The 71,356-nt window shown below is 45.7% G+C and overlaps 1 protein-coding gene across 2 annotated transcripts; it reads left to right on the forward strand.

Moving 5' to 3' along the window:
* Nucleotides 1-205: 205 nt before the first annotated feature.
* On the forward strand, nt 206-28,326 carry LDLRAP1 (low density lipoprotein receptor adaptor protein 1). Of its 2 annotated transcripts, none has more exons than XM_007522569.3 (9): nt 206-410; nt 11,452-11,594; nt 12,321-12,433; nt 13,597-13,711; nt 20,949-21,021; nt 21,480-21,566; nt 22,088-22,215; nt 23,775-23,809; nt 26,209-28,326. In XM_007522569.3, exons 1-9 carry the CDS (start codon nt 323-325, stop codon nt 26,351-26,353), a joined length of 927 nt encoding a protein of 308 aa, XP_007522631.1. In that variant the 5' UTR covers nt 206-322; the 3' UTR covers nt 26,354-28,326. The 2 variants fall into 2 exon arrangements, with proteins under 2 accessions (XP_007522631.1, XP_060061552.1); XM_060205569.1 differs by lacking the exon at nt 206-410 and adding an exon at nt 499-626.
* Nucleotides 28,327-71,356: the final 43,030 nt, after the last annotated feature.

A 71,356-nucleotide genomic window follows, 5' to 3' on the forward strand; every position in this document is an offset into this window, starting at 1 on the left:
CGCAGTGGGTGACTCCGAGCCTCGGGCTCCTCCTGGGCGGGAAGGAAAGGCTCGCGGGAGAGGGAGGGTATGGGGACGCCGGGACTCACTCCTTAGGGGCGCCCTTTGTGTGGACAGCCCGGGGAGCGTGACCGCCCAGCCCTGGGAGTCCCGGCGGCTGGGGCTCAGGGGCGGGCCCGCAGGCGGAGCCTGGCCGCCCTCGCCCCGCCCGGACCGGCGCACGTCGCGCGAAGCTGGCGCGGGGGAGGAGGAGCGCGGAGCCCGCGCCGCGCGGCCCCGGCGGAAAGTTTTCGCCGACGGAGTTTTGTAGACGGCTGCAGTCATGGACGCGCTCAAGTCGGCCGGGCGGGCGCTGATCCGGAGCCCCAGCCTCGCCAAGCCGAGTTGGGGGGGCGGCGGCCGGCACCGGAGTGAGTGTGTGCGCGCCCGCCGGGGCGGGACCGGGCGGGGGTCGGGCTGCGGAAGGGCCTCCCGCGGGGCCCGGGTAGAGGCGGGGCCTGACCCATGTCCGGTCGCCCGGCCCACCCTGGGCTCCTGGGGGGTGGGGGGTACCCCGGGTCAAGCTGGCTGTCACTCGTGGCCGCCGGCCTGTGCAGCCGGGGGAGACCTGGACTCGAGGTGCTCAGGTGAGGCGGCAGTCGTGCTCCCCCTCGCCCCGCCGCCCGGGGCATTTGGGACCCACCAGCGTGGGTTCCTGGGGTGGCGGGTGGGCTCGGGGCGGGGGCGTGTTCGCACCCCTGCGCCTTTGATCCGCTCGCCCCACTGCCTGCAGCCCACGAGGTCATCTTTTCACTCGTGCGCGTTCAGAGATCCACCCGGGTGTGAACTCGGGCTCGCAGGTGCCTGTTGGAAGTGGGGGGTCGAGGCTTAGCCTGGGGGCGTCTAGGGCACCGAGCCAGGCGGTCTGCTCCTGCGCCTCCGCCTCTGGTGGGGTTCAGGTGACCAGGCTGGCGTCCTGGCTATTTTTGAAGCTTGTTTTCTTTCGCACCTTGCCCCTCGGGCTTCCAAAGTCCCTGAGGGCTCAGGCAAATGGCAGACTCTCCCAGGGGCATCTGGGCAGTGGGGAGGGGCCGCGCACCCCCTTCTCTCCTCACCTCGGGTTACTCTCCAGAGCCGGTCAGCTGGCACGGTCCCCTGAGACCAGGGTAAGCCAGCACAGAGTGCTTCTTTGCCGCTAGGGAAGACGCAGTGGCGTGAAGTCACACGGACCTTCGGGGAGAAGTGGCATCTGAGGCTGGGACTTCTGCACGTTCCCACCAACCACCTTGGAGCCTGGCCTCTGTCGCCCAACCTGGAAACCAGGGGACAGAAGCCACCACCACCGTCCCTCTGCTCTCCCGGGTGGAGCCCGTGGGCCCTTGCTCAGCAAATGCCAGCGTGTCAGGAGCTCGTTCGCCCCTCCTCTTGCTCCCACTCTGTGGACCCAGTTGTGGTCTCTTCCTAAACCAAGGCTGGCACTGGGGACATGGCCCAATGCCTGCTGGTGGGGCCCTCAGAGACTCCAAGGCTGGGCTCATCGCTTCCACACTTACCCCGACTTCCAAAATACTGACTTTAAACATGTGTGCATTGGACTAGGGCTTTATAAACGATGGGTTGGTCCTGAAGGGGAAGCCTGCGGCATTCTTTGGGGAAGGGTGGGGAAAGGAAGGGAGCTGGCAAAAGGAATGTGGGATCCCCTCTCCTCGGTCTGGAGAAGGGGTGATAGGTGACAGTCTTTCCTGTTGCTCTGATCTTGACTAAGGCACATGTCCTGTCTGATTCTTAGTTTCCTCATCTGCACATGGGGATAAGAACTCAGATCTGGCAGGGATGCTAAGAAGGTTATTGGTAATTGGTTTGCTCCTGTCATTTCATACTGTTATTTTTCCCCACTCTCCTCTCCTGCTTGTCCTGTGCACCTTTGGTGTGACTGTTACTGTGGTGGAACAAGTTTTAGAGTGCTCAGAGCCTGTAGAAGGGAGAAGAGCTGCTGCCCCCAACCACCACCTGCAAGCACAGGCACATACATCTCCCACCCTCTTAAGCTCAGAGCCCTTGCCCTAGAATTTTCTGGATCCAGAAAGAAAAGATCCGTGTCAGATTCCTCCCCCTTCCATCATTAAATCTGTTTTCTCATCTGTAAATTGTAAATAGAACTAGCACCCACTTGAGATTTTGGTCAAGGGCTGTTAAATGAGACTGCATTTCTGCCACAGGGCATGCTCAGTAAATGTCTTAAAAATATTTATCTATGATTACAAGATAGAAAGAACCCAGTTATTAACCCAATGCATTGGTGGAAGTTTTAGTGCTGTGGTCTTTTTCTCTCTTTCTACTTCTTTGTGTCTCTCTCTATCTGAAAAAGGCACCTCAGAGTAGTGAAGTTCATGGCATGATTGGAAAAAAAAAAAATCATAGGAAGAACCAGAGTGTCACTCTGCTGCTTGCGATGCTGGTTATAAAACTTGAAGAAATCTCATGTGTTTAAGTTCAAAGCTTTATCCATTGCACCATTCCCAAGCCACATATTTAATGTTTACTCTTGCTTTTGTCACTTCTGTGCTTCACATAGTGTTTTTGCTTCCTGTATCTCATCTAGTCCTGTGAGGTGGTGGGAGTTTTTATCATCAGGCCAATTTTTAGAAATAAAAGGATAGAGGTTCAGGGAAATGGAGTCATTGGCCCCAACACAAAATTGTCCAGAGGAGCACTCCAGATCAGCAGGTCAGGGCCTTATGGACTCTGGCCATGGGGAGAAGTGGGGTTAGGTGGCACCCCTGAGGACACTGGTGACCAGAGAGGACAGTTCTGAGAGGTGTGTCTGGGATGGAGGTAGTGGGACAGCCTGGCCTGGGGTGGTATCCCAGCACACAGGTTTTCAGTGGCCAAACTGAAGCTAATAGCAGTAAGGTTACATATGACACCTGTAGTGCCCCAGCAGTTCCCCACTCACCCTTTAAGGCCCTTGTCTGGGATTTGCATGCTAGTTGTTTTAGTTGTGAGAAACTGAAACCCAAGAAGAGGCAAAAAAAACTTGCCAGAGGTCACCCAATAAAGCCAGAATCCCAGATATCTTTGTCTTGAATTGCCTTTCTCTGTCTCTCAGACCTCTTAGAAGGCTTTTCTCTTCCTCTCCTACACATCTCTTTGAGAACCATAAATATTTTATCTCTGTCCTCAGCCAGGAATTTGCCTTTATTCCAACTGCCTGGAAAGGTGACTCACCTGGCTCACCAGTGTCCTCCTTTACAAAGGACTTCTGGGCTCTTGTGGGTAATACCAGTCTGTCAGGGAACTCATTGAGGAGGGGTGAGGAGCGGTGAATGGCAGGTTCTTGTAAGGCTAGTTCATAATGATTGGCAGGAACACTTATAACAATTGTAGTAAAATATATTAGGGCTGGCAAAATAGCTCACTTGGGTAGTGTGCTGCTTTGCTGCATATGTGACCCAGGTTTGAGCCCAGCCCCCACCTCATTGAAGAAAGCTTTGGTGCTATGCTCTTTCACTTTCTCTCTCTCTCTATCTAAAAAAGAAAGAAAGAGAAAATCAAGAACGAGAAAAAAGAAGAGAAATATATTGTAAGGCCTCAAACTGTAAAATTTGTTGAGCACTACTCAGTGTTATTTTCACTGCACAGTTAGAGGCATTTGAGAGTGTAGTGAGTAACTCAGTCCTCCTTCTGGTAGTGCTGACTGTTTACTGGGGAGCCAGCTAGACCATGGTGCAAAAGAGGAGTATGGTTATAGGGAGTGTTGACACTGTGAAGAAAGATAAAACAGTGAGGAAATGATGAGGACAATTTCCTTAGATAGGGTGGTTCTTCATTTGGGTCCTTTTAGTAGATGCTGAGACAAGGATCTGAGTGAAAAGAATTTATTTGGGAAGAGATCCCAGGAAATCATTAAGTGAGAAAGGATGAGAAGGCTGGAAGATAGTTCAGCAGAAGGGCGTGTGCCTTGTCAAGCATAGCCCAGGTCTGGTACTATGGTCTGTCTCCCTCTCTCTTTATCTCTCTATCTGAATGAAGAGGTTGGCCTGGGAGAACTGAAATTATGTATGAGAGAGGAGCCCAACTCCACCAAAAAACAAAAAGTAATAAAAATAAATAAAAAGGAATGAGAATTCCCAATGTAGACAACATAAAGCCAGTTACCACAGTGGTCAATGTGATCTTCAGTTACCCCTTAGGGGATCAGTTTCCATTGCTGGTTGGTGCAGGGACTGGTGTTTGTTTGTTTGTTTTTTACCAGATCACTCTTCAGCTTTGGCTTTGGTTTATGATGGTGCTGGGGACTGAATATGGGACCCTGTAGCCACAGGCGTAAGAGCCTGTTTGTATACATAATCATTATGGTAGCTTCCTCACCTATGGGGGAGCTTTAATGGGGATTGGTGCTTCAAGGAGCTGCAGGCAGAGTGTGGCATGCCAGGTGGCATGTAAGTTAAGGATATCCCCGAGGGGAGACGGCGGGATGCTGAATTGTCAGGGAGTCAGGGGAAACCTCTTTGAGAAGGTGATTTGGAGGAAGGATATGGGAACAGCATTCCAGCCCAAGAGAACATCAAGTGAAGAAGACATTGGGGCTGGGTGGTGGCCTGGTTAGTTGAGTGCACATGTTACCATATGCAAAGACACAGGTTCAAGCCCCTGGTCCCTACCTGCAGGAGGTGAGCTTTGTAGTGCTCCAGCAGGTGTCTCCCTCTCTTTCTCCGTCTTCCCATTCAAAAAAAGAAAAGAAGAAGGAAGAAAGAATAGTGATTTGGCTCTTCTGGAACTTCATTGCTCAGAGGTCTGGAGGCTGGGATTGGGGTATGTGGCTTTGGTCCACTCACTGTCCACTGTCACAACCAACTATGTGGGTACCTTCTGGCTGATCCTGAGCCTTGGAGCGTAAAGGTGTTGGGGTTCAGGCACCAAGCATTGCCCATTATGAGCTGTGACCAGACTCCTCTGTCAAGTGGGGATACTAATATATCTTTGATTTAAAAGATTCTTTTTTTTAAATAATTTATTTCTTTATTGGGGAATTAATGTTTTACATTCAACAGTAAATACAATAGTTTGTACATGCATAACATTCCCCAGATTCCCATTTAACAATACAACCCCCACTATGTCATTCATCATCTTTCATGGACCTGTATTCTCCCCACCCACCCACCCACCCACCCCAGAGTCTTTTACTTTGGTGTAATACTCCAATGATTTAAAAGATTCTTATAGGGAGTCAGGTGGTAGCGCAGTGGGTTAAGCTCACATGGCGCAAAGCGCAAGGACCAACATAAGGATCCCGGTATGAGCCCTGACTCCCCACCTACAGGGGAGTCGCTTCACAATCGGTGAAGCAGGTTTGCAGGTGTCTTTCTCTCCCCCTCTCTGTCTTCCCCTGCTCTCTCCATTTCTCTCTGTCCTATCCAACAATTACAACATCAATAACAATAATAACTGCAACAGTAAAACAATAAGAGCAACAAAAGGGAATAAATATTAAAAAAAAGATTCTTATAAAAATGCTGCAAATACATATGGCTATGTACAAGTGAAAAACTACCCGTGGTAATGACAGTAGCTTTAGTGGCACTTGGTCAGTACCAGGCATGGTCCTGAACCTGTCTCACATGTGAGTTCTTTCATTCTCACAGCAACCCTTGGTGGGTGCACTGGGCTGAACTGCAGTGCTGATGTTGCAGACACCAGCCAGACTGGGCCTCTCAGGGCAACAAAAGTAGTCTAGGGGCAGCAGCCTGCTCAGCTCTGCCACCTGGGCAGGAGGCTTTCACAAGAAAAGAGACCATGATCAGAGCTGAGAGTTAAGACTGGGCATATGGTCTGTCCCCAGCTAACTGTGACAGCAGGTCATCTATAAAATTGCAAAGTTTAAATAGCACAGTCATTACCCACCACAGGGCCAAAAATAGCCAGGGCTGGAACTGGGATTCAAGCCTGTATTTGCCTGGGGGCCTCTGGGAGCTATTCCTGAGGCCCCCAAGCTCCTCTCGGAGTGGCATGTGGCTTCAGCCTAAATGAGGTGGTTGGGTGTTGAGCTGGACTGGTGCCCGGTAGTCAGCCCTGTAGTCTGTCTTTATGAAGTGGTGTTGGTTTCTGAAGGGAGGGTGTGGCCCTGGAGAAACCTTATACCTGAGGGAAGGGATGAGTCACACTCAAGCTCAGAAGCTGAGGTCAGCTTCCCCAGAGGGGGATGAATCTTGTCTGGGCATGGGAGGACAGGATGGCAGGGGCTTGCAGGGTTGGGAAGAGGGCTGAGGGGGAAGGGGGAAGGACAGCAGTGTTGGGCAGCTCCTGGGATGGAAGGCCTGGATATGAATGAAAGTGTGAGAGGAAGATGGTGATAGCTGCTTCACTCTAGGTGATATACTGCCTGAGGAAGGGACTGCATCCACATTTAGAGACACAGCAGCTCCCTGAGAGGAAGATGAGGCCCTATTAGGAGGCACAGTGTTTACTTAACATCCACTGAGGACAGGGACCTGTGCTTTGTGTGTTATAATTTTTTTTTCCTGCCAGGGTGATTATGGGAACTTGGTGCCTGCAAGATGACTCCACCATTCTTGATGGTGATTTTTTCCCTTTTTCTAATGAGAGAGAGAGAGAGAGAGAAACTTGTAGCACTGCTCCACTATTTATGAAACTTTTCCCCTGCTGGTGGGGACAGGGGGCTTGAACTCAGGTCCTCTTGTGTGGTAAAGTGTATGCTCTGTGGGTAAGCCACTACCTGGCCCCCACGTTTTATTATACATTGTTCTAAATGGCTCTGTGAGGGCTGGTGAAGTAGTTAGTTCACTTGGATAGTGAGCTGCTTTCCCATGTGCATGATCCAGGCTTGAGCTTAGCCCCCACCACACAGAAGGAAGCTTAAGTACTGTGGTATCTGTTTTCCTGCCTCTCTGTCCTAAAAAAAAAATTAAAATAAACAGCCCTGTAAGCAAGGGACTGTTGTTTTCTCCATTTTATAGGTGAGAAAATAGCCTCAGGATAGTTCATCATTCAGAATCACTCAGTGTCAGAACTGGGATTCTAGGGTTAACCACGAGCCTGTATAACCTCAAGAAAGATTTCCTGATGGATACTAAATCTAAGAGGTTTCGTTTTCCTGCCTTTTCTGTTTTCTTTTCTCCCTTCTCCTCCCCTTCTTTTAATCAGAGCATTACTCAGCTCTGTCGTATAGGGGATTGAAGCTGGGACCTTTGGTGCCTCAGACATGGAAATCTTTTTGCATAACCACTATGCTGTCTTCCCATGCCAGTCGGAGGGGTTTGGTCATGTGAAGGGAAGGATATTTTGAGTAGAGGGAACTACTTGAGCAGAGGCACAGGCGTGGGAAGTGAAAAATCATGAGAAGATTATCAGCATGGCTGTAGCTTGTCTTGTATGTACACATGTATGTGTGTGTGGGACATGTGGAGAACACTGGGGAATCCATAACTCCCTAGCAGTCATCATGGGGCTTCCATGTGGCAGATTGGGAGCTGAGTGGGGTGTGGAACTTTTGTGGAATGAGATCACGCAAGTCTGTCTGGGCCTTGGTTTTCTTTTCTTTTAAATTAACACTGGCTCACAATATTAGAAGATTTTAGGAATATACTTTCATACCTAGAAATATATATATGTGTACAACTCACTGTACCCAGAGTGTACCAAAGTGTCTTTGCCATCACACCAATTGGAGCCTTCACTAATCCCCTCTCTCCCCTACTTTGCCCTTTGACAACCTCCACAGATGTCATAGTCTAAGTCTGTTTGGCCAACATTATTATTTTCTTTCAAGCTTGCAAGTTTTAGTTATTTCCCACCCAGCAGTTTTCTTTCACTTCTTTGCTTACATACTTTAGCATGATCACCTCCAGTTCTATCTGCCTTGCCCAGCGTCATTTATTTACCCGAGCGCTGCTTAGCTCCGGTTTATGGTGGCTCTGGGGACTGAACCTGAGGTTTAGGAGTCCCAGGCATCAAAGTCTTTTGCATCACCATTACACTGTCTCCCAAGATTGGTGTCATTTTTTGTTTGTTCGTTTTTGTTTTTTACACTAGAGCACTGCTCAGCTCTGGCTTATAGTAGTGCAGGGGATTGAACCTGGGACTTTAGAGCCTAAGGCATGAGTCTCTTTGCATAACTGTTATGCTATCTACCCCCTGCCCAGTATCGTCTTTTTTAATTGAGCCTCAGTTTCATCAGCTGTCATATGAGGGTTTCCAACAGAGTTTCTAGGCTGACAAGTGGCAAACAGTCTACTAGGACCTTCTGCTAGGAGGCTGTGGCACAGGGGAAGGGACAGGCCAGCAAAGAGGAATGCAGAAAAATGCCAAGCATTTCACAGGTCAAGGGGGACTGGAGGATGTTTTGACAATAAAGAGGTTGTCTGTGACCATGGCAAGCTCTTGGCCTTTTGGAATGGAGGGAGCGGAAGTGAATTTGGAGATGGGCCAGGAAAGGGCTGACAGGCCAGAGGAAATGGGAGAATGGGGACATGCACATGAAGGGAGGGAGGATAAACAGGGCGGGGACAGATAAGGAGATGAACTAGGCCACCCCTGATCAATTGGCATTGCCTGTCTGGAGCCTTGTAGTGGAAGCAGTCCAAAGCCCGTCTGTAAACCAGAGGGGAATAGGCATTGCATTTGATTAATGCTGTCTGCCACAGAGGCAGGCCACTGTCATGGCAGTGTGTGTCTTACGCTCTTGTTTAGGTGAATCTTGGATTGAAAGTAGCAGTGTCAGGAATCCTTAGGGATTAGGAATTGTGGGTGGAAGTGCATGTGACTCTAGAAACTTCTTGCCTTTAATCAATTTGCCTTATGGGGAGGTGGTATGGCCTAATGATCAGGGGCTTGGGTTTTTGCTGTTTTCAGTGTGGTACAGGGGAATGAACTCAGTGTCTTGTGCATGCATGATACACTTGAGTGACCTCTCAGCCCCAATATATATGAGAGAGAGAGATATGCAGAGAGAGAGCAAAGCACTACTCGGCTCTGGTTTGTGGGAGGATTGAACCTAGGACTTTGGAGCCTCAGGCATGAAAGTCTTTTGCATAACCATTTGGCTTATCTCCTCTTCTCCGTGTCCCAAGTTTTAATTTATTATTTTATTTATTTATTTATCTATCTATTTATTTATTTATTTATTTTGCCTACAGGGTTATCGCTGAGGCTTGTGCCTGCACTACAGATCCGCTGCTCCTGGAGGGCATTTTCCCCATTTTTGTTGCCCTTGTTACTGTTATTGCTGTTATTGTTGGATAGGACAGAGTGAAATCAAGAGGATGGGAAGACAGAGAAAAAGACAGACACCTGCAGACCTGCTTCACCATTTGTGAAGCTATTCCCCTGCAGGTGGGAAGCCAGGGGCTCGAACTGGGATCCTTATGCTGGTACTTGTGCTTTGTACCATATATGCGTAGCCTGCTGCGCTACCACCCGCCCCCCCATTTTATTTTCATCTTATTTATTTTGAGAGAGAGAGAGAGGAGGCACCCCAGCACTGCTTCATCACTGGTAGATCTTCCCTGGTGCCATCCGTGGTGCTTCCATGTTATGTCAGGGCTCAAGCACAGGGCCTTATGCACAGCAAGGCTTGTGCTCCACTGGGTAAGTTTTTCTGGCCTAGGAGGTTGGGTTTTTGATTCAGATAAACAACTAGTTTGACAGATTACTTGTCCTTTGAGCCTCAGTTTCCTCACCTCTGAACTGGGAGTGAAAGAATGACTGTTTGCAAGATGGCTGTGAGCATTAAAGGCAGCGGTGAGCACTACTGTATTATTATTGCAGTTTTTGTCACTTGGTGGTCCTGGTGATATTGGCAGTATCTTTGGTTTCTCCCAGAAGGCCCCTGTTTGAGCAAGACACCTGCCCCATTACCCAGCTTAGGACTGGGACACCGTAGGGACTTTCTAACTCATTTTGTGAAGGATCACTTGAGAGGTTGATGAAACAGAGGGTGGTATCCATGTATCCTTTTGGAGTCATCTCAGTGTGGTGTGGGCCTCATGTTGGGTGGAGTTTTTTTTTTTTTTATATATATAAAAAGGAAACATTGACAAAACCATAGAATAAGAGGGGTACAACTTCACACAGTTCCCACCACCAGACCTCCATATCCCATCCTCTCCCCTGATTCTTTCCTATTCTTTAACCCTCTGGGAGTATGGACTCAAGATCATTGTGGGATGCAGAAGGTGGAAGGTCTGGCTTCTGTAATTGCTTCCTCGCTGAACGTGGGTGTTGACTGGTTGATCATATTCCCAGCCTGCCTCTGTTTTTCCCTAGTGGGGAAGGGCTCTGGGGAAGCGGAGTTCCAAGGCACATTGGTGGGGTTGTCTGTCCAGGGGTTGGGTGGAGTTTTAATAGCAAGGGCTGGAAGGCAGTGGATGAGGACCAAACCTGGGATGGGGGTGGAGGCATTGCCTGCCTGAGAGAAGTCTTTGCCCAGGTCAGTGCTCTGTCAGCACGTACTGAGTGCCAACTGCTTGTCAGACTCCAGGTGTCCAAGCTTACCTGCTTACCCTGGATCTCAGTGGAACTGATGGGGCTTGGGGGAGGGAAATAGTGAGTATACCTTCAAGTACTTGTGTATTCCAGCACCCCCACCCCCACATTCACTGTTTGTTCACATGAGGAAAGAGTCTTAGAGTGGACAGATAGTTGCTTCCTCAACTCCAGTCCAGAGAGATGTGAGTGTACAAGCTTCCTCCTAGCTGATCGAGGGGAGCCGAGCTGCTGGAGGCCTGATGTTCCAAGAGTGGAGGCAGGAGGCGGCAGTCCAGCCCAACTCTCACTTCCTGAGTCAGGTCATGACTAGAAGAGAAGCCTGCAGCCTTGCAAGGCCTCAGCTACCTTGGAACCAGCAAAGCCCAGTCCTAGACATTCTTCATGTGGCTTTTCCACCAGAGCTGGTGAGGTAGACTCCAGCAGACAAGGAGACCCTCAGAAAATGGTCTTGGAAAGTGGGCCCTAGATACCTGTCTGCTGGCCCTTGGAGGCTGACTGTTGCTTGAGGCTGACAGGCAGTTTCCTCATCTGTAAAATTAGGGCAATCATCAACCTCCTATAATTATAGCATCAGAGAAGGAACCGTAAGTGACAGGCAAAGGGCCCCAACAGGCAGGAGCCTGGGTCTTCACTGGCCTTGGTGATGGGGTTTAGAAGGATCCCTGGAGACCTCCCTCATGGTCTGGCCTCCTTGCTTCTCAGCTGAATGATCTGGCAGCCCTGGTCTTTAGCTTCTGAGGAGGCTCACTGGGGGATTGGTAAAGTCAATTTCTCTCTGTCTCTATCCTAAATAAATGAATAAATAAAATATTATAAAAAAATAAAAATGAGTAGAGGAGGGTGGTGGTTGTGGGGGAGGCCCTGGTGGCCCTTGCTGGGCCTTCCTGGAGAATGGCGCTGGCAAGAGCTGCTGTGGTGGCAGGCCTACCCAACAGGTTTGAGAGCCTGTCTTCCTCTGCTCAGAGCTGCCTGAGAACTGGACAGATACCCGAGAGACTCTGCTCGAGGGGATGCTCTTCAACCTCAAGTACCTGGGCATGACACTGGTGGAGCAGCCCAAGGGTGAGGAGCTGTCGGCTGCTGCGGTCAAGAGGATTGTGGCTACAGTAAGTCGGCCAGCTTCTTCCTGGGTGCTGCTGGGCCCCTGCCTGTTACCCTGCTTGAACCAGTCTGAGCTGTCTCTGCCCTCAGGTCACCTTTGCATCTGGCTGAGGAACTCTGCTTATAGGGAGCCATTAGGCTTGCAGGGTCAGGGTCAGTGTCCTGCTTTGCAGCTGTTGCAGCCAGAGCCGCTTCCAGCTTGCTCTCCCTCTACTCAGGCCCCCTGTTCAGGCTCTGGTGACTTGTCCATTTCAGGGGTGTGTGTGTGCAGAACCACTTATCAAGGGACTGGATGGCCACCAGAAAGCAGATTCCTCCCTCCCTAGCTTTAAGTTAACATAGCACCTTGCAGCTCAAATTTTGCCCTGAGGTTCAGTGGATAGGACACAGGCCTCTAGCTGGGTGGTGAAACTCAGAGTCTAAAGTCAGTACTCAGAGTCTAAAGTCCCTCCTAGCTGTGTGTCCTCAGGCAAGTCTCTGAGTCCTGAGGCATACCCCTCCTGTCTGTGAACTTCATTGCTTCACAGAAGGCCAGCTGCTTCTGTTTTTTTTTTTTTTTTTAGTAGGAGAGTGTGTGGGCTGAGTTGGTTTCCCTGTCTGTCAGTCACCCAGGTTGAGGTTTACTATGGGCCTCACAGCTGGGCCCTAGAGCTGTGAGGCCCTAGAGCAGATGACCTGCAGGAGAGTGGGCCCTCGGCATGCAGGCTTCTCTGACCCTTGTCTTCTCTAAGGCCAAGGCCAGTGGGAAGAAGCTGCAGAAGGTGACTCTCAAGGTGTCGCCTCGGGGGATTATCCTGACTGACCACATCACCAACCAGCTTATCGAGAATGTGTCCATTTACAGGTATGTTCTGCATTGCCCACATCCTCCCTGCCCTCTGGGGCAGTAGTTGGGGTCCAGTCTGATTCCAGGACAATGTTTTCTGTCTGGGTGAGCTCAGCACCTCAGTTTCCTCATCTGTAAATCTGGTAGAGACAGAGCACACCTGAAGTGCTTCGTGCACAGCAACTGGCTGTGCTTCAGGCACTTGGTTTAGTGGCAGCTGTTGTTTTCACCGTCACTGCTTGCAGGTGGCAGCTGAGGCCTGATTAGGCCTCAAAACCCACCTTCTTTTCTCATTCCCAGCTGATTGCTGAGTTGGGCATGGGGCACAGAGCAGCAGAAGTCACTGCCTCTTCCTTCCTCTGTAGAGCTGTGTAACTGCTTCAGTGTCCAGGGAGGCCTTGGGCTATCTGAGGCTAGACTGTAATTGGTCTCTGTATTAAGGGCAGGTGCCTCTGGCCATAGGGAGGTAGGACCCAGCCTTTGACTCCTCAGGATAGGCTTGGTTAGTGAGTTGTAAGATTTCTTTCCTTCTTTTTTTTTTTTTTTTTAATTATCTGTATTTATTGGATAGAGACAGCCAAACATTGAGAGGGAGGGGACTGGGCGGTAGCACAGTGGGTTAAGCACTCATGGCGCAAAGCACAAGGACTGGCAATGATGCAAAGCGCAAGGACTGGCATAAGGATCCGTTTGAGCCCCGGCTCCCTAGATACAGGGGGGGTTGCTTCACAAGCAGGTGTCTTATCTTTCTCTCCCCCTCTCTGTCTTCCCCTCTCTCTTAATTTTTCTCTGTCCTACCCAACAACAGCAGCAATGGCAACAATAACAACAACAACAAGGGCAATAACAAGGGCAACCAAATGGGAAAAATGGCCTCTAGGAGCAGTGGATTCGTAGTGCAGGCACAGCCCCAGTGATAACCCTGGAGGCAAAAATATAATAATAACAATAATAATAGAAGGGGTTGATAGAAAGGGAGAGAGACACCTGCAACACTGCTTCACCTCTTGCAAAGCTTCCCACCTACAAGTGGGGACTGGGGACTTAAACCCAGGTCCTTGCGCACTGTTAACACATGCACTCAACTACGTGTGTCACCACCCGGCCTGTGAGTTGTAAGATTTCAGAGCTGAAAATTCCAAGTATTCTGAGGTTTGATCACACTTCCCTCTGCCTTGCAGGATCTCCTACTGCACAGCGGACAAGATGCATGACAAAGTGTTTGCGTACATTGCCCAGAGCCAGCACAACGAGAACCTTGAGTGCCATGCCTTCCTCTGCACCAAGCGGAAGATGGTCAGTGGGGAAAGACTGGGATCCTTGCCTTGGCAGCCCTGCCCCTGGGGCCCCCATGAGGTAGGGGAAGTGGGGCCCAAAGCTGCTAATCTCTCAGAAGCCTGAAATCTAGGGAGGTAGGTATGGCTTAGTCTGTAGAGCACATACATTGCCTGGGTTCGAGTCTCCTGCTACTGCATGAGAGCACCACACAAGGGGGAAGTGCTGTGAGTGGTGAAGCAGTGCTGTATGTTTCTCTGGTCTTTCTGTCTTTCACTCTGTCTGGAAAAAAGAAGGTATGAAATCCTGGGACCCTCCTAGGTGGGTGCAGAGTTGAGGGTTCGGAGTGAAACTACAGTTGTGCAGGTGGCCTGTGGGAGAGGACTGCCTGTGGATAAGGCCAGCCCCAGTGAGTACTCTGGGCCCCTTCCTCTCTGTAGCTCATGTTGGATTTGAGATTTCTGCTATCTCTTGTCATTGGTATGGTCTTGGGCTTTATTGGGATTAGATCTTGGAGACTGGCAGTCACAGTGAGCAGAGTGAAAGGCAAAGAGCTTGCTGTGGCCAGAGCAGGGAGGGAATTTTTTTTTTTTTTAATGTACTATGTGCCTGTTTTAGTGATTGACCCTTTGTAATATTCTGTGTGGTAGAGGCTATTACTGTCTTCATTGTTCACATTCAGAAGTTATTTTGGTGGGGAAACAGACTCACAGAAATCAGCTGTTTTGCTGAAGATGACAGAGCCAGCCAGCCAGAGTGAAGGCTTAGCCCATTGTGGCTCCCCTCCTACATGACTGTGAGGAGACCAAATCTCCTTGCCTCATGTCCAGGCCATTCCCGGCCACACTGAACAGGGGTGGGGCGCGGGAAACTTTGGTGGCCTCTGGACATTTGTCTGGAACTTTCGGGTGAGCAGCTGGAGTGGATTATTAGCCCTTGGTATTGAAACTTTCACTTCCGAGGCTTCTAGTATCTAAATACCCTCTCTGTGAGGAGACTCCTGACAGATAGTGATTTTATATTTGTCTGTTAACCTCTATATACAGAACCCAGAGCCTCAGCCCCTATGCTCAATCCTTTTTCCTTTCCCTTAAGGATACACCAAAGTCTACAAGTAGCCTCCGACACTTGCTGCTACCTGTCAGGACATGCTTTTGCTCTGCTGTACACTTCCTATTTCTGCTGCCATCACCACAAATTGGTACATTAAAGCAACATAGATTCATTTTCTGTGGTTCTGGCGGTCAAAAGTCTCAAGTGGTATGGTTGGGTTGTGATCTTTCTGGAGACTCAGAGTGGGGATACACTTCTTTCCCTCTTATCATTTCTAGAGACTAGCTGCCTGACCCTCTTCCCCAGCTCAGGGCCATCAGTGTAGCATCTTTCAGCCCTCTCCCCACCCCACTTGGCTTCTATCATCACGTTCCTATTTCTGACTCTCACTCTCCTGCCCTGCTCAGAGGGCTTGCTGTGATTGGCCCCACTGGCTAATCCTAGATAATCCTATCTTAGAGTTCTTAACTTGATCACATCTACAAAGTCCCTTTTGCCGCATGAGATAACATTCATAGGCTCAGTGAAATAGCTCACTTGGATAACGTGCTGCTTTGCCATGTGCATAACCCACATTTGAGCATGGCCCACAATGCATTCAAGGGAGCTCCAGTGCTGTGGTCTTGCCTTCTGCCTACCTGTGCACCTCATTCTCCCTCCCTCTTTTTTTTTTTTTTTTCTCTCTCTCTCTACACCTCCATCTACCTCTATAAAAATAAAATAAAATAAAATAAATAAATCCACAATTTCCAGGGATGAGGATTCAGAATGCTGCAGGTTTCCTAGAAGGAGATGGACCAGGGTCTGATCCCAGCTGAGGTGCTGTGTGGCCGTGGGCAAGAACTTGCCTTTCTGTGGGCTGCCTGTGCAGAGAGTGAGCTGCTCATCCCCATGACCTCCAGAATTGTTCTCAAAGGACCCACTTTCTTTTGTGTGCCCTGTTTCTTTCCTGCAGTCTTGGAGTCCTGCCTGTTCACCCAGGGGCCTCATGATGCTCCAACGCCCTGAGCTGCAGCCTGTGACAACCTTGTTCCCACAAACACTGGCTCTTGGCTTTGTCTCTTTGAAGCCAAACAGACTTAAAAATACAAACTCATTAAGTTCCCATTGTTTGTCTCTTCCTCCCCACTAACCAGAACAGGCACTGTGCAGGGGCAGCCGCCCACAGCCATTGCTGCAGTGAGTGGGCCTGTGTAGGAGGGGCCAGAGATGCAGAGTTTTCCTCTGGGATGGCAAAGTCAAGGATAAAAGAAAGCGGATGCTAGCCCAGTGGCTCCAGGAGGCCAGGCCTGAGGGCAGAGGACTTTAGACAGGCTTGAAAGGAATCAGCTTCCCCCTAGCCCGCCCTCTGACCAAGAGGTCAATTACTGAGGAAAGCACTAGGCCACTGCTTGCAGCCAATACCAGTGCCTTGATTGGGCAGAGGGAAGGGCTGCTTCTCCCTTCTCTGCCCAGACTCTGTCTTCCTTGGTATGTTCCTTTGAGTCTGGGTGTCTTAAGTGCATCGTGGCTTCTCCTTCACCCTTTATTTTGTTTCACCTCCCACTTCAGGAAGCCCTAGAAATACCCCTCAGAGAGACAACCTAGCCCAGGGTGGTGTGAATAGACCACCTGATACCAGGGTGAGGATCTTGTGATTTCCAAGTTCTCATCTGGGTTCGTGCTGGCAGTGTGTTATTGGCGTTGAGGCCTGGACATGTTGAAAATCTTGAGATCTAGGTCACAGTGGAAGTTTTGGAGGAGAGGGATAGAAGGTGAAGTGGTTGTCCATGCCTAGCAGATACTTCCATAGATGCTGGTTGCTTTTCTTGGCCTCCGCCATGTGTGAGCACTGGGACTGGCCATGGAGAACTGAACAAAATGCAGGCATGGGAGAGCTTAGGTTTAGTAATTGAAGTCTGGGGGCTTGGTTCATGGCTGGAGGTTCTTAGGTTTTGCTGGAGCTGAGGAAGACATTCACAGAGGAGACATTTCATTTGTTTATTTTTAGTCTGCCTTTTTTTAAAAAAAAACAAAAAACTAGTGATTTAATAATAATTAACAAGATTGTAGGATATGAGTGGTACAAGTCCACACAGTTACCACTGCCAGAGTTTCACATTTCTTCTCCTCTGGACATGGGCATTGATAGGTCAATCCATACCCCCAGCCTGTCTCTATCTTTCCCTAGTGGGGAAGGGCTCTGGGGAGGTGAGGTTCCAGGACACATTGGTGAGATTGTTTTCCCAGAGATGTCAGGATGGTGTCATGGTAACATCTGCAACTTCGTGACTGAAAAGCAGTAAGATATAAAGCATCTTATTTATTTATATGAGAGAGAGAGTATGTGTGTGTGTGTTAAACCAGAGCCCTGCTCTACCATATGTGGTTGCTGGAACTGAACCCAGTGCTTCATGATGCAAGACCTGTCCTCTATCACTGCTTACCCCCCCCCCCCAAGCCCAGAAGGAGCTATTTTGAATTAGGAGTTTGCCAGATCAAAAGAGTGAAGTGACTAGAATGTAGCTGCTCTCCAGCATAGAAATTAGCATAAGGGCCAACAAGATAACTCACCTGCATAATGCAACTGCTTTGTCATGCACTGTCCAATTTGAGCCCATCCACCCCCATCGTTACTACCCTGGGGGAAGCCTCAGTGCTATAGTGTCTTCCCTCTCTCACACTCCCCTCTCCTCTTGTCTGTCTAAAAAGGTTAGCTGGGAGTAAAGCCCTGGTGACCAAAAAGAATTAAGTATATACTCTGGATAGTGTACTTGCTTTGTCATGTGCATGACCCAGGTTCTGTTCTGGCCCCCAGCACTGGAGGAAGCTTTGGGTCTAGGATAACATTCCTTCTCTGTCTCTCTGTTTGTAGAAGCCCCAGTGATAACATAGGGAAAAGAAAGGAAGGAAGAAAGAGGGAGGGAGGGAAAGAAATTTGCATGTGCAAAGTCACCAAGGAACAAAATGAGGTGGTTCACTTGGAGGTTAAGGACTCAAGTCGCTGGAACCTGGGCAGGTGGCAAAGTTGAGTTAACATTTGGGGGATCCTTGAGTTTGTATGTTGATGTAGCCTTCACTCCTTTTGGCCAAGGGCTTAGTTCTCCATATCTTTTCTTGCCTGGCTGCCTGAATGAGCAAGAGACCTGTGATCTAAGGATATGGAGGTGTCATTTCTGGGTTCAGCTTATTCCAGGCAGTGCAACCAGTAGACTTCCTTTCCTGGTAGCTGCTATTAGACGCAGGTTGGCTAAGTTTCTCTACAAAGAAATGTTTCCATGTGTCCAACTGAGGGGCCTCAGCAAACCCTTGAGGCTCTGGGCATTTAAGTGAAGGTGGAGCAGTGCCAGTGAGTGGCTAGTAAGCAAAGTGATACCCCTAATCCTGCCCAGGCAGGGTGGGGCAGAGCTGCCCTTCATCACGTGGTCATGGACATTCCTCTGGTAATCCTTTGGTACAAAGATTTGTGCTCCTTGGGCAGTGGGGGCATGTGGTCTGACTTAGTTTGAGTACCAGCTGGGCTCCAGGGCCCTGGCCCAGCTCTGCAGCCCCCCAGGTTGGCCTGGTCCTGACTAGTGGGAGCAAGACAAGGACAGGAAAAATCTGGCAAAGTAAGAGCTGGTCTGGAGAATAAGACGAACCAGCAAGTCAGAGGCACTCAGAAGGAAGGAACAAAGGAAGGAAGCAAGGCAGGCAGGTGGGCAGGTAGGCTAGCCAGACTCCTAGTACTCAGGCCCAAGCCGTCCTTCGGTCTCTTGCTGCTCAGATTCCTGCAATTGCCCTGGAAAGCAGGGCCCACCCCATTCTCATCCCTGCCCAGCCCAGCCCAGGCTTGCAGCCACCTGCACACATCCACATCTTGGGTTATATTTGGTTTAACTTGCAGCTTGAGACTTAAGGTCAGAATGGCGGGAGTGTATGCAAATGAGTGAGCAGATTTATGCAAAAACAGTAGCAGGCTTGTGCCCTCAGATTTCCTAGAGGCGAAAATAATGGTGTTTCCATGTCTCTGCCACGTTGGGTGACCAGCTCTTGCCTGGGTATATAGTGATCTGACTTGAGCTGGTAATTAGCCCATATTTTTAGTTCATGGGCAATTCTCAGTGGTAACTGGGTCTATTAAACTTGATTCAGACGTGACAGCTTAAATTGTAAACAGCTGCGAAGAGTTTCATACTTAATTACCATATTTAAGTTTTGCCATAAAGCACCCGTACTTCCATCAAAAATGTAAATGACAGAGACATTCAAATGAGATTTTATACTTTGTGGAGTTTAATTGACATGGATCAGTCAGCTTGTTTAGGGATTCTAAATTCAAGGGGAAGAAAAAGAAAGAAATAATTTTGAAGTCAGTAGCCACAGATTCATTTCTTAATTAATCGAGTTGTCTGGTAGAGGGGGGCCTAGGCTGGTTGGGCTTAAACTTGTGCCCTTGAGAGTCTGGTGCTTTCTTTTTTTTTTTTTCATTATTATTATTATTTTTTAATTTAAGAAAGGAGACATTAACAAAACCATAGGATAAGAGGGGTACAGTTCCACACAATTCCCACCACCCGATCTCCATATCCCACCCCCTCCCCTGATAGCTTTCCCATTCTCTGTCCCTCTGGGAGTATGGACCCAGGGTCATCCTGGGATGCAGAAGGTGGAAGGTCTGGCTTCTGTAATTGCTTCCCCACTGAACATGGGCATTGACTGGTCGATCCATACTCCCAGTCTGCCTCTTTCTTTCCCTAGTAGGGTGGGTCTTTGGGGAAGTGGAGCTCCAGGACACATTGGTGGGGTTGTCTGTCTAGGGAAGTCTGGTCGGCATCGTGCTGGCATCGGAACCTGGTGGCTGAAAAGAGAGTTAACATACAAAGCCAAACAAATTGATGAACGACCATAGACTTAAAGACTGGGATAGTGCAGATGAAGTGTTGGAGGGTATTCCCTATAGGCTCTTGTGTACTTCTGCTTTCAGGTATATATTTTTCCCTAGTTTATGGGCACGTGTTAATGTAAGATCTATCTCAGGGTACCTGGTCTATATCTAGGTTTGGGGACTTTATTGGGGAGTGGACCACCTGGAATGGAATTAGAGAATACTATGAAAGGAAAGGTCTCACCCAAGTGATGAAGCTGAAGGGTTGTCATTCCACACCTGAAGTCTCTGGTGCTTTCTTCCTGAGGCTGGATTTTAAGAAGGAAGCTGGATGTTGCTTCCAGCTATAGTTTCAAGCCCTGAGACTTCCACTTGTGGGAGCTCAACTGATTAACCCTGAATTGGAGTCAGAGGAGGAGGCTGAGATGAGTTGTTAGGGGTGTGGGTCCTGCTGGAGTCGGGGGAGTCTCGGGGGACCAGCCTGCTGAGCAGAGGCACTCTATCCAGTATCTCAAAGCACCTTTGGGGCTTTGACCAGCTCTGGGAATCAGGAGTGTTCAGGCTCAACTCTTGTCTTTAGGGAGCATCCAGATGGGATGACAGCAGGCATGAGAACTAGTGACATTTTTCATAGGCATGATGCCAAAGAGATAGAAAGGGCTATGGGAGCCCAGTGTTGGTGACGTGTGAGTTGGGTTTGCAGGGGTAGATGGGAGGTCCTTCATAGGCAAAGCATTAAGGTGCAGCCCCTCCTGCCAGGTAGAGTGGGAAAAGGAATAGTTTGTTTGCTGTCCTGTGCACTCCTGACATCTTGCTCCTGCTAAGAAGTGTCTAAGCCTCCCACTCTGGGATCCAGTTATTTATCTCTCCTACTTGTCATAGTGCTGAGCAGAGTTTAACTTTCCACTCCAGCTATGGCTCGTTCAGGCAGGCTCATCAGGCCCTTTCCTAGTCTGGCTTTTCTGTTCTCCAATTTGGAGGGCTGAATTGCTATTGTAAGGAGTCCCCCTCGGGTAATTGGGGTTGCTCAGGGAAATAAACATCAGTTACTTTAATTTAGACAAGTCCAAAGGAAAGGGGGAGAAAGTGAAGATGAAGAGATAGCAGTCGCAGGTGGGGCTGGAATTAGGGTGGGAATTTTGGCTGGGCTGCAGGTGGTAATGAGGCCCCAACTGCCCTTGGAGGGTATAGCCTCCTGTGTGACCAGGGAGGGGCCGGAACTCTGCCTCCACCCATCAGACATTCCACAGCCTTGGGCTGTAAGAAGCTAAATGACAGGGAGGGAAGGAGCCAGAGAGGCCCAAGCCTCCAGTTCAGACTCGCATCTGCCTGCCTCTCACCCCACTTCCTGTTTTTCAGGCCCAGGCTGTCACCCTCACAGTAGCCCAGGCCTTCAAAGTCGCCTTTGAGTTTTGGCAAGTGTCCAAGGAAGGTGAGTCTTGTTTGAGGACACGGTACATGGAGTGGAAGTGTTGAGGGGATATAGAAGCCGACTGGCAGAGAGAGAGGTGTGTGTGTATGTGTGTGTGTGTGTGTGTGTGTGTGTGTGTGTGTGTATGTGTGTGTGTGTGTCTGGACACACATCTTCATTACCTACCTGGTTGTGACTTTGGACAGGTCCCTTCACCTTTCTGGGTCTCAGTTTCCCCATTTGAAGAAATGGGAATAGCTGCCTCCCTTTCCTAGAGTGCTTGTAGGGATTAAATGAAATGTGTAGTAGCATTTCTTTTCTCTGTGCTAGAGACCTCAAACCCTCAAACCTGCCCCTCAAAACCTGTCCCCTCACCCTCACTCCAGAGACTAACCATAGCCAACCCCCCTACCCAGCAATTGCTGGGGATCCAGTGCTGGGGTCTTGGTTTCATGACATGCTGCACCTTGGTTCCACAGAGAAGGAGAAGAAGGAGAAAGCCAGCCAAGAGGGAGGAGACCTTCTGAGTGGGGGCTGCTGTGACAATACCCCCTCCCTGAAGAGCTGTGAGTCATGGGCCGGGGTGGGGAAAACTAAAGTCAGCTGCATGACATCCAGAGGGCACCTCACCCTCCAGCTCCCTCCTGAGCTGGAGTGAACTCTTGATCTTTTAATTTTTGTCTTGTTAAATAATATATTTCTGTTATAGATAAATTAGAAGATGTATATAAGGGGGAAACTACACATTTTAATGCATATCCTTCCAGATAGGTTTCCATATAAGTATATAATCATATATATTTATCTCTCCATATGCTTGTTACAACTTATTATGTGATCTACTAAAAAAAAATACCTGTTCTGAATATAGAAGCTCTTACCTAAACCATTAGTGGGGGACAGGTTCTTACTCTATTTGGCTACCCCAGGAAGTGCCGGGATGGGGCTCTGGATGGTTTGGGTGACAGGTCTAAGAAGGATATTGGGACCAAGACAGCCTGGAGGGTCAAGGATGGGGCTTGGTGGCATTGATTCAGAAAACAAATCATGCATTTCCCTCTCACATATCTGAATGGACCTCTCATAGTGGTCGCCACCGGGAACCTGCTGGACTTGGAAGAGACAGCCAAGGCCCCACTGTCCACTGTCAGTGCTAACACTACCAAGGTGGATGAGGCACCTCGGCCTCAAATCCTGAATAGCAGTGTTGTTTGGGTGAGTGGCCATGTGACCTGGGGGCCCCATGGAGATCCAGTGAGCCTCAGTCTGGTCCCTCAGCGAGGCCTAAGGCAACTCTGAGGTCTATACCCTAGTACCCAAGATTCAAAGTCTAGGCTCAGCCCAGCAGCACCCAGGCCCAGGGTGGGAAGTGAACAATGTCCCCTTTGAACCTAGGGCTGCATCCCCAGCAGGCTTGGCTCCCAGCACAGCTGTCTCCTCACAATGCATAGCCTCTTGGCCTGTGCATCCCCGGCTCTGCCCACCATAGGACCAGCCAAAGGCTCCCTTGTTCTCAGTGCGGGTGGAGTTTGCTCATTGTACCCTTCCCCCTCTGTAGCTTGAACCAGCAGCCAGACTTGGGCAGTCAGCATTTAGCCCCTGACTCCTCTGTGACTTAGGGCAAGCTCCCTGGCCTCTCTGTCTCAGCTTCTTCCATGAAGGTGATGATCTGTGCCTGCAGAATCCCCAGAGGAACCTCATGCTTCTTCTCTTTTTTGTTTTTTAAGATATTTTTTGTTTATTCGGGAATGCTTTTTACTTATTAAACAGTTATAAAAGCAATACAAAGAATTCCTGTTCACCTTGAACCCAGGTTTCCCAAATGTTAACATCTTGCATAAGCACCTTATATCATCAAAACATGGCAGGGAAAGTCATTGCTGGGGCTTTACACCTCCGGGCTGACTTTGTCAGATAGAGAGACAGAGACAGAGAGCTAGAGCTAGGAGTGACACCACCAAAGAAAGCACCAAAGCTTTCTCCAGTACAGTAAGGGCCAGGTGAGCTATTTTGTTGGCCTATGACACTGTTACATGATCTGTGGAGCTTATTCATATTTTTCCACTTGTCCTTCCAATATCCTTTTTCTGGTCACTTTACTTGTCACTTATCTTTAATTTTTAAAAATCTAGGATGTTAAGGGGTTTGAAGAGCTATTAAATACCTTTGCCTATTGGGGGTATTGCTGAGTGTTCACCAAGCAGGCACAATCTGGCCATTCCTTTTCAAGAAGTGAAGGAGGGACCTCTTCCATTTTCCCACCTATTATCCCTTACAAACTTGGAATTGTTGCTTTATTTTTTTATTTTAAGCCAGAGCTCCACTCAGCTCTTACTTATGGTGGTGCCAGAGATTGAACCTGGGACTTCAAGAGCTTTAGGCATAACCATTATGGCCCCAAACTTGGGAATTTGGACTCAGCTTTTGGAAGTGGATGGAAATGAAAACAATAAGCAAACAACTCCACTCTCTTCCTCTTAGACTTTGAAAACCACAGAAACCATCCAGTCCAATCAGCCCTTCATGTGACAGAAAAGCTGAGTTTCAAAGGGAGACCATGACTTCCCTGAGGTGTCTTGGGTGGGTAGTTCACAGAGCTGAGTGAGTATCAGCGGTAGTCTCCGATGCCCCATTTCAGGCATTGTCTTTTGTACCAGGTGTGGATCCTCCAGGTGCCCATCAGACTCCTCCCATGTCCCTTATCCTGGTAACTTACCCAGGTTTGGGACAAACCCCACTGACGGGATCATAATTCTTGCTTTGTTTTCCCCAAGGAACTAGATGACGGCCTGGATGAAGCATTTTCAAGGTACTGTGTGCTGGGCGCTTTCTGCTGGGGACTAGGGATGGCCTGGCTTTTGTGGACAGCTCTCCTGAGCCCTTTACCATGTCTGCAAACATGAACTCTCACCTCCAGAGCAAAATACTGAACTCATATGCCTCCAGAGAGGGAGCGCCAATTTTCCAGAGTTGGCCAGGTGGGCTGAAAAATGCTGTTGAATCAAAAACTCTTCCTAGTGGCTGCTCTAGCCCAGCCTGCCAAATGAACACACACTGCAGCTCAGGTGCAGTTCCTCTTCTACACCTGGTCTAGCCTACAAAAAGCAGCTTCATTACTTTTTGTGTGTGTGTGCAGACTTTTGCTCCTTCCAATGATTTGGCATTTACGAAAAGGAACAGGAAGAAGTACTGAAGTTAACCCCATAGAATGTTATATCCCGATATTTTGGCCTAGCCTGAGGGTGGTGGCACTTCCCCATTTTCCCAGGGATCATTCCTGTAGTCATGGCAACTTCCCCTGGGGCAAACCACTAAAAAGGTTTTGGCTGAGGAGGGGGCGGGAGCAGCTCCTTCTCCAAGCCCTGGAGCCTGTTCAGACAACCCCCTCCTTTCCTCCAGGCTGTGTCCTTCTTTTAAGGACACAGACCAGACCTTACTTGGCTCTCCTCTATTCTTTGGACATAACTGTCCCATGGCTGAACTTTGGGAACAGGGTCAGCAGCTTGGGGTCTGTTCAGTGGGAACAACAAGCCTTCTCATCTTCTTCCTTCTCCTCATCTCTTCCTGCTAGAACCTGATGGAAACCCCTCAATTCAGTCCTGGGGTCAGGAATGGGAACACGTGACTCTTCATGGAGGCAGACATACTTTTTTTTTTTATGCCATCATTGTTGGATAGGACAGAGAGAAATGGGGAGAGGAGGGGAAGACAGAGAGGGGGAGAGAAAGATAGACACCTGCAGACCTGCTTCACCACCTGTGAAGCGACTCCCCTGCAGGTGGGGAGCCGAGGGCTCAAACCGGGATCCTTAGACCAGTCCTTGTGTTTTGCCCACCTGCGCTTAACCCGCTGCGCTACCGCCTGACTCCCGACAGACATCCTTTTTACTGTATCTTCTTCATCAACTAACTAACCCCCTCATTTGAGAAAATCTCCCATTTACTTTTTCTAGATTACTCAAGTGCTAGATGCCTTCTATTAACTGCATTGAGAATGAGCAGAACATTAAACAGGAAATAACACCATCCCATAGTCCTATAGCCCAGATATTTTGGGCTTAATTCATCCTAATCCTACACATATATTGGATTGTTGGAAAAGTCATGATGCATTTTTGCATAGAAAAAAAAACTTAGAAAAAAATGTCATGACTTTTACAGCAACTCAACACTTCTTTTCTAAACATTGATCAGCTCACTGTATGCACACTGGGGATGCTGATATTATCCTTGAAGATAGCTAGTTCCTTGACTCCCCCACCTTCTTTTAAGGACACAGACCAGACCTTACTTGGCTCTCCCCTATTCTTTGGGCATTGAATTATGTCCCCTTTGAAGCCTATTTTTGAACAGCTCTGTGTTGAACATAGTTACAGCCAAAGCTTGTCACTATTGTGCCATCTCCCTCACATGCCTCTCTTGTGCACTTGCACCACTTTCCTGGCCTCTCTCGGGGATGGGAAGACCAGTTTTTTTGTTTTGCTTGGTTTGTTTTTTCTTCCCCTCCAGGGTTATCGCTGGGGCTTGGTACCAGCACTGTGTATCTACTGTTCCTGGTGGCATTTTTTTCCATTTATTGGATAGGACAGAGGGAAATTAAGAGGGGGAGAGAAAGATAGACACCTGTAGACCTGCTTGCTTCACTGCTCATGTAGTGGACCCCCTGCAGTTGGGTAGTGGGGGCTTGAACCTGGATTCTTGCTTGGTTCCTTGCGTTTTGCACTACATGAGCTTAGCTGGGTGCACCACCACCCAGCCCCCTATTTTCTGCCTCACAGTTTCCTGAGCTGTTTGACCCTCAAGCATAGGCTTTTTCATCAGAGATTCTACCCCTCTTAACACCAGAACTTTCTTTTTAAAAAATTTTTTTATTATCTTTATTTCTTGGATAGAAACAGCCAGAATTCGAGAGGGAAGGGGGTGATAGAGAGACAGAGAGACACCTACAACAGTTTGACCATTTGCAAAGCTTTCCCTAGGCAGGTGGGAACTGGGGGCTCAAACCCAGGTCTTTGTGCAGTGTAACACGTGTACTCAACCAGCTGCACCACCACCCAACCCCCATCCAGGACTTTCTGTCTTTGGTCCCTGTGTCCTGGAATTTCCCAGTCCAAGCCCCTTCACTCTGACCCTGGTGTTGGCTAGACTGACTACAGGCCCCCACTAGCCCCTTGCCTGGGCCCTCTACCCACACATTTCTGCCTTCCAGGCTGGCCCAGTCTCGGACAAATCCTCAGGTTCTGGATACTGGACTGACAGCACAGGATATCCATTATGCCCAGTGCCTCTCACCTGTTGATTGGGACAAGCATGACAGCAGTGGCCCCGAGCAGGATGACATCTTCAACTTCTGAAGAACCAGGGCTGGTGGACCATGTGAAGGACAAAACCCACCTGTGGTGGGGGACCCCAGCACCAAGGACCCTGTCGCCCTTCCTCCAGTCTGTAGCACTGTCAGCCTGTGGATCATAGCTGCAGCTAGTAAGCACAGGAGAGAAATGTTTAACCTGCTCTTTCTCTGAGAACTGAAACATCCCTTGAATATTTATTCAGTGACTCCTGGTTCAACACAGAAGTCTGCTCTGCGTTGGGCACAACTCCCACTGCCTAAGCTGTGCAGTGCTACAACCAGCTTCCTGCCCTTGCTTCTTGAGCAGCCTCTGTCTGCTGCAGGCGTCCAGATGGTGACCAAAGCAGTTCTTGTCCCTTTTCTCTAAGGACTCAGCTTTCCCTGGGGTTGTCTCTGCTCCTGAGAGTGGTCAGAAGATTCCTTTCTATCATCTTTTGAGCACAGGAGGGCACTGTGTCCTCAAGCTTGACTTCTGCATGGGGCCCCAGTGGGCCTGGGCATGAGCACTTGTACCTGGAGCCCTTGGAGGCAGGGGCAGCCTGTCTGACCAAAGACAGCCCAGAGCTGGCACTTTAGAGCACACGTAGCAGTGTGACCCCCTAGGGTTTCCCCCGTGGTGCTAAACTGCACAGAACTTTCTCTAAGCTTCCCTTCTTCTACAAGGAGGGGCCCAGCAAGCCTGTGAGTGGTGGTCCATGTCAGTGCTTGGCATCAGTGTGACTGGCTGCCCAGGGACTCCCAGAGTGGGGAGTCCTTTCTACACGGATTGTTTCTGTGTAGCTGCCCTTGTTGGGGCCCCCTCATACATCCAAGGTTGTGCCCTCTCTTCTGTATTGTCTGTGTGTCTGTACATGAGTGTCACTGAGCCTCCCACTCTTCTCTAGCTTCCTGGGGTGAAGTGTGAGACCTGACACCTCGGTTGAAGAGTCCTTTCTTGTCACGTCACATATGAGGACACTGAGGCTATGAGAGTGGGAGGGCTGGAGTCGAAAGTAGAACCCAAATTTGATGCCAAAGCTGCTTTCTTGCCCGCTCTTCTCACAACTCACACCTCTTCCTCTACACCCCCCACCCCTTCCCTAGCTCTGTTGTCCTCCCAGGAACCAAAAAGCCCCAGCTATTTTCTGACCAAAATGTGTTTCATAACAAACCATCTGGTGCCTTTCCAAACAGATCTGGCAGGAGCCTCTGTGCCCTGCTAGCTGTCTTGCTGTTGATTTCCATGAAAATGGAAGTGTATTTGAAGTCTGCTAATTGTAGGAGTGTGTGTGTGAAACAAAACCAAACTCTGTGAGCTTCATGCAGTTCTTTCCTAACAGCCCGACCCCAGGTCCCCAAGTTGAGACATGCCAGCAGCACGTTGTGTTCAGTGTCCCTTTTCTCTTCCCCTGTCACCCCTGTGGCTCCCAGCATCCCGAAGTCCAGCAAAGCTGATGGCACCTTCCTCACCTTGAGGTGCCCCCAGGACTGGCGGTGTGGAGCCCACATCTCCCATGACAGCGGGAACAGGTTTCACCAGCCCAAGAATATATACCATCTCTTAGAAGTACGTATCTGAGCACTTGAACCCAAATATATTAGATGTGTTTTGGGTGATGAGTAGGGTGGGGTGGGATTCATAGGGCCTCTGTGAGAATTGGCCATTTACTCCCTATCCCTGTACAGATTCTCCAGCCCCCCACCCCCTCCCATGCTAGACTTCCTTGGTGTTCACCCCTTTATTTGTCATGAGGGAGGCAGGAAGGGCTGGCCCCGGCACCAGCCATCCTTGACACAAGAGTCCAGGAGCCTGAGAAAGGCCACACTGTGTTTGTGGGAGTCGGACTGTGGCCTTTGTCCTGTCTCTGACCAACACTCAATGTGTTCCCCCTTGTATCTGCCATTAAGTCTTGTGCTTTAATTTGTGTTGCTATAAAGGAATTTCTAATGAGGAGGAGGGAAAAGTAAGTAATAAACATTCTCTTTTTGAAATACAAAGAGCACTGGGATGGAGTGGCCTGGCGGCTGTGTGGGAGTGTGTCATCTGGCAGCTCCTGCCCATTGCTGGTTGGAGCAGCACCCACCACAGGCCCGAAGTGTGTGTGTCTGTGTGTGTGTGGGGGGGTGATGGTGGTGGATGATGTATGTGACCTTCTGGTTGAAGCTCAGTAGGACCCTATCCACTCAGCACATGGGGGTGTGCAGAGAGATCTCTGTGAAACCACATCTGTCCAGGACGTCAGCTCTGAAAGGGCCTCTGAAAGTCCAGATCTGGGGCTTCCTGCACAGCTCTGAGCTGACGTTTTTCTTCTTCCTCTCCCTCTCCTTTTTTTTTTTTGAGACAAAGGCACACAAAATGAAAGAGACCGTGGTACCGAAGGTTCCTTCAATGCAATGGCGGCAGGGCGCAAACCTGGGTTAGTCCATGGCAAAGCAGCACACTAGCCAAGTGAGTTATTTTGCCAGCCCCATTGTTCAGTCTTTATGTCAGGCAAAACTAGAATGTGGGGCTCCATGGGGGGGCCATGGTGCAGATGTATAAGTTGGGTGTTATCGGGGACTGGGAGGGAATGGGGAGAAGTATGGCTTAGTGACTTGGGAGACCCAATGTCTAGATCTGATTCTGACACTTGGAGATTGTGATAGTGGACCAGCACTTTTGTTCTCAAGCCTCAGTTTCTTATCTAGGAAAAGGGGACAAATTTACTCTTTCTACCTCCCTGGGTTATATAAGACTGAGGTGGCAGTTGTATTGTTGACGTATTTAAATGATTCAGTCTATCTCAGAGCAAAAGGCACTTTGACCAAGTATGTTTAAGGAAGTTGAAGTAAAGTGATGGCAGCTCCTGTTCCCTGAGCTCTCCCTCTGTGCCAGGGTTGTGCTAAATGTGATCTTGGGATGATGAAATAGCTCACTTGGATAGTGCGCTGTTTTGCCATGTGTACCACCTAGGTTTGAGCCTGGCCCCCACTGTGTTGAAGGAAGCTTCAGTGCTTTGGTCTCTTCCATTTTCTTTTATTGTCTTGACCTAAAAAACAGGCAAAACTGTTATCTCATAATAGGCCTGGTGAGCCCAGTGGCCTTCCTCCACTTCAGGCTCTGGGCACCAGGGGTCAGAGAGGAATCCAATTCTGCTGCCAATGGTGGCAGTCACAGACCAGATCTGGAACTCTGTGACGCTCAGTCCCACCAGATCTGTAGTGTGACCTCTCCTGAGGCTCCAGCGGTTTGGGGCCGGGGGGGAGGGGGTCCTCTTTGTCCCTTTCAAACAGTGATACTGGAAATCTGCAGCACCCAGCAGTGGACCTTTCTGATGACAGCTAACATGACAGCTAACATGGGCAGACTCCCTGTGAATTCTGAGTGGATCGTGGATGACTAAGAAATTTTCCCTTTTATTCCTCTCCCATAATGTGCTAAGACACTCAACAAGTTCATCTTTTGGTTTAAATTTGCCCAATGTCTTTAGTCTTGGGATGTCTCAAATTATGAATCCTGAACACCCACCATCTGCTCTTTCATGCATAACGGATGAAGCGGGGAAGAACAAAGTCGCCTTTCAGATTTGATGTGACCTTCAGCATCACTAGGTAGATGCTAGGGTCATCTCTCCTTTGAGAATTTCAATTAAATCTCTTCCAGGACTTTTTGACAAGCCTGGCAAGGGAATCCGGGCAGATGCTGAGCCCTTGGTACTAGCTTGGATCCACACCTGCACTTACTCTGTCACTGCGAGTGTATAGGTCATGCTTGTTTATCAGGAAGCAGATGTTTTCAGTTGACTGGAATTGGCCAGACCACATCAGGTCCTTTGCACTTAACTTAGGTGATATTGGTTCTTACATCCATGCTAATAAGGCAAACGGTCTTAGTGCCATTCTCAAGGTGGGACAACAGGATTACAAAGGATAAGTGGGTTGACCAAAATCTCATGCAGTAGGTAGCTGACTTGGAATTTGGACCCCAGTCTGACTCTAGAGCTTGCTTATTTCCACAGCAGTGAAGGGTTAACCCAAGCTAAACTGCCCATGCCCTCTCTACCCTACTTTGCCCAATAGTGGGCAGCTGTGCAACAGGACAACTAGGGCTTGCCAAACCAGTGATTGTCTTCACAGGCAGAGTGGCAGGGGTGAGGCTGGGCTAGGTACCCAAGGCAGGGACTGTCTTCATAGACTGGTCAGAACAGTACTTTATGGGGCTATGGCTTATAGGTTGTAGCACACATGTTACCATGCACAGAGACCCCAGTTCAAGCCCCCACCTTCAGGGTGGTCACCTCACAAGCGGTGAAGCAGGTCTGCAGGTGTCTATCCCTCTCTTCCCCTGTCTGCAGAGAGAAAGCTTCATGAGCAGTGGAGCAGTGCTGCAAGTCTTTTTCTCCTTCCTCTTAAAATTTTTTTTTTAAATCTTTATTTGTTTATTGGTTAGAGACAGCCAGGAATTGAGAGGGAAAGGGATGATAGAGGAGAGACAAGCAGCCCTGCTTCACCACTCGCAAAGCTTCCACCCTGAAGATGAGGGCAGGGGCTTGAACCCAGTTGTGCTCAATCAGGTACACCACCACCTGGCCCCCTCTCCTTCCCTCTCTGTTTTCCCCTTCTCTCTTGATTTCTGTCTCTGTACAATAAATAAAATGCTTTTTAAAAGTTAAAAAAAGAAATAGAAACAAAGAAACAGTACCTTCTGTGGCCCAGGAGATGACATGATGGATACAGCAATGGATGTAAAAACATAAGTTTCAGCCCCTGGCTCCCCACCTGCAGGGGAGTCGCTTCACAGGCGGTGAAGCAGATCTGCAGGTGTCTGTCTTTCTCTCCCCCTGTCTTCCCTTCCTCTCCCCATTTCTCTCTGTCCTATCCAACAACAATGACATCAATAACAACAATAAAACAACAAGGGCAACAAAAGGGAATAAAGAAATAAATAAAGTTAAAAACATAAGTTTGATCCTAGGCATTGCATGCTCTGCTTCTCTTATTAATCTTTTATTGGGGCTGGGTGGTGGCGCACCTGGTTGAGCGCAAGGACCAGGTTCAAACCCCCACTCCCCACCTGCAGTAGGAAAGCTTTGCGAGTGGTTAAATAGTGCTGCAGGTGTTTCTGTGTCTCTCTCCCTCTCTGTCAACCTCTTGATTTCTGGCTGTCTCTGTCCAATAAGTAAAGATAATAATAAAAAAATTTTAAAATATTTTATTAAAAAGGGAGGAACTGAGGTCGGGCGGTAGTGCAGAGGGTTAAGCACACATGGCACGAAGTGCTTGGACCAGCGTTAAGGACCCTGGTTCAAGCCCCCGACTGTCCACCTGCAGGGTGGTTGCCTCACAGGCGGTGAAGCAGGTCTGCAGGTGTCTATCTTTCTCCCCCTCTGTCTTTCTCTCCTCTCTCCATTTCTCTCTGTCCTATCCAACAACAATGACATTAGTAACAACGATAATAATAACCACAACAATGATAAAACAACAAGGACAACAAAAGGGAAAATAAATAAAAAATTTTAAAAAGGGAGGAACTCAGCAGGGTGTACTCATCACATCAGGGCCTTGTCTTGCCCCCCAGCAGGCATTACCCAACATGTGTGGATGTGTGATTGTTGAGGAGTGAGCATAGTAAGCATGAGAACTTTTTAAAAAAAATTACTTGCTAATAAGAGAGCAAGAGAAGAGAGAGAGCCTGAGTATTACTTTGACATATGCCGTGCTTTAGATTGAACTCATATCCTCAGGTTGAGCACTCAGCCTTCTGCACCACTTCTCTGGTCTCAGGGGTGGCTGTATGGCCATTTGACTTGTCAAGTGGGGTTCTATCTTTTTGTATCAGAATGCAGGAGCTATAACTGGAAGAAAATGTTGGGCCTCAGGAGCTGGCTGGTAGCGCAGCGGGTTAAGTGCACATGGCACAAAGCACAAGGACTGGCGTAAGGATCCTGGTTCAGGCCCCCAGCTCCCCACCTGCAGGGGGGTCTCTTCACAAGTGGTGAAGCAGGTGTCTATCTTTCTCTCCCCCTCTCTGTCTTCCCCTTCTCTCTGTTTCTCTCCATCTTATCCAACAACAGCAATAACAACAAAGGCAACAAAAATGGCCTCCAGGAGCAGTGGATTTGTAGTGAAGGCACTGAGCCCCAGCAATTACCCTGGAGGCAAAAAAAAAAAAAAATGTTGGGCCTCTTGGTGAAGCAGGACTGGTGCTGACAGTGCATGGCCTGATTGGGCAGTGGGAACTTACTCTTGAGTTCACAGAACTGGCTAGCCGCCATCTTCCACCTTTAAGATATGGGTGGAGTGGGCCCTTGTGCTGTACTTGGTGCCCATGTCAGGGTCTGCAGGCAGGCTGAGAGGAAGAGTGTGTGCAGGCTGGGTTCCCTAACCTTCCATCTGGGGATCAGCTTGGGCCCCTGGGGGTGGTGGAGTTTAGAACCTCCACTTCAGGTCCTCTAGCTGTCACCACCTGCATTGAAACTGCTGCTGCGGGAAACAGTGGTCCTTGGGCTTGGATGCTTGGATAAGTTGTCTTTTTTTTAGGAGCTTCTAAGTTCAGCACAAGTGCCCTACATATCCATAGATGCTGGGTCAGCTGGGTGCCTTTGTTTCTAGCTGGGGCAGATGTGGGCTGTCACATAGCCTTGTTGCTCAGCAACAAATATGACTGTACCAGTTGAGCTTCAGAAGCATGGGCTTGGGCTACCAGGACTTAACCTTGACCTTTTCACAGTCAGGGTTGTATGGGCTGTGGTGCCCTGAAAGCACTGGGGCATGGACTAGGTTTGCACCACACAGGGAAATTGGCATTCAGTGCTGAGGAAGCCAGGGAGTGCTGGAGGAGAGGGTTCTAGCTGAACCATGAAGGAGGCTGGAAAGGCTGGAGATTACCTTTACCAGCCTGGGAGCTCTGGGAATCGGGGGGCTTGGGTCTGATTTACCCTGTGATCCAGCATATGAGCAGACACAGCACAGCACAAGAAAAACCAGTCTGACTTCCTGTGAAAACCAGCTGAAAGGACAGTGCTGGCTCTGTGGTTTATTTTTATATTTTTTGAATTGACATCAAGGCTATTGCTGGGACTCAGTGCCTACATGATAAATCCACCACCAGTAGCCTTTTTTCCCCCTTTTTCTCTCTTTTCATTTGATATAATAGAAATAAATTGAAGGGGAGATAAGATAGGGGGAAGGTGTGAGAGAGATACCTGCAGCCCTGCTTCTCTGCTCCTGAAGCTTCCTCTTGCAGGTGGGTTGTGGGGGCTTGAACCCAGGTCCTTGCACATGGTCATGTGCACTCAACTGGGTGTGCCATTGCCTGATTCATCCAGTGGTTCTCGAGTTATTTTTAAGGAGCATGAGGTGTAGGAAGAGCCCTGTCATAATCCTCCAGCCTGTCCCCTTTATTCACAGTGGAGGAGCTAAGGCCTACAGAGGAACAGGACTTCCCCAAGCCCTGTTGGCAAGCGAGAAACAAGCTGAGGTTTGAACCACATTCTTTTCCACAGGCCCACACCTACCTCTTCCCTGCCCCATCAAGAGGAGAGAGACATTTTCTTCCCCTGAGCTCACAGGAAGGGGAACACCTGCTTCAAGCCCGCAAAGTTGGTGGGGAAGTGGAAATGATGATAAAAAGAGGCTAGAGAAAGGACCCTGGTGAACCCCCAAGCACATCATGAACGTGGCTTCACAGGCTGTCTCTTTCATTTTCCCTCTTTGAAGGCCCCATGGCCTCCTCTGCATCTTTAGCTGCTGGCGGCGCAGGTGCCTGAAAGAGATCATCAGGTTATGACAAGGAGTGCAGCCTCTAGGTGCAGGATTCAGTGTACTCATCTGTAAAATAGCATAATGGGGCCAGGTGGTGGCGCTCCTGGTTAAGTGCACCTATTACCATGCACAAGAACCCGGGTTCAAGTCCCTGGCACCCCTCTGCAGGAGGGACACTTCACAAGTGGTGAAGCACTGCAGTTGTCTGTCTCTTGTCCTTTCAATTTCTGGTCTATCAATTAAAATTAAAAATACAGTAAGCATAATATTACTGCTCATGGACCAGGAAATAACTCACCTGGTTGTGTACCTTACCATGCATGAACTGGGCTTAAGTCCCATCTCCACCTGGGCATAGCATGACCAGCACCAGGTGGAGCTACATGGCAGTGGAGCGGTATTGTGGCATCTCTTCTCTCGGTCTCTCTTTTTCTTCCAAATGAAGGATGAGAGAATTGGCCTGGGAGGCCACTCAGTGGCAGTATTGCACATGTGCAAGGCCCTGGGTTCCTTCTCTGCTTCTTCTTCTTCTAGCGTTTGCCCTTCTTCCGGTGCTTCATAGAAACAAACAGAACAGTCTGGAAACTGGAATGTTGTGAGGAGCATGCGAGTTAACGGCCAAGTTAATACCTGCAGTGCTAAGAGCACTGTTCATGTGGCTGTCACTTTGCTTTTATGATTGCTGGGAGGGCACCTCGAGGGGTGGGGCAGGGTGGGAGCAGGACCACCCAGGGTGGTAGAGTTGGAAGGAAATAAGTCTTGTCCCACCATCTTTCCCTCTGATGCCACCCAGGTGGTTGCTCTGACCCCTCCCCATGATCAAAGTGTGCCCTCAGGAAAAGTTCTAGCCATGTTCATGTCCAATCAGGATTCAAGCAAGAAAACATTTCCCCCTGGCTGGTTTAAGTGAGAAGAAACATGTGCAGCTCACAAAACCACTAGAAAGGTAAGAGGTGTGAAGGAGGTTCATCAGAAGAGGTTGGGGTTGATGCGGGTGCTGTTCCTGCAGTTTTATGATTGAAACTGTTGGCAGCAATACAGGTGGACACATGGAGAGGGAAATAGTGCTGAGACACCATCAGCCCCTGCGGCTCCCTCTCCTGTACTGACATTCAGGGGAGCAGAGTAGGGAAAGGAACCCAGTGCCAGACTGGATATGCTGAACTTGTGCATATGATTTTTTAATTTAGCAAATTAATATTGAGAGTATAGTTTCATCCCTCCAGGTATGTGTGTGTGTGTAACTCACTTCACTGCCACTGAAACTCTCGTGCTGTCACACTATGAGCACCCCATCTATCTCCCTAGTCTCTCACAATCCTAGTTTTCACAGAACCTAAGAGTCAGTTTTACTTTGAATATTGGTTTTTGCAAGTTCATTTGTTTTTAGTTATTCCTATTCTATATATGAGCAAAACCATCTGCTACTTGTCTTTTCTTATTTTTCTTACTGCTTTATTAGGAAGATGATTTATTATAAGTAGTTGGCTGCAGTAAGATGCATGGCTACGATTCCTCATCTTTCCAAGACATCTGCAAACCATCCCTACCATGGTCTTCCTCCAGCCTAATGTCCTGGGTCCCCAATGTCCACTCTAACCTCTATCACTTCTTATTTCACTTAATGTAATCACCTCCAGTTTCTTTTTTTATTAGTGACTTAATATTGGTTTATGAAGTTACAAGATAACAGGTACAGCTGCACCATTCACACTGCCAGAGTTCTATATCCCCGTTTCCTCCGTTGTAAGCTACAGCAGTTCGTTATTATTATTTCTGTAAACTATTATTTCTAACTGGGTTAACTATTATTTCTACAACTACCTGTATTTGTATGTACTTGCCCATTTTTTCCCCTATGGCCCCATCTTCTGTTCCTTTCCAAGTCACACATAATACCTATTATTACATCCGAAGGTTTCTCCCTTTTCTCTTCTCTCTCCCTGTCCTGATGGAGTTGGAGTTCAAAGCCCTCTGGTCATTTTCCCCATGTCATTTCTCCCCTACTGGAAGTATGAACCAAAATTCTTTTTGGGGTGCAGAAGGTGGAAGGTCTGGCTTCTGTAATTGCTTCTCTACTGGACATGGGCATTGGCAGGTGGATCCATACCCCCTGCCTGTTTCTATCTTTTCCTAGTGGGGTAGGGCTCTGGAGAGGTGAGGTTCCAGGACACATTGGTGAGGTCATCTGCCCGGGGAAGTCAGGATGGTATCATGATAGCATCTGCAACTTGGTGGTTGAAAGGTGGCAAGATATAAAGCAGGACAAAATGATTAATGAACAGAAACCAAAAATTAGGAATAGAGCAGATGAAAATAGGGGTTTTAGGGGTCCATGATTTTCATAGTATTTGCTTGAGTTTGATTGCTAACATGGAGGTGGACAAAATATATTGTCTGAGAAAATGGTGTTGGAGTTGAAAATAGGGCTAAAGAGTTAGATTAGGGCAGAGAATAGCTCTCAGTCTTGAAGAAAATATCCAAATAAATTTAACTGTTTATCCCTTCCACCTGGCCCAGGGCCCATGTTTATTTATATTTAGCACAGGATTCTGTGCAACCTTCGAGTCCCTATCAGTCTGAGCTCAAAGTTCATGGTCACAACTGGGAATACTCTAGACTGCACTCATTTCAGGACCAGTGTTCAAGTGGCAGGGCATGATGATCCAGCATTCCTTCAGACACTGGGGAAGTTCCTACCTTTGCTACTTTATAGGAAGGACAGGTCCTAGAGAGGCCCACAAGAGGGCTTATGCTGATGTTCTGATGGAAGTGACCAGTGATAAGTAAACAGAGGGATCTGTTAGTGGTCCAGGCCCATCATATCTCTGTGGGAATACAAGGATTCCCTATCACCTCCAGTTTCAAAAGACACAATAGCATCTATTTTAATGAGTGAGTAGTATTCCGTCGAGTATATGCTTCATAATTTTATCCAGTCATCTGTTAATGGGTGATTAGGTAGATTCTAAATTTGGGCATTCACACATATCTTGAACCTCACAACAACCATATCGGAGCTGGGACAGAGGTAAAATGACCCAATAAAGAAGTGACAGACTTGTATACCAGGTCTGCCTGCCCCATGAGACTGGGTCCTGCACATGGATCTTCTTTGAGCCAGGCTCAATGTACCCACTGATTGATCACCCCTCACATGCCAGGCTGTTTTCTGGGGGCATGGGACAAAACAACAGACAAAACAGCAATAAATCCATCAATAGGGAAGTGATTATTTCACTGGGTGATACTCTTCCCCAATCTGCACAAATAATCTGTGTGCTCAGTACTATGAAGGAAATGAGGGGATAGAGAAAGGGAGAAAGATTTACACCTGTAGACTTGCTTCACCGTTTGTGAAGTGTCCCCTCTGCAGGTAGGAAGCAGGGGCTCGACCCAGGGTCTTTGCACAGAGTAATGTGTGTGCTTAACCAGGTGCACCACCACCTGCCCCCGTCAGGATCAATTCTTGACTTCCAAACAACAGCTCTGCTTCTCTTTTCTTATCTAAAACCTTAATCAGGTAATAGAAAAGCAACAGACTCGGAAGACTGAAGTTCAGCTCCTGATTTCTCATTCACTCTGGTCCTCAATGTCCCATTTTAACACTGATGAGTAAAACAAAACAAAACAATACTGCCTACACTGAACAAAACAAAAGTTTAGGACTTGCTGTCATTATACATCATTTCACTTAAAGTGTACCTTCCGGGAGTTGGGTGGTAGTGCAGTGGCTTAAGTGCACATGGCACCAAGTGCAAGGACAGGGTAAAGATCCTGGTTCAAACCCCTGGCTCCTCACCTGCAGGAGGGTCGCTTCACAAGCAGTGAAGCAGGTCTGCAGGTGTCTATCTTTCTCTCCCTCTCTCTGTCCTCCCCTCCTCTCTCTATTTCTCTGTCCAACCCAATAACAATGACAGTAATAACAATAATAACTACAACAATAAAACAACAAGGGCAACAAAAGGGAATAAATAAATAAATAAACCAACCAGTTTGGGGCACTATTCAGCTCTGCTTCTGGTAGCACTGGGGATTGAACCTAGGACCTCAGGCATGAAAGTTGTTTTTTTTTTTTTATTTTTTATTTTTTGCTGAACCATTATGCTGTCTCCTCAATCTCCAAAGATTTTGAAAAGTCCTCCAAGTCCTCTTATCTGAGTTACCTCTCAGTTCATAGAGTTGTGGGAAAGAGGAGATGGGGTAGAAAATTCATAGTAATTTTCCTAAAGACTTATTTATTTTCATGGGAGAGAAAGATATACTTGGGGTATATAGCATAATGCTTATGCAAAGAGATTCTGATGCTTGAGACATCAAAGCCCCAGGTTCAACTTCCTGCAACACCATAAACCACAGCTGAGAATTGCCTGGTAAAAAAAGACACACAAAATACATACAGAAAGTGATAGGCCCAGCAGCTGGTACAGTGAGTAGGACACTGAACTAGGAAGCCTGAAACTCTTGAGTTTATCCCTAGCATCCCATGTGCCAGGGTGATTGATGCTTGATGCTTTGGTCTGTTTCTTCTTCTTCTTCTTCTCCTTCTTCTTCTTCTTCTTCTTCTTCTTCTTCTTCTTCTTCTTCTTCTTCTTCTTCTTCTTCTTCTTCTTCTTTTCCTTCTCCTTCTCCTTCTCCTCCTTCTCTTTCTCCTTCTTCTCCTCCTCCTCCTCCTTCTTCTTTCTTCTCCTCCTCCTCTTCCTCCTCCTCATTCTCCTTCTCCTTCTCCTCCTTCTCTCTCTCCATATATATCATGCTCTCTTTCTCTCTGCTTCTATGCCTCTCAATAATCTCCCTATCTTGTGTTAGTAAGTAAATAATTTTTTTTATTAAAATGCAGGAGTGGGAGGGCACCAGAGCACTGCTGTGCCACTTGCTATGCTGGGTAACAAGCCTGGGTCTTCATACAGGAGGTCCTGTGCCCTACCTGCTGAAGCCATCTCTCAGCTGCTCTCCTATTTCTTTCAATGTCCCCTTCACAACAGTTTGGTGGAGTAGATGATGTTGGCCCTGAGGCTCTTAGAGATGCAGTGACTTGCCTTAAGGCCACTCCACCAGGGCTGGCCCAAGTTTAACTCAACACACCAGTGCTCAGTCTTTCATGTCAACATTTTCTGCCTCCTGGGGCAGCTCCACTAATTTCCCACAGCATGCTACTCCTGGACAGCTTTTGGAAATTTTTGCAGGTCAATATCCACATATTTGAGCACACTTCTTTCTGGTACCCATTCATTCGGATTTTTATTCTGATCACTGTAATGTTTATCCTTTGTGGCAACCTTTATACAGTTTGAGTCCTGGGAAAGCACAGCCCTGACTCTCCCTTCTGGAACTTGGACTTTGAATCCTGCCTGGGCACCATTCCAGTACTACTTTGAGTTTTTTTTTTTTTTTTTTTTTCCTTTTTTTACATTGGCTTGCTCTCCCATACATTGTTCAAACCTAACACTTGGCAGAAACTGTAAAAAAAAAAGGGGGGTGGTGGTCCCAGCTAGGGCACGGAGCTTACCTGAGGCCACAGAAGGGCAGGGGCAAGGCTTCAGGGGCAGGCCTTTCTCTTCCGAGAGCAGTGATGGTTGGGCATGGGAGGAGGCACTGTGGTCCCAGCTGCTCAGGAGGCTAAGGCAGGAGGACCACATGAGTGCAGGAGCTCTGGGCTGTAGTGCACTCTGCTCATCTGGCATCTGCACTACACTCAGGGCCTGGCAGGCTCTTACCGGGCAAACTAACCCAGGTAGGAGAGAGCAGGGATGAAGGGCTGAGGCAAGTGCTTATGTAGTTAGCAAACCCCAGGCTTGCTCTTTTTAAAATTGTTATTAGATTTATTTAGTTATCACCAAGAGAGGGGAAAGGAAGACTAATTAGAGAACCAGAACACCACTCTGGTATATGCAGTGCTAGGGATCAAACTCAGACCCTCATGTCTGCAAGGGCAACACCCTGTTCACTGTGCCATCTCCCAGGTGGCTTGCTTTTTTAAAAATGTATTTATTTATTTAGCTATTTATTAGAGAGAGGGAAGGAGAGATAAGAGAACCAGAGTGTCACTGTGGTACATGCAGTTCAGGGACTTAAACTCAGGACCTCATGTTTGAGAGTCCAGTGCCACACAAACCCCGTTTTGGACTGGGGCCTTTCCTCCTGGGGAAGAGGAGCAGTGTAGCTCCAGTTAAGCAGAGGAGGCAGCCAGATTAGCCTGAGGCTTATGGTGATGTGATATATATTTCGGACTTACTTGTTTATTAATGCTAGAAGAGAGAGTGAGCTAGGGCATTACTCTGGCATATGCAAAGCTGGGAATCAAACTGGGGACTTCATGCTTGCAATTCTAGTGATCTAGCCACTGTTTCATCTTCTGGAGTGCAGATTAGCCCAAGGGTTAGCCCAGAAAGGAATCCAGGCTGGTGCTTACTCTTCAAACAAAGACTGCCCCCTTTCCACCTAACACACTGTAGTGCGGGCCTGTGAGGGGAGCCTGACCTGGCCCTGTTTCTGGCTTCTGAAGATGTCCTATGAGTATGGTGTCATCCCCAGTCCTGCTGAGTCACCCTCCGGCAGCAGAGGCCTCCTGCCATCTCATTTCCACTGCCCAAGAACCATCAGGACAGAAACTGTCTTGAATGCTGCTTTATAGCAATAAGTTTGTCGATTCAGCTCATTACATTTAATTAGAATTATTTAATTAGAATCTTAATAAAAGAGTAAAGCAGGAAGGAGGCTGAGAAGCGGAGGTAAAGAAATCCGTGCTGAGCTTATGAAGTAGAACCAGCTGGGGTGTGGGGAATACCAGAGGGATGGGGTGGGGGATTACTGCCAGGACATTTGCTTGGAAAGTTGGGGCAAAGGATCTGTGCATATTGGGACTGCAGGGTACAGGAGATGACTGGGCAGGGGGTGTGTGCTGAGGGCCCAGGGCTAGGCTCTAGCCCACCTGTTCTTCACTAGGTGCCCCTGGTGCCAGGGCCTGGGCTGAGGACCCTGGGCATGTGGAGAAGAGCAGGACTTCCTGAGCCCTCAAAAAAAAAAAAAAAAAAAACAGACTAGTCAAGTAGTTAAGATGCCAGTGCCAGAGGTCACTGTGCCAACCACAGGCAGTCATCTAGCCTGACCTGGGCTTCAAAGGATTTCTGGGAGCAGGGCTGTCTGCAGTGAAACCTGAAGGCCATGCTGGAGTTCAGAGAAAGAGACTGGCTTCCATCAGGTTGGGAGGGAAGGTGGTAAGTTTGAGGCACATTGAGGGCAGGATGGGGTGGAGGGTCAGAGAAAGGACCTTGAATTAGGTGACTGGTTCTTGTCCTTCCCCTCTCCTGAGTCTTCTCTTCCCTCACCCTCCTTTCCTTCTTGGCTATAGACACAAAGATTCAGGTGACTCCATTGTTACTCCTTAGAGAACTAGGCCTGGGATGAAGTCAGTGGTACATGCTGGTATACCACCTCTCCAATTATTTTTGTAATCTTTTTTTTTTTTTTTTTTTTTTAGCATTTGCTGATTTCCACAGTTAATTTCAAGGTTCTAGATGACGCCTATTCTAGGGGCCCCAGTGGAGCTGACAGACAGAGCTGGGGACTGTTGGAAGCAGTGCCTGCTAGGAGCACGCCCACCCTGAACCTCCACTTTTGCAAAGTTTACTATTATGTGGTGCTGAATGCACCCCCACTTGCTGCAAGGATGCAGGGCAAAAAGAGAAGAGAACCCAGGATTAGCACCGAGGGACTCACAGCACTTGTGCAGCAGGTGGAAGAAGAGGAGGCGGGAAGCTCAACCACTGTGGTAACATGGCAATGCAGAGCATTCAGACTTTGCGTTTGGTTTTCCATAAATCTAATTCTGCTGCAATAACAGATAAGGGAATTTGAAGCCCAGCTATAGGAAGATCCTAGGCTCTGGTCTATGCCTGGAGCCAAGAATAGAGGGATTGAAGCTAGTTATTCTTTTTCTCTTAATTACCCAATGTTATCGAAGCAGCCAACCCCATCTTTGACATCTCCAAGCCATTAATGTGCTTAGAGGCAGTGACAACTCAGCCCTGAAAGCTTTGCTTTCAATAGTGCTTTCCTCCAGATGGCCACTGGCCATAATTAAATTAATTAATTAAATTTAATCAGCTGTTTCCCCACTATAGACTGCAGGCTGCTGGATTCTCATGCCTGGATACTAACTGGTTTTTTTTGCTACCTTCAGCCCCAACTAGACCAGATAATTAGCCCCCCCCCCCATTTTCCTGAGAGTATGGTGACTGAGACCAACTCCTGCAAACTACTTTTCAATCCAGTAAAGTGTCTGTGTTGAAGACAATGGAAACTGATGCTCAGTAATTGGGATTTCTTGGGAGAACACCAAGGAGTCCACAGAATCCACTGCAGATCCAGGCTCTGGGAAAGGGCAGATGGAAGAGGCTGGCAGACTCAGAAACAGGCCAGGGGCCCCTTAGGAAACATCTGGTTCTGGTGCTGCTGCCTTCAGGGTCCCCAGTAGTGGGCAGCACAGCCTGGGCACTGCCACCACTCAACAGTGAACTCTACTATCCTCTAGCTTCAAATTGAGGGCAGGTTCCTGTTTGGAGTCAGGTCGCTTGCCCATTCCTACTGACCAGGCAAGTGCCACCATGTGTGTTCCTTGGAAGAGACAGAGCTGTCTCCCTCTCAGGTCCACCTATGAAGAGGTCTCCCAAAGAAGAAGGTGTTTGCTGAGCAGGAAACACAAAGCCCAGCTAATACCCCTTCCAGTGAGGCACTGTATAAAGATATTGCCTGATGATCTCAACTGTCATAATTATGTTTGAAGAGAAGGTGGGGGGAGGTAGTTCACCCAGTAGAGCACATGCTTTACCATGGGTAAGGACCTGGGTTCAAGTCCCAGGCCACCACATGGGAGTACTATACAAAAAGGAAGCTTCATGAGTGGTGGAGCAGTGCTGTGACATCTCTTTTCTCCCTCTCTGTCTCCCATCTATCTTGAAAAAAGAAAAAGTAGTCTTCTAGGAGCAGTGGGATTATGCAAATTCAAAGACCCAGAAAAAATTAGGGTTCAAGCCCCTGGTCTCCTGCAAGCAGAGGGCAGAGGTAGACTTCACAAGTGGTAAAGCAGTGCTACAGGTGTCTCTCTTTTTTCCTCTGTCTCAACTTCACTCTCAATTTCTATTCATCTCTATTAAAAAAGAGAAAAAGAAAGGGGTGTGGGGAAAGGTTGCTAAGAACAGCAGATTCATCAAACAGACACCAAGACCCTGATGGGGGGAGAACAAAAACGACCCAGCAAAACCCTAGTGGAAAGAAAAGAGATGAAAGAAAGAAAGAAAGAAAGAAAGAAAGAAAGAAAGAAAGAAAGAAAGGAAGAAAGGGAAGGAAAGGAGGAAGGGAGGGGAGGAAGGGAGGGGAGCATGGAAGGAGGGAAGACAGAAAAAAGGGAAGGAAATTATCTTTGGATAATTTTTATCAAGACTATTTATTTCCAGGGAAGCAAACTCTGAGGTTCTTTATTAGTAATAATCTGAGACTTTTGTGCTGCTGTGAGGACCAGGCTGGACACTGGTTGCTGGAAGACTCAGAGCAGATCAGTACCTGCACTATAAATCCACTGCTCCTGGTGGCCATTTTTTCCATTTTGTTGCCCTTGCTGTTGTTGTTATTTCTGTTGTTGTTGTTGGATAGGATGGAGAGGAGGGGAAGACAGAGAGGGGGAGAGAAAGATAGACACCTGCAGACCTGCTTCACTGCTTGTGAAGTGGCCCTCCTGCAGGTGGGGAGCTGGAGGTTTGAACTGGGATCTTTACACCAGTTGCACTTTGCGCTTAGCCCTCTGCACTACTGCCTCCCCCCACCCCCGAGACACTTTTTTTTTTATTTTCCCTTTTGTTGCCCTTGTTGTTTTTTATTGTTGTAGTTATTATTGTTGTTGTTATTGATGTTGTTGTTGAATAGGACAGAGAGAAATAGAGGAGGGGAAGACAGGGGGGAGAGAAAGATAGACACCTGCACACCTGCTTCACCACCTGTGAAGTGACTCCTCTGTAGGTGGGGAGCTGGGGCTCGAACTGGGATTCTTATGCCGGTCCTTGAGCTTTGCGCCACGTGCGCTTAACCTACTGCACTACTGCCTGACTCCAGATACTGTTTTTAATACAGGCCCAGCTTGGTCTTTGGGACTTGCAGAGATCAGGAGAGCTCATCCTGTCTGAGCCTTTCCTAATTCTATACACTCTTGCTGTTGGCCTGCCTTCTGCGTGTCCAGGAGCAAGGGGACCATTCTGTGGAAGCATGGCTGAGCCAGAGAGCTGCTCACTAGAAACAAATGGTGTGTGACAAACATGTGTTTCCTGTCGGGCCTCAGCACATGGGTAGTCTATCAGGATGCTGGCTGCAGCCAACAGCACAAGGTGGGGCCCGCTGAAGTGTAAGACATGCTGGCTTCTGAGATGCAGAGAGGTGTGAGCCCCTCACTCTACAACTGAAAGAGAGAGAGAAGCTGAACAAGACACAGGGACCTCTTGAAGATGGGATAGGTCTCCCCCATCAGATGTGGAGTTTCTAAGTCTGACGTGTTCCGCCTCCTGTGGTGGGAAGGCCTTGCATCTTTTCTAACACAAGGGAAGGTTCTATATGCAAGACTAAATCTAGACCAGATAATTAACCTTCCCCTTTCCTGACTGCATATTGTGTGAGACCCACTCCTTAACACCCCTTTCCAATCCAATAAAGTTTCTGGGATGGAAACAGTAGAGGACTGGGGAGATAGCATAGTGATTATGCAAAAAGACTTTAGTGTGAGGCTCTGAATTCCAGCTTCAATTCCCAGTACCACCATAAGCCAGAACTAAGCAGTGCTCTGGTAAAAAAGAAAGCAAGCTGTGGTCCGGGAGGTGGCACAGTGATAAAGGTTTGGACTCTCAAGCATGAGGTCCCAAGTTTGATCGCTGGCAGCACATGTGTGAAATTGAGAGAAATTGAGAGTGATGTTTGGTTCTTTCTCTCTCCTATTTTTCTCATAAATAAATAAAATCTTTTTTTAAAAAAAGAAAGAAAGTAATGGAAGGGCCCAGGTATTGATGCAACTGGCTAAATGCACAGATTACCATGCATAAGGACCCAGGTTCAAGCCCTGGGTTCAAGCAGTGCTACAGATCTCTCTCTCTTTCTATGTCCTTTTTCTTTCTTTCTTTTTCTTTTTTTTTTTTTTGCCTCCAGGGTTATCGCTGGGGCTTGTTGCCTATACTATGAATCCACTGCTCCTGGTAGCCATCTTTTTTCCACTGTTGTTGCTGTTAATTGTTGCTGTTGGATCAGACAGAGAGAAATTGAGAGAGGGCAAAATAGAGAGGGAGAGAGAAAGACACCTGCAAACCTGCTTCACCATTTGTGAAGCAACCCCCCTACAATGGGGAGCTGAAGGTTCAAACAGGGATCCTTGTGCAGGTCCCTTGCACTACACACTAAGTGCACTTAACCCAGTGTGCTAGTGCCCAACCCCGTCTCTTTCCTTTTATATCTCCCATCTCCCCTCTTGGTTTCTCTCTGCCCTATCAAATAAAAGAAATTTTTTTAAAAAAGAGGAAAAATGGCTTCTGGGAGTAGTGGTGTCATCATGCAGGCACTAAGCTCCAGCAATAACCCCGGTGGAAAAAGATAAAGGCAAATGGATACTGACTAACCTACACAACCTATAACACAGGGATTTCTCAGGAAAACACCAAGGAGTTCACAGAATCTACCAGAGAGAACTGTCTACCACCTCAATCTACATCATCTGAGGTAGGAGTCTCTTTCCATAGACTGGCCACCTGGCGGCAGTGTGAGCAAGAGCCATAGGAGGAGGGGTTCTCTCAGGCTAGATGAACCAGATTATACTAAGGGTCATGCACTGGACTTACTCGCCTGAGGTTCCCTGCTCGATCCCTTACAATGTATGTGTTGAAGGATGTTCTGTTCTTTTTTCTTTCATGTGAAACCCCATCTCTCATTTGTAATTCATGAAATAACTTTTTTTTAACCAGATCACTCCTAAACCCTGGTTTATGGTAGTGCAGGGGACCATATCATACTAACCTGAGACTTTGGAGCCTCAAGCATGAAAGTCTTTTGCACAACCATGATGCTTAGGCAGAAGGAGGCAGCCCTTCTGGAACCTAGTCTCAGTACTGAACTTTCAGTCCCATTGGAAGCTCCTCTTGTTTTTCTTTCCTTAGCCAGGCTTCTATAGAGGCAACTGCTTTATCCCACTGATGGGCACAGATGTGCACAACTGGAGGAGGAGTCCTACACAGTGAAGGCCTGGCCAGTAGGCGAGGGGATTCTGCATCCTAGTCCTGATCTCCATCTTGACCTGATTTTGTGGCCCTCAGCAAGACTACTACCTCCCTACCCTTCGGTTTCCTTCTGTGTCTAGTGTGGAAGGCTCTTCATTCTTCTGTCAGAGATTGACTGACTGACTGACTGACTGGTGAACCAGAACCCAGCTGCCCCTGCCTGCTAGGAGTCTGTACTCCATGGGGAAGGTCACAATAGGAAACTGTTAACTTCTCTCCAATCCCTGGCCCCAGCTGTGCAGTGATGGATCCTAGGGTGCCATGGTCACAGTCAGTCATGATTGCCTGTGTGAAATCCTGACCCAATTCAAAGCTTTCCCATGCTTAAGCCCTGACTACGAGGCTTATGGGACTGGAGTACTATGTGTGCCTATCTCTGTGTGTTGTGGCAGGGGGTGTAGGGGGTACTGGTTCTTTGCTCTCCTCACTCTTGTTATCTGGGGATAACTGGGGCAGGGTATGTAGTCTTTTCCAGAGATACTGCCCTTCACTTTTTTTTTAATTTAAATTTTTGAAAAAATTGTGGTAAAATCTACATGATACAACCATTTGACCATTTTTATTCTAATTCTAATTAGTTTTTTTATGTTTTTAAAAGAATTATTAATTTATTTGTGAGGAAGAGAGAACCAAGGCTTTACCCTGGCACACGTAGTACAGAGGGTTGCACCTTATGCTTGAGAGTCCAGGGCCTTATCCACTGTACCACTGCCTGGGCTACCATTTTAACCATTTGTTTTTCTTTTTTGGTGGTGGGGGGAGAGGTTAAAGGTTTACAGTGCAGTTGTTGGCACATGGGTACAATTTCTCACCTTACCATGTTATCATGGTGTCTGTGAAACATCCTCACCCCCCACACAGGTCCTTTTTCACCACCATGCACCAGGACTTGAGAGTGCATGAGTCAGTGGCATAGCACTCTTACACTGATATAGAATCCCCACCACCCCTAGAACCTTTTCACTGTCCCAAACTAAATTCTCTTGGAGAGATAGACCTCATGTGACATATTATTCATTTAAATTGTACATGTGAATAATTTTTAGTCTACTCACAGAATTATGAAACCAATATTTTAATCAGTTTTGAAATATTTCCATCATCCCCAGAAGAAAAACTGTCTTTGGGCCAGGAGATAAATCACCTGGTAAAGTGAACTCCTTGTTGTGTGTGAGGTCCTGTGGTAGAACCTGGGAACCACCCAGCTCCACACCCCACATGTCAGTATTGGGACTCATGGAAGTTCCCTTCAACTTTCTTTTTCTTTCTTTTCTTTTTCTTGCTTTCTCTTTTCTCTTTTATTTTCTTTTTCTTTTTTTGCCTCCAGGGTTAGTGATGGGGCTCCGGGTCGGTACTATGTATGAATCCACTGTTTCTGGTGGCCATCCCCCCACTTTTGGGTAGGACAGAGAGAAATTGAGAGGGGGGGGAGGCTAGAGAGGGAGAGAGAAAGCTAGATACCTGAAGATCTGCTTCATTGCTTGTGAAGCGACCCCTCTGCAGGTGGGGAGCTGGGATCCTTGGGCTTCATACTATGTGTGCTTAACCCAGTGCGCCATCACCCAACCCCTTCTCCTCGACTTTCCAGCACACATATGAACTCATTCTTGTGCCACAGTCCTGACAAGCACTATGAAGGGAAGTTCTGTTCAGACCTGGGAACTGCCCCACAAAAAGTGACTTTCACAGGCAGACAAGGCAAGAGAGCAGCACATTCCAAAGTCCTGCTGTCGGAAGGATTATGTCATGCTGGATAGATGGAAAGAGGGAGTAAAGCTACAGGAGGGTGGTGAGGGATTAGGCAAAGACTGCAACAGCACCACCAGACATATGCCATTCATCCTTTTATAACACGTCTGAGAGTGGAGAGATGCTTATTGGGCAGGGCACCAGCATGGCCATACACACACTGCCCCAGACTGAGCCCCAGGACCACATGGGAAGTGTTACGGCAATGGAGGAAGTTTGGGTGGCGTGCAGGCCTCCACCACCACTACCCCCATCTCTCTAGATGAATGAAAAGGGTGATCTGGAGAGGTGAAATTGAACATGTGCAAGGACCCCACACACACACACCAAAATTAATATTAGATGCAACACCTAACCATCGGAAAAGAAGAAATGACACAGATTGTCTCATGTTTGTAGATGTAGGTTTGTCTCTTGCTAAGAGTGGGTAGGGTAGCTTGTCTGAGGTCAAACAGTAAGTGATCTGGGTCCTGGAAACAGAGTCAGAGCATCACCAGCAGAGGACAGGCTGGCCTCTATGCTTATTCGACTGTTCTCTTTGGATCTACACAGGTCAGTCTGTTCTGTCTCTTGCCACTCTTTCATTCTACTGCCCTTTCCTGGATCCTGCATAGGGTAAGATGCAGATGGAGTGAGGGTAGTCTCAGAAGTGAAGGAGAACAGATTGAAAAGGCAACGGAGTGAGGGCTTTGATACCAACAGGTCTGGACTCTTGTCCACACGGTGCCCACCACTGGGCTGTACAACCAGGGGCCAATTCCTTCCCTCTCTGCTTGGCAGTTTCCTCATTTGTCAAATTATCACTTTGATTTGTTTATTATTTTCTCAAAGGTATATTTGTGTGTGTGTGTGTGTGTGTGTGTGTGTGTGTGAGAGAGAGAGAGAGAGAGAAAGGAGAGAGAGAAAGGTAAGGGGGTCAGGCGGTGATACACTGGGTTAAGTGCATATAGTATGAAGTGCAAGGACCAGTGCAAGGATCCTGGTTTGAGCCCCAGCTCCCCACCTGCTGGGGGGGGGCACTGCTTCACAGGCAGGTCTGCAGGTGTCTGTCTTTCTCTCCTCTCAATTTATCTCTGTCCTATCCAAAAAAATAAAACAAAAAAGAGGCCACAGGAGCAGTGGATTCATAGTGCAGGCACAGCGATAACCCTGGAGGGGAAAAGAGGGAGAGGGAGAGGGAGAGGGAGAGAGAGAGCGCAAGCCAGATCATTACTCTAGTCAGGGCATTCTTCAGTTCCAGAGATTGAACTCAGGACCTCATGCTTGAAAGTCTAACACTTTATCCACTGTGCCACTTTCCAGAGTGTTCTTTATTTTATTACCATTTATCAGATAGTCTAGAGTGGGTAGGTAAGTCAGTGATGCCAGGTCCCCAGCATCTAGTCCAGGGCATTTTTTTTTATGAAGAAGAAAGGGAGAGGGGGAGAGGAGAGGGAATGGGAAGGGGAGGGGGAGACAGAGAAGACCACATCTCTAAAACTTCCTACAGTGTAGCGGAGAAAGGCTAGAACCTGGGTCAAGCATATGGCAAAGCAGTGCACTGTCCAAGTGAGCTGTATATTTGATCAGCCCAGCCCAATGCTCTCTCCAGCATATCTGGCCTTCATCCTCCCAGGGGCCTGGGCAGGGCCAGTCATAGGTGACTCATGGTGGGCAGATGGTGCAGAGGCCTGGATTCTAATGCTCAACAGTACCAGGCTCTGATCCTATGTAGACTAGGGGGAGTGTGGCCAAGTCTCTTCCTCCTCCTGGCATCCATTTTGAGCTGTACTGGGTGCTGACTGATCTCCTTGGGTTTTATATGATTTATGCAAATAATCACTGGAGACACCAGGCTCCATTGGTGCCACAAGCACCACCCCCCATCACCACCGCCACTACCAGGGCCTCATACGCTGATCCCTGCTTCCCATATGCCCAGAGAGGTGAGGCAAGGAGATGAGTTAGGGGACTTGGGGCACAGCAATGCAGCAGAGTGGAGCTTCAGCATTCCTCTCACCCATTTCTTCTCTGGTCAGAGGTCCAGCTGGAATTTCAGCCCTGACCTCGATCTTTGGCTGCAGTGTGACTGTGGCCACAGTCTGACTTCTAATTTCCAAACAATACACCAACCTTTACCTGAAACCTAATCCAAGAGGGACTCTATATTCCTTCAAATGGCTGGACTTGCACTGGACTCAAAAAGAATGTCAGTGTTGCCTCAGGTAGGCTTGTAAACAAGACACATGGGGAACGAGGTGTCCATCTCAGAGAAGAGAAGACACTCACCAAGGACCAATGTTTAGGCTAGATTTTTTTTTTTTTTTTTTTTTTTACCAGACCACTACTTAGATCTGCTTATGGTGATGCTAGGGATTTGAAACTGGGACCTCAGAGTCTGAGGCATGAAGGTCTTCTTACATAACCTTTATACTATCTCCCTCATTCAAGATCTGATCAATTCCTTTGTAAGCTACATAATAATTTAATAGTGGGAGTTGGGCGGTAGTGCAGCAGGTTAAGCACACTAGGCACGAAGCGCAAGGACTGGCATCAGGATTCCAGTTCGAGCCCCAGCTCTCCATCTGCAGGGGAGTCGCTTCACAAGCAGTGAAGCAGGTCTGCAGGTGTCTGTCCTTCTCTCCCCCCTCTGTCTTCCCCTCCTCTCTCCATTTCTCTCTGTCCTATCCAGCAGCAATGACATCAATTAAAACTACAATAAGACAAGGGCAACAAAAGGGAATAAATAAATATTTAAAAAAGCTAAAAAAATAATTTAATAATAATTTCCTGTTTCCTGTCTTCTACTAGGGTTGTCAGGCAAGGAAGCATGTACACATCGTCATCACTTCACAGTGCAGAGAGATACCACTGGGGAGAAACACCGAGTCCAGGAGGCAGCAGAGTGTTAACAGTCCCTCTCAATCTCTCACAATCCTCAGCATGGCCAGCAGTGCTCCCACAGGGAAGTCAGTCAGCAGCTGAATGCACGTCAGTCTCCAGAAAAGAGGCCCATGCACTGCTACCCTAAGAGGGAGGAGAGCAAGGGAATTTCTCTAAGTAACAAGGGCTATCTGGGAGTGAGTGATAGATGTTTGCCAAGCCCCATGTCTGCAGCTCAGGGATCCCAGAAGATCCATGGAGAGTCTCTACATACACCCCATTTGCCACCAAAGCTGTTGTCTGTTGCTCCCTGCAGACTACACTGAGTGAGGAGCTGGTCCAGGCAAGCAGTGCTCTGCTAAGTGACCTAAGGAGGGGTTAGCATCAGTCTCCAGTGGCAGAGAGGGCAAACACTGAGCAGAGTGCATTCCTTGCATGCGTGAAGCCCAGAGTTTTATACTTCTGTATTGCATAAGGTAGAGCAGTGCCTGTCTCTCTCTTTCTCCCTTTCTCTCTCTCTCTCTCTCTCTCTCTTTCTCTCTCTCTCTAAGCAAATCCAGAAAGGAAGGAAGGAAAGAAGGGAGTGAGTGAGTCTCCAGACCCCTTCAAACTTGGTGAGGCAGTGCTGTAGGTATCTCTCTGTCTCTCCCTATCTATATCCCCCTTACTCTCAATTTCTGGCTATCTCTATCAAATAAATAAAGATAATAGAAACACTTTAATAAATATTTATTTATTTATTCCCTTTTGTTGTCCTTGTTGTTTTATTGTTGTAGTTATTATTGTTCTTATTGATGTCATCATTGTTGGATAGGACAGAGAGAAATGGAGAGAGGAGGGGAAGACAGAGAGGGGGAGAGAAAGACAGACACCTGCAGACTTGCTTCACTGCTTGTGAAGTGACTCCCCTGCAGGTGGGGAGCCAAGGGTTCAAACCAGGATCATTAAGCTGGTCCATGCACTTTGTGCCATGTACGCTTAACCTACTGCGCTACTGCCTGACCCCCCCCCCCCATATAGGTTTTTTTAAGAAAATTATTTTTTAAATGTTTCTGTTGGGAGTCGGGTGGTAGTGCAGCAGGTTAAGCGCATGTGGTGCAAAGCACAAGGACTGGCGTCAGGATCCCAGTTTGAGCTCCTGGCTCCCCACCTGCAGGGCTGTCCTTTCACAAATAGTGAAGCAGGTCTGCAGGTGTCTATCTTTCTCTCACCCTCTCTGTCTTCCCCTGCTCTCTCCATTTCTCTCTGTCCTATCCAGCAACAACAACAGCAATAAGAACAACTATAATAACAACAATAACAATAAGCAACAAAAGGAGGGGAAGCCTCCAGGAGCAGTGGATTCATAGTGCAGGCACTGAGCCCCAGCAATAACCCTGGAGACAAAAAACAAACAAACAAACAAACAAAACCTATATGCTTTGGCATTGGGGCAGAGTTATACCCAAATAAGCACACATTTTACCATGTGCAAGGACCTGGGTTCAATCCATCCTTCCCCCTGCAGGAGGGATGCTTCACCAGCAGTGAAGCAGGTCTGCAGGTATGTCTCTCTTTGTCTCTCCCTTCCTCTCTCAATTTCTCTCTGTCCTATCAAGTATAACAGAAAGAAAAATTGACCTCCAGGAGTAGTGGATTGGTAGTACTGGCACCAAGCCCCAGTGGCCCTGCCCCTGGTGGCAATTAAAAAAAAAAATTGTTAGGAAGTGTGCCACCTGAAATGGAACTAAGGAGTCCTGTGAGATAGGAAGGTATCACCAGAGTATTGGAGCTGGAGAATTGACATCGCAGGACTGTGTTTCTGCACACAGTCCAAAGTGAAACATGTTGAGGTGGCGCTGGTTGCACTGATTTGGTTGAGATCAGCAGATGCAGTGTCACATGGTAAGAATCAAGAAAAGTATGAAGGAAAATGAGCAAAGTTACAGAAGTTCCAGGACTGGGAGAAATACAGGTTTTAGAGAGAATGAGGAGGGTTCCTTACTGTCTTAGGTTTAAGAAGGCAATAGATATTTAATATCATTATCAAGTTATTTGGGAACTTGGTTTAGTCTGAAAATTGTGTAATTAGGATTTACTGTACCAAATAAGACCTTATCATGATTTATGTCATTTAATGATATTTACAAATAACTATATCTTATATACTGACAAGACTGGTTGCTTCTGGTCTTCTTGGTCTAAGAGTTTAGGTTATTTAATATTTCAAAAAAAAGTTATTATTAGAAATGCATTAGCAATTTAAGCCCAATGTTAAAATTCAGTTTATTCATTTGAAACCTTAAGTGCTTAGATTGAAGAAATATATACTCAGAACTGAAGTCTATGCATTAAAACATCCAATCTATTTTTCCCCTCTCATATTGATTAAATTGTGATTTATAAGACTGTATGTTAATAGGAGTATATATTAACACGATTCCCATCACCCAAATGACCTCACCAATGTGTTCTGGAACTCCACCTCTGCAGAGCCCTGCCCCACTAGGGAAAGACAGAAACAGGCTGGGGGTGTGGATCAACCTGTCAATGCCCATGTCCAGTGGAGAAGCAATTACAGAAGCCAGACCTTCCACCTTCTGTTCCCCATGAAGATCTTTTGTTCATACTCCCAGAGGGATAAAGAATAAGGAACCTTCCAATGGAGGGGAGGGGATATGGAACACTGGTGGCGGGAATAATTAAATTGTATCTCTCTTATCCCACAATCTTGTCTATCATTATTATATCACTAATAATAATAAATAAAAAGTAATAATAATAATAAAACTATACACTTCACAATGGTGGGTGTGGGTCTTTCTCAGACTTGTACTATGGATAAGCAAGTAGAATAGGACATTGTGGATGGAAAAGGAATTTAGAAGCTTGAAACATTATGCAAGGAGAGAATTGGGGACGAGCGCTTCTTCTAGACATTATTCCTTAGGAGGGGAAAAATAAAAATAGCCTATTCATAGACCCAATTAATAAACATCCACCAAGGTGAATGTTAATGTTATCTGCAGATACTGGAGGCTTCTCGGCAGGACTCGGGGCAGGCTGGCCTACAAAGAAGGCCTCCTTCCTTATGCTTCCCAGAGCACATTTTTCAGTCCTGGGGGACTTTTCTCAGAACTGCAGAGCAGAGGGTCAAAGTCCAGGTTTGGAAGCTCACCCTGCTCTTTGTGCTCCGGCCCCTAACATGGCCCTGGCTCCTTAAACACAGAGAGCCTGCTTGTGCTTTAGGAGCTCACTCTTGTACCTGCTATTACCCTCGCCCTCCCTCCCTTCAGGCTTCTGTATAAATTTTGCCTATTCAGAGACTTTTCTGATCCCAGTCTAAAAGAGCAAAGAGCAACCACTGTCCCTATCACAAGATTTTTTTTTTTTGGTTTGTTTTTTTTTTTTTTTCCAGAGCACTGCTCAACTCTGGCTATGATAGTGTAGGTATTGAACCCAGGACTTCAAAGCCTCAGGCATGAAAAGCTTTTGTAAAACCATTGTTCTGTCTTCCCTGCTTGCATTATAGCTCATCTTAAAAAAAAAAAAAAAAAAAAACCCTAACCATAGTTTTTTTTTTTTTTTTTAAGATTTTATTTATTAGTGAGAAAGATATAAGGAGAGAGAGAAAGAACCAGACATCACTCTGGTACATGCGCTGTCAGGGATCGAACACAGGACCTCAAGCTTGAGAGTCCAATGCTTTATCCACTGCACCACCTCCCGGACCACCCTAACTATAATTAAAGAAGATTTTATAACTTGAAGTTTTATATGTTATATGTTTATGTGTGTGTTTAAAACTTTACTTTTGGGGGACAGGCAGCGGTGCATTTAGTTTAGTGCACATATTATAATTCACATCCACATGGGTCATTCTCAAGGTTAAACCATATATGGGGAGTCGGGTGATAATGCAGCGGGTTAAGCGCACGTGGCGCAAAGCATAAGGACCAGCGTAAGGATCCCGGCTCGAGCCCCTGGCTCCCCACCTGTAGGGGAGTCGTTTCACAGGCGGTGAAGCAGGTCTTCAGGTGTCTATCTTTCTCTCCCCCTCTCTGTCTTCCCCTCATCTCTCCATTTCTCTCTGTCCTATCTAACAACAATGACATGAATAATAACTACAACAATAAAACAACAAGGACAACAAAAGGGAATACATAAAAATATTTTAAAAATTTAAATTAAAAAAACACCATATGATGTCAACAAATTCAAGAGCATTGAAATCATTCCACACATCTTTTCAGACCACAATGAAATTGAATTAACACTATACAACAAACAAAAATTTAGTGAAAGTCTCAAAATATGGAAACTCAACAGTACACTACTTAACAACTGTTGGGCCAAAGAGGAAATTAAGGAAAAAATAAAAATGTTTCAAGAATTCAATGAAAATGAAGACACGAGCTATCAAAATATTTGGGACACAGCTAAGGTTAGTACTGAGAGGGAAGTTCATAGCCAAACAAGCACATATTAGGAAACAAGAAAAAGCTCAAATAAACAACTTGACTGTACACCTTAAATACTTAAAAGAAGGGAAAAAAAGGAGCCCTAAGGCAACCAGAAGGACTAAAATAACTAAAGTTAAGCCAGAAATAAATAACATTAACATAAGAGAACCATACAAAAGATTAGTGAAGCTAAATGTTGATTCTTCAAATGGTAAACAAAGTTGACAAACCCTTAGCCAGACTCACAAAACAAAAAAAAGGAGAAGACTCACATAATTAAGATTGTAAATGAAAGAGGAGATATCACAACAGACACCACAGAAATCCAACGTATCATGCGAGGCTTCTATAAACAACTGTATGCCAGAACCTGGAAGAAATGGATGAATTCCTACATACCTACAAACTTTCAGAATTTAACAAAGAGGAGCTAGAAAATATGAGCAGGTCAATCACAGCAAAAGAAATTGTGACAGTTATCAAAACCTTTCCCAAAAATAAATGTCCCAGACCAGATGGTTTTACAAACAAATTCTACAAAACCTTCAAGGAAGAGTTAATACCTCTACTTTTAAAACTCTTCCAAAAGATTGAAGACACAGAAATACTCCCTTCCAGAATCTCCTCTTCCTCCTCCTTCTTTTTCTTTTTTTGTTTCCAGGGTTATTGCTAGGGTTCAGTGCCTGCACTATGAATCTGCTGTTCTTGGAGGCTGTTTTTCCCCCATTTTTGTTGCCTTTGTGGTTGTTATTGTTGCTATTGCTGTTGTTATTGTTGAATAGGACAGAGAAATGGAGAGGGAGGGGAAGACAGAGAGGGGGAAAGACAGACACCTGCAGATCTCCTTCACCACTTGTGAAGCACCACCCTGCAGGTGGGGAGCTGGGGACTCCAACTGGCTTCCCTGTACCAGTCCTTGAGCTTCACGCCGTGTGCACTTAACCCACTGTGCTACCACCAGACCCCCAAACTTCCAGCTTCTATGAAGTCAACATCACTCTGATACCAAAAGCAGACAAGGATACAACAAAAGAAGAAGAAAACTACAGACCAATATCTCTGATGAACATAGATGATAAAATAGTGAACAAAATTCTAACCAACTGGATATAGCAATATATTAAAAACAGTATTCATCATGACCAAGTGGGGTTTATCCTAGGGACGCAAGGTTGGTTTATTATACATAAATCAGTCAATGTGATCCACCACATCAATAAAAGCAAGACCAAAAACCACATGGTCATATCAGTAGATGCAGAGAAAGCCTTTGCATCCAACATCGCTTTATAATCAAAACACTGTAGAAAATGGGAAAAGATGGAAAATTCCTCAAGATAGTGGAATATATAGTCTATATATAAGAAACCTACAGTCAACATCATACTTAATGGTGAAAAACTGGAAGCATTCCCCCTTAGATAAGGTGCTACATAGGGCTGCCCAATATCACCATTACTATTCAACATAGTATTGGAAATTCTTGCCATAGCAATCAGGCAGGAGCAAGGAATTAAAGGCATACAGACTGGAAGAGAAGAAGTCAAACTCTCACTATTTGTGGATGACATGAGAGTATACATAGAAAAACCTAAAGAATCCAGCAGGAAGTTCCTGAAAATTATCAAGCAATATGGTAAGGTGTCAGGCTACAAAATTAACATACAAAAGTCAGTGGCATTCCTCTATGCAGACACTAAGTTAGAAGAAGAAATGGGAGTCGGGCTGTAGCGCAGTGGGTTAAGCGCAGATGGCACAAAGCGCAAGGACTGGTGTAAGGATCCCAGTTCGAGCCCCTGGCTCCCCACCTGCAGGGGAATCACTTCACAAGTGGTGAAACAGGTCTACAGGTGTCTATCTTTCTCTCCCCCTCTCTGTCTTCCCCTCTCCTCTCCATTTCTCTCTGTCTTACCCAATAACGATGAGATCAATAACAACAACAATAACTACAACAATAAAACAACAAGGGCAACAAAAGGGAAAATAAATAAATAAATTTTAAGAAGAAGAAGAAGAAACTCAGAAATCAAACCCCTTTACTATAGCAGCAAAAACAACAGAATATCTAGGAATTAAACCTAACCAAAGAAGTGAAAGAATTAAAAAAAATTATTTGTAAAAAGGAAATGAAAGACTTTTATATTGAAAATTATGAGTCACTACTCAAGGAAATTGAAAAAGACACAAAGAAGTGGAAAGATATTCCATGTTCATGGGTTGGAAGAATTAACATCATCAAAATGAATATACTACCCAGGGCCATCTACAAATTTAATGCTATCCCCATCAAGATCTCAACCACATTTTTAGGAGAATAGAACAAATGCTACAAATGTTTATCTGGAACCAGAAAAGACCTAGAATTGCCAAAACAATCTTGAGAAAAAAGAAGTGAACTGGAGGTATCACACTCCCAGATCTCAAATTGTACTATATGGCCATTCTAATAAAAACTATTTGGTACTGAAACATGAATAGACACATTGACTAGTGGAATAGAATTGAGAGGCCAGAACGAAGCCCCCACACCTATGGACATGTAATTTTTGACAAAGGTACCTAGACTATTAAATGGGGAAAGGGCAGTATCTTCAACAATTGGTGTTGGAAAAAATGGGTTGAAACATGCAGAAGAATGAAACTGAATCACTATATTCTACCAAACACAAAAGTAAATTCCAAGTGGATCAAGGACTTGGATGTTAGACCAGAACTGTCAAATACTTAGAAGAAAATATTGGAAAAACTCTTTTCTGTATAAATTTTAAAGACATCTTCAATGATATGAGTCCAATTAAGAAGACTACAACAAAAACAAACCAATGGGACTACATCAAATTAAAAAGCTTTAATTTCTGCACAGCAAAAGAAACAACCACCCAAGCATAGAGAACTACGCAAAGTGGGAGAAGATTTCTACATGCCATACATACATCAGACAAGAGTTTAATAACCAAAATATGTAAAGAGCTTGCCAAACTCAACAACAAGAAAACAAATGACCCTGTCCAAAAATGGGGAGATGATATGAACAGAATATTCACCATAGAAGATATCCAAAAAGCCAACAAATATATGAAAAAATGCTCCAAATCATTGCTTGTCAGAGAAATGCAAATAGAGACAATAATGAGATACCACTTCACTCCTGTAAGAATATCATACACCAGAAAAGGTAGCAGCAACTAGAAATGGATCTACCCTAGGACCCTGCATTTTCTCTCCTGGGGATATATCCTAAGGAACAAAACACACCCATACAAAAAGGTTTGTGTATACCTACGTTCATAGCAGCACAATTTGTAATAACCAAAACCTGGATGCAACCCAGGTGTCCAACAACAGATGAGTGGCTGAGCAAGTTGTGGTATATATACACAATGGAATACTACTCAGCTATTAAAAATGGTGTTTCACCTTTTTCAGCCCATCTTGGATGGAGCTTGAAGTGTTAATTGAGAAGTCATAAACAGAAGGATGAATATGAGATGATCTCACTCATAGACAGAAATTGAAAAACAAGATCAGAAGGGAAAAAACACTAATCAGAACCTGGACTGGAGTTGGTGTACTGCACCACAGTAAAAGACCCTGGGGTGGGGAGGGGGGAGGGTTCAGGTCCTGGAACATGATGGCAGAGAAGGACCTAGTGGGGGTTAAATTGTTATGTGGAAAATTGAGAAATGTTATGTATGTACAAATTACTGTATTTTACTGTCGATTGTAAATCATTAATCCCCCAATAAAGACATTTAAAAAATTCGCAATGACCCTTGTTCAAGCTTCTATCTGCAAGGAAAATACTTTATGAGTGGGAAAACAGTGCTGTAAGTGCCTCTCTCTCTCTCTCTCCACCATGATCAATTTCTCTCTGTCTCTATCCAATAAAACAAAAACTAAAAAGTGTCTTTAATTTTTTTTAATGGAAGCAGTACTAGGCATAATTGTTACAGAAAAGAATTGAAGGCAGGACAGTAGAAGTGAATAAAAGCAGGCGATATATACACAGATTATATAGCCATTGATGTAGATGTAGATATAGTCAATTCCTATCTGTGACCTGGGGAGAACTATGGCAGTTTCTGCTGGAGGGGTGGTGGGGACACAGCTCTGGTGGTGGGGACAGTGTAATTATACCCCTATTATATTATAATCTTGTAAGTCAATATTAAACCACTTTATAAAACACATTAAAAACTCTTTTTGCTCACTTGCCCCTCTGAAATACAAATAAGTTCTTTAAATTATTAATTAATTAATTAATTAATTTTTATTTGCCTCCAAGGTTATCACTGGGGCTCAGAGCCTGCACTACGAATCCACTGCTCCTGGAGGCCATTTTTTCCCTTTTGTTGCCCTTGTTCTTTATCCTTGCTATTATTATTATTATTATTATTGCTGTTGTTGCTTGATAGAACAGAGAGAAATTAAGAGAGGAGGGGAAGACAGAGAGGGGAGAGAATGATAGACACCTGCAGACCTGCTTCACCGCTTGTGAAATGACCCCCTGCAGGTGAGGAGCCTGGGGCTCAAACCGGGATTCTTACCTGTCCTTGTGCTTTGCGCCATGTGCGCTTAACCCTCTGTGCTACCACCTGGGCCCTTAAAATTTTTTTAGTTACTTATTTTATTTGATAGGATAGAGAGACAGTGAAAGGGTGATAGAGAGGGAGAGAAAGAGTGACACCTGCAACAGTGATTCACAGCTTATGAAGCTTCTCCCTTGCAGGTGAGGACCCAGGGCTTAAACCTGGGTCCTTGTGCATGGTAACATGTACTCAACTGGGTGGGCCACCAGCCAGCCCCTGCAGATAGGTACTTTTTCTGCTCTATCTATTGCTTTCTCTCCTATAAAACAGCCTAACACCTCAGTAAGCATGCAGTAAAACCACCACATAAAGAAGAATGGCAGCACAGGTAGTGGCATGATGTGCTGAAGGTAGCAGGATGCTTTAGGATAATGAGTAAAGACATATAATCCTGCTGGAGGAAGTCATATCTACACTAAGACCCAAGGATTGAGTGAGAAAACTCACTAAGTAAGAAGGCAGAAGAGAATGCTGCAGACAATTTCACTTATAAAGATCTGGAACAGATGATGTGCCTAGAAGTGACATGACCAGACTGTATCTCTACACTGCTGATTTCTCCCCCCCAAAAAAATAAAGGAGAGAGAGAGAGAGAGAGAAAGAAGAAGGAGGAGGAGGAGGAGGAGGAGGACGAGGAGAAAGAGAAGAAGGGTGAAGAGGAGGAACACTGCTTCTCTTTTGCATGGTGCTCATATAGTGGCTTGAAGGCTGGAGTCCAGGTTCTGGGGCATGGTAAATTGTGTGCTCTACTGGGTGAGTCATCTCCATGATCCCTGTACACAGTATTTAAAAATGCATTAATTATTGACAGAGAGAGAGACAGAGAGAGAGAGAGAGACCACAGCACCAAAGCTTTCTTCAATGTGGTAGGGACCAGGCTTGAACCTGGGTTGCACACAAGGCAAAGCAATACACTATCCAAGTGAGCTATTTCACTGGTCCTACAATGGGTTTTGTTATTATTATTTGTTTGTTTAATATTCACAGTCTTTGGAAGTTTTGTCATATTGGGCATCTCTCTCTCTTTTTTTCCTAAAAAAAAAAAAAGAAAAAGGGAAGGAGTAAATTGGCAAAGAGAGATGCCTGCAGCACTGCTTCACCATTTGTGAAGCTTTTCCCTGCAAGTGGGAATCAAAAGCTTGAACCTGGGTCCTTGTGCATTGCAACATAGGCACCCTTGCCTGGCCACTCTGGCATCTCTTGTCCATGTGATAAAATTCTATTTACTTAAACTTTTACATTTTACTTAAATTCATTTACTTAAATGGAAAACTTTAACACTATTTCTATTTGTGCCACATACACAAAACAACACTAACTAATATAATGAAAATTAAAGAACATTACATTCACTGTCTTCTGAGGACTCTGATGGCCAAAGTCTACTTTCTTTGTTAAAAAGGGAGATTAACAAGTACCACAGAGGTATTAAAGATAAGAGAGCACCAAAATGGAACTTGCCATAATCATCAAAAAGATTGAAAGAGAATTCAAAGGGACTGTCATCCTAGCTCTGTGAGTCAGTGTTATTTCAAGCTTTGTGAGAATATCTACTAAGATTATTTTATAACTACATGAAATAATCATATGCATGACCAGTAGTAAAATTTCTATACTTTGAGAAATTCACTGTGTTTTAGGTGACTTTGACTAAATGGCAGCAAAGTATGAAAGAAGAAATGGAGTAGAATATCAAGAAAATTAAGCAAGTCAACCAATCAGATCTTATCTCTTGTCTTATATAGTAAAACCTACCCACCTACCCAACCAGCTGAGCATCCACTTGTTTGTCCACATGCCCCATTCATCTTTGTCTATTTTCCTACCCACAGATTCATTTACTTATCATTTATCCACCTACCTGCCCATCTGATTATCTTCTCACCTGCTAAGTATATAAACTCACTTCCTCTACCTAACTAGTCTCCTGAACATTCCTTATCTATTTTCCTATCTACTATCTATCTATCCATCTATCCATGCCATTTATCTGCTCATCTACCAGCCTAGCCTTTCATTTGTCTGTCCATCCAACCCACGTATAGCAACCTACTTCAGCGTCTTGACCTTTAGTTTTCCCATTATTTCTAAAATAGAAAGTCTGGTCATGATATACTTAACTGAGTCCTGATTTGGGGGTTTAGTGTCTCTTAAAAGGTTCAGTACTAAGGTCATTTCTGAATGGAATCTCTGAAAATTACTGTATCTTACTCCTTCCCTGCCATAAATCTTCCTTTCCAATCACCTTACCAGGTCAGAGTCCTATATTGTCAAAACTGAAAGGATTTGCAGAGACTACTGCAGATACCAGACTTCAGGTTTTTGGATGGAAAATTCCACATCCAGAGTGGGAAAGAACAAGAGCCAAAAATGTCAGTGTCTTATGATCCAGCACTTTTAGGCAAATATCCAAAGGAAATGAAAATATTAATATAAAAGTATATATGCATGCCTACATTCATAGCTTCACTATTCATAATAGCCAAAATATGGAAACAACCTAAATGATAACTGGCATATAACTAGGTAAAGAAGTCACTAGAATATATATTTAATGGAATACTACTCTGTAATAAAAATGATGCTACTATCTGTGAACATCGGTGCCACAAGAAGTTGCAATAGTGGTTAGATTCACAGATGCAAATTAGCCCTCAGCTTCATAGTATACCTTAATAATGTATATAGTTCATTTAAATTCTTAGTGCAGTTGGCCATGTATCACAGTGCCGATCACAATTCAGGAACCTTTATTTGCCAGGTATTGTTTGAGTGTGAAAAAATAAAATCAAATGACACAAGTAACTTCTCTGTGGCTGTACTGTTTACTAAAGCTATGACTGGATATTACTGGATAAAGCCAGTAATATCTGGGGAGTCGGGTGGTAGCGCAGTGGGTTAAACACATGGTGAAAAGCGCAAGAACTGGCGTAAGGATCCCAGTTCAAGCTCCTGGCTCCCCACCTACAGGGAAGTTGCTTCACAGGCAGTGAAGCAGGTCTTCAGGTTTCTTTTTTTTTTTTTTTTTTTTAATAATTTATTTCTTTATTGGGGAATTAATGTTTTACATTCAACAGTAAATACAATAGTTTGTACATGCATAACATTCCCCAGATTTCCATTTAACAATACAACCCCCACTATGTCATTCATCATCTTTCATGGACCTGTATTCTCCCCACCCACCCCTTTTACTTTGGTGTAATACTCCAATTCCATTTCAGGTTCGACTTGTGTTTTCTTTTCTAATCTTGTTTTTCAACTTCGGCCTGAGAGTGAGATCATCCCATATTCATCCTTCTGTTTCTGACTTATTTCACTCAACATGATTTTTTCAAGGTCCATCCAAGATCGGCAGAAAACAGTGAAGTCACCATTTTTTACAGCTGAGTAGTATTCCATTGTGTATATATACCACAACTTGCTCAGCCACTCATCTGTTGTTGGACACCTGGGTTGCTTCCAGGTTTTGGCTATTACAAATTGTGCTGCCAAGAACATATGTGTACACAGATCTTTTTGGATGGATGTGTTGGGTTCCTTAGGATATATCCACAGGAGGGGAATTGCAGGGTCATAGGGTAGGTCCATTTCTAGCCTTCTGAGAGTTCTCCAGACTGTTCTCCACAGAGGTTGGACCAATTGACATTCCCACCAGCAGTGCAGGAGGGTTCCTTTGACCCCACACCCTCTCCAGCATTTGCTGCTGTTACCTTTTCTGATGTATGACATTCTCACAGGAGTGAAGTGATATCTCATTGTTGTCTTGATTTGCATTTCTCTGACAATCAGAGACTTGGAACATTTTTTTCATGTGTTTCTCGGCCTTTTGGATCTCTTCTGTGGTGAATATTCTGTCCAAGTCCTCCCCCCATTTTTGGATGGGGTTATTTGTTGTCTTGTTGTTGAGTCTGGCAAGCTCTTTATATATGTTGGTTATTAAACTCTTATCTGATGTATGGCATGTAAAGATCTTCTCCCATTCTGTGAGGGGTCTCTTGGTTTGGGTAGTGGTTTCTTTTGCTGTGCAGAAGCTTTTTAATTTGATGTAGTCCTATAGGTTTATACTTGCCTTAGTCTTCCTTGTAATTGGATTCGTTTCATTGAAAATGTCTTTAACTTTGGGTCCATGATTGCTCAACAATTTGTTTGGCTTTGTATGTTAACTCTCTTTTCAGTCACCAGGTTCCAGGTGTCATCAGGATGCCGGCCAGACTTCCCTGGATTGAAGACCCCACCAATGTGTCCTGGAGCTCAGCTTCCCCAGAGACCCACCCTACTAGGGAAAGAGAGAGGCAGACTGGGAGTATGGACCGACCAGTCAACGCCCATGTTCAGCGGGGAAGCAATTACAGAAGCCAGACCTTCTACCTTCTGCAACCCACAATGACCCTGGGTCCATGCTCCCAGAGGGATAGAGAATGGGAAATCTATTGGGGGAGGGGGTTGGATATGGAGATTGGGTGGTGGGAATTGTGTGGAGTTGTACCCCTCCTACCCTATGGTTTTGTTAGTTAATTCTTTCTTAAAAAAATAAATAAAAAATAAAAATAAATAAAAAGAAAAAGAAAAGTAAAAAAAAAAAGAAATAAATTAAGGGAGTCGGAAGGTAGCGCAGCGGGTTAAGCACACGTGGCACGAGGTAGAAAAAAGAAAAAAAAAAGAAAATGTCTTTAAAATTTATGCTGAAAAAAGTTCTGCCAATATTTTCCTCTAAGTATCTGATAGTTTCTGGTCTAACATCTAAGTCCTTGATCCACTTGGAATTTACTTTTGTATTTGGTGAAATACAGTGATTCAGTTTCATTCTTCTGCATGTTTCAACCCATTGTTTCCAACACCATTTGTTGAAGAGACTCTGCTTTCCCCATGTAATAGTCTGGGCCCCTTTGTCAAAGATTAGATGTCCATACGTGTGGGGCCTCATTTCTGGGCTCTCAGTTCTATTCCACTGGTCAGTGTGTCTGTTCATGTTCCAGTACCAAGCAGTTTTGATGACAATGGCCCTATAATACAGTTTGAGATCTGGGAGTGTGATGCCTCCAGTTCTGTTCTTTTTTCTCAAGATTGTTTTGGCAATTCTAGGTCTTTTCTGGTTCCAGATAAACATTTGTAGCATTTTTTCTATTCTCCTAAACAATGTGCTTGGGATCTTGATGGGGATAGCATTATATTTGTAGATGGCTCTGGGTAATATATTCATTTTGATGATGTTAATTCTTCCAACCCATGAACATGGAATATCTTTCCACTTCTTTGTGTCTTTTTCAATTTCTTTGAGTAGTGACTCATAATTTTCAGTATACAAGTCTTTCACTTCTTTGGTTAGGTTTACTCCTAAATATTTTATAGTTTTTGTTGCTATAGAAAAAGGAACTGATTTCTGGATTTCAATTTCTTCTAACTTAGTGTTTGCATAGAGGAATGCCACTGACTTTTGAATGTTAATTTTATAGCCTGACACATTACTGTATTGCCTGATGATTTCCAAAAGCTTCTTGCTGGATTCCTTAGGTTTTTCTATGTATACTATCATGTCATCTGCAAATAAGGAGAGTTTGACTTCTTCTCTTCCAGTCTGTATGCCTTTAATTCCTTGCTCCTGCCTGATTGCTATGGCAAGAACTTCCAACACTATGTTGAATAGTAATGGTGATAGTGGGCAGCCCTGTCTAGTACCTGATCTGAGGGGAAATGCTTCCAGTTTTTCACCATTGAGTATGATGTTGGCTGTAGGTTTGCTATATATAGACTCCACTATCTTCAGGAATTTTCCATCTATTCCCATTTTTTGTAGTGTTTTGATCATAAAGGGATGTTGTATTTTGTCAAAGGCTTTCTCTGCATCTATAGATATGACCATGTGGTTTTTGGCCTTGCTTTTGTTGATGTGGTGAATCACGTTGATTGATTTACGTATATTAAACCAACCTTGCATGCCTGGGATAAACCCCACTTGGTCATGATGAACAATCTTTTTGATATACTGCTGTATCCGGTTGGCTAGAATTTTGTTCAATATTTTCGCATCTATGTTCATCAGAGATATTGGTCTGTAGTTTTCTTTTTTGGTTGTGTCCCTGTCTGCTTTTGGTATCAGGGTGATGTTGGCTTCATAGAAGCTGGAAGGGAGTATTCCAGTGTCTTCAATCTTCTGGAAGACTTTTAAAAGTAGAGGTATTAGTTCTTCTTTGAAAGTCTTGTAGAATTCATTTGTAAAACCATCTGGTCCAGGACTTTTATTTTTGGGAAGATTTTTTATAACTGTTTCAATTTCATTAGCTGTGATGGGCCTGTTCATGTTATCCACTTCCTCTTTACTTAGTTTTGGAAGTTGGTAGGTATCTAGGAAATCATTCATTTCTTCCAGGTTCTCTAGCTTGGTGGCATATAGTTGTTCATAGAAGCCTCACATGATATGTTGAATTTCTGCAGTGTCTGTTGTGATTTCTCCTCTTTCATTTACTATCCAATTTATTTGGGTCTTCTCCCTTTTTTGTTTTGTGAGTCTGGCTAAAGGTTTGTCGATTTTGTTTACTCTTTCGAAGAACCAACATTTACTTTCATTGATCTTTTGATGGTTTTCCTATCCTCAATGTTATTTATTTCTGCCCTAACTTTAGTGATTTCTGTCCTTCTGGTTGCTTTAGGATTCCTTTGTTGTTCTTCTTCTAGGTCTTTAAGATGTGCAATCAGGCTGTTTATTTGTGCCTTTTCTTGTTTCCTAATGTGTGCTTGTATAGCTATCAACTTCCCTCTTAGGACTGCTTTAGCTGTGTCCCAAATATTTTAATAGCTTGTGTCTTCATTTTCATTGAACTCTCGAAACATTTTGATTTCTTCCTTGATTTCCTCTTTGACCCAGAAGTTGTTAAGAAGTGTACTGTTGAGCTTCCACATTTTGGCACTGTTACTAATCTTTTGTTGATTGTTAAGTGTTAGTTTAATTCCACTGTGGTCTGAGAAGATGCTTGGGATGATTTCAGTGCTCTTGAATAGGCTGATGCTGTCTTTGTGGCCTAACATATGGTCTATCCTTGAGAATGATCCATGTGGATTTGAGTAAAATGTGTATTCCAGTTTCTTGGGATGAATGACTCTGAAAATGTCCAATAGTTCTAGTTTATCTATCTCTTCATTTAGCTCCTTTATGTCTTTACTGATTTTCTTCCTGGATGATCTTTCAAGTTGAGATAGTGGGGTGTTGAAGTCCCCTACTATGATTGTGTTATTGTTAATATATTGCTGTAGCTCTTTCAGTAGAAGTTTGATGTATTTAGATGGCTTCTCATTGGGTGCATAGATATTAATAATTGTTAAGTCCTCTTGATTGACTGATCCTCTGAGCATTAAGTAGTGTCCATTCCTATCTTTTTAATCTTATCTATTTTAAAGTCTATCATGTCAGATATGAGAATAGTTGTTCCTGCCCTTTTTTGTGGGCCATTGGCTTGTATGATAGTTTTCCATCCTTTCACTTTAAGTCTGTGTTTGTCTTGTTGAGTTAGGTGAGTTTCCTGTAGACAACATATTGTTGGGTTGTGTTTTCTGATCCATCTCCCTACTCTGTGTCTTTTCATAGGTGAATTCAGGCCATTGACATTTATTGATATCAAAGATTGAAGATATTTTAATGCCATTCTTGTAGAGTTTTAGAGTGTTTTGATATATGTCCTATTTGTGGTGGTCTGGTTGTTTATAGGAGACCTTTCAGAACTTCTTTCAGGGCAGGCTTGGTGATGGTTGCTTCCTTCAACTGTTGCTTGTCTGAGAAGGTTTTGATGCTTCCATATAGTCTGAATGACAGTCTAGCAGGATATAGTATTCTTGGCTGAAAGCCTTTCTCATTGAGCACTCGATAGATATTTTGCCATTCTCTTCTGGCCTGTAGTGTTTGTATGGAGAAGTCTGCTGCTAATCTTATGGGTTTTCCTTTGTAGGTGACTCTTTGTTTTTCTCTTGCAGCCTTGAGGATCCTTTCTTTATCCTTATTCCTTTCCATTCTAAGTATGACATGTCTTGGTGTCTTTAGGTCTGGGTTAATTCTGTTTGGGACCCTCTGGGCTTCTTGAATCTTTATGTCTTTGGTGTTGTCTAGACTAAAGAAATTTTCAGCTATTATGGTCTGGAGAATGCTTTCTTCTTCTCCTTCTCTTTCTTCCTCTGGTAAGCCAATAATGCGTATATTGTTTCTTTTGAAGTCATCCCATAGGACTCTGTTGTTGTTTTCAGCATCTCTTAATCTCTTTTTGAGATGTCTTACTTCTTTTTTAGTTGTCTCTAATTCATCCTCAATCTTGCTAATTCTGTCTTCAGCCTCATAGATTCTATTCTCTCTGCCCTCTACTGCTTTCTGGAGTTCATCTATTTTGTTGCCCTGCTCTGATACTGTTTTAGCTTGTTCAGCTAGTTGCCTTCTTAGCTCAGCGATTTCAGCTTTCAGCTCTCTAATAACCATGAGATTATTAGAATTTTCTTCCATATTCTCATTTGTTGTTCCTGCATTTCTGATTACAATTTTTTCAAATTCTTTACTCACTCCTGTTATTATTTCCTTAGCTAATGTTTGGATGTTGAACTCGTTGTTTTGTGCTTCACCCTCTGGAGGACTTTTAGCTGGACTCTTGTCCTGGTTTGAGTCTCCAATATTTTTTCTTGTTGTTTTAACCATTTTATATATTATGTTATGAGTTCCCTTTATCAGTACTTTTCAAATTATTGATCACTATTGCCTGGATTGACTTGTGTCTAAGTAATTTAATTATAGGTTTTACCGTGGTGGAAGTTAACAGTTTTTTCAATCCCTGAGTTGGAGCTCAGTGGTGTAAAAGCCTCTTTGTTTTGCTTCCCTGTAGGCTATGGGAGCCTGAGGGCTTTTAAACTATCAATATGCTTCTTAGCTTAATCACTGACTCCTGACCAAGAGATAAAGCAGGGTGTGGCAGAGATAATCCAGTGGTTATGCCAGGTCTTCAGGTTTCTGTCTTTCTCTCCTCCTCTCTGTCTTCCCCTCCTCTCTCCATTTCTCTCTGTCCTATCTAATAACAACAACAATAATAACTATAACAACAATTTTAAAAAAAGACAACAAGGTCAACAAAAGGGAAAATAAATAAATAAATAAATAATCTTTTAAAAAGTCCAGTAATATCTTTAGGCTAGAGTCAGATATAAATTTTTTAAAAAATATTTATTTTATTTATTTATTCCCTTTTGTTGCCCTTGTTGTTTTATTGTTGTAGTTATTATTGTTGTTGTCATTGTTGGATAGGACAGAGAGAAATGGAGAGAGTAGGGGAAGACAGAGAGGAAGAGAGAAAGATAGACACCTGCAGACCTGCTTCACCGCCTGTGAAGCGACTCCCCTGCAGGTGGGGAGCCGGGGTTAGAACCGGGATCCTTATGCCGGTCCTTGTGCTTTGCGCTACCTGCGCTTAACCCGCTGCGCTACAGCCTGACTCCCCAGATATAAATTTTTTTTAAAAGGAAATGTGTATTCTGAAAAAGTCCTTCTAGAAAAATTATATGACTACATAGCTTTAATTGGCCTTAGAAGTCAGAGTCCAAGAAATTAAAATTAAATAAATAAACAAACAAATAAATAAATAAAACGATGCTACTGTATTGTTCAGGACAAAATGGATGGAACTGGAGGTGATTATGCTAAATTAATTAAGTAAAGAGCTGAAGGAAAGCTACCAGATACTTTCACTCATGTGTGGAATAAAGAGACCTAAAGCAAATGAACTTGGAAAAAAAGAAATAGCAACCAAACCATCTCTTAGACATTGTGAGAACTGAGAACTAGGGTAGTTGGGGGGTGGGTAGGGGAGGCACAAGATCTTGGTGGTTGGTATGGTAACTTACACAAGGCTCATACATGGATGTGAAACCATACCTGTGAAGTCTTATGATTTTGCAAGCCACTCTTAAACCACTATTAATAAAAATAAACCTTCCCCCTCAAAATACAAGGAACCATTTCTTTCCTCAACTCAGTCCTCCAGTTCCCACAAGCTACTTGAATGGCAGCTTAAAGATTCCCTTGACACCATCTCCTTGAGTGGTTTTTCTGCTAAGGAAGAACACTTGAAAACCTTTGTTCTTATCCATTGCTTCACTTCATAAACAAGAAAATATGTGTGGAGGTCACATAGCAGGCAGGTTTGCTAATTCAGATTTCCTGGCTCCAACGTCTATCCATCCATCCATCCTACAGATGGACCCAAGTTATGAACTATGGTGGCCATCAGAGGTAATGTTATTCTTCTGTCCCAGGAACCCCCAGACTTAGTTTAGGTAGGGCAGGTGACCCCATATGCTGCTTATGGACTAAAGAAATCTTTTAATTACATGTGGTCCTTTGAATTTCTTGACCTCCTTCACAGGGCCCTGGCATCTGGCTTCTGAGAGGAGGCATGTATTGGTACCAATTATACCCCAAGTCTCTTCTTTATGGTTACTCCTTCCCCTTCACAGCTGTCTCTTTGCTATACAAAATCTTGCCTCTTAAAGTTATGAGAGTCACACTTTAGATGGTGTGACTTGCTTTCTTCTTCCAAGTGGAGGTGGCAGTGCCAGGACTCTGTGGGCTGCTCTAGGTGGATATATTTCAAATACAGTCTATGGACTTTCTCTGGGAACCAGGGCCAAGCTCTACAGTATCTGACCTTATCCTGAGAACTTTTACCTGCACTTTCTGAAACTTCAGATCTCTCTGAGCTTGTCAACATTTGCTGAAGCATCAGCCTTGTTTATTTGCGGGGCAGCTAGCTTTATACCCCACTCCTGACCTTTTAACACAGGCAGATTCATCATTGCATAATGCTCAAACTCTAGTTTCACTATTTACTGGCTATGTGTTCTTGGTCTTCCCTGGGCCTTAGTTTCCTCATTTTTAAAATGGAGATTTAAAATAATAGTAGGAGTGAGGGAGATAGCATAATGTCTATGTAAAATAATAGGCAGGTCAAAGAAGGTACTTACACTGGAATCTGAAAGAAGAGGGGAAGAAAAGGGAAAGGAAGAGAATTTTGGGCCAAATGGAGGAACACGTAGAAAAATTCTATGGCAAGATAAAGGAGAGTACTTACCAGAGACTGAAAGGAGAGCCAGGACTGTTGTGATACCATACCTTGGCTTATGATTTTTTGCTGGGAAATTATGCAGATGCAGTCATATCTGCGATGTTGTCCCCTCTGGCTATTGCTAGTTCCCGCGAGAATTGGGACATTCTCGGAGCGCCTGTTCCGCCATGTTGTGCCCTCAGGGCATTGTCTATTCCCTGCAACATTGAAGTGCTTTGGTTACTCCTCCACCTTCCCATTCTCCTAAGAGTTAT

The sequence above is a fragment of the Erinaceus europaeus genome, chromosome 13 (genome assembly GCF_950295315.1).
Source record: "Erinaceus europaeus chromosome 13, mEriEur2.1, whole genome shotgun sequence".
Taxonomy (NCBI): Eukaryota; Metazoa; Chordata; class Mammalia; order Eulipotyphla; family Erinaceidae; genus Erinaceus; species Erinaceus europaeus.

Coding starts and splice junctions, on each gene's coding strand:
- LDLRAP1 (XM_007522569.3), top strand. CDS start 323: ATGGACGCGCTCAAGTCGGCCGGGCGGGCGCTGATCCGGAGCCCCAGC. Junction 12,434..13,596: donor GAGAATGTGTCCATTTACAG/GTATGTTCTGCA, acceptor TCTGCCTTGCAG/GATCTCCTACTGCACAGCGG. Junction 13,712..20,948: donor TCTGCACCAAGCGGAAGATG/GTCAGTGGGGAA, acceptor CCTGTTTTTCAG/GCCCAGGCTGTCACCCTCAC.